This window comes from Theobroma cacao, chromosome 1 (genome assembly GCF_053813885.1).
Source record: "Theobroma cacao isolate CCN51 chromosome 1, ASM5381388v1, whole genome shotgun sequence".
NCBI lineage: Eukaryota > Viridiplantae > Streptophyta > Magnoliopsida > Malvales > Malvaceae > Theobroma > Theobroma cacao.
In genome coordinates, this window is record NC_142639.1 from 16,711,738 (window position 1) to 16,783,569 (window position 71,832).

Genomic DNA, 71,832 nt, shown 5'->3' on the forward strand with positions numbered 1-71,832 from the left:
ACCAATGGAAATGTTTTAAAAGATCTTTCTAATGGTTTTTTTAGCACCTCATTTGGTTGAAAAATTAGAGAGATGAATTTTTTAATTTGGTTGAAAATCCATTGTTGACAATTTTAATGATCCAACTTAAGGTCGTTGGAACTCCACATTCTGGTAACGTTAGAGTCAATTCTCTGAGAATTTTTATTGTATAAAATGTGATCTTTAATTTGGTGTCAATGGCTCAATTAGAGTCTTTATGTACTAAGAGAATTGAAAATGCAAAATTGACTTGTTGAATCTAAAACCTAGAAATCTAGGTATTTCTGTGGTGATTTTTAAATTTTTGCTTTTGAAAATTATGAATTTTCTAATCCTTTTTACTGAAACAAATATTTTATGCTATAATATGACATGAATACTTTAAATTGGTCTTGGATTTATCACAAGAATAAAGTCAAGTTAGGAGTTATAAATTCTCAAAGTAAGCCAAATGGCTATCAAGATTCTAAAATTTTAAAAAATTTGAAAAATCCATTTTAATTATTCCAAAATTAGTTTTGAACAACTATTGATTAATTTTGTTATAAATTTCACAATTTTTATTTATATGTGAATTTTTTACATCAATAAAATACTTTATAAATTATTTTTTATTTTTTAAAAATATAAATTATTTTTCATGTTGGTAGATTTAGTAATGGCCCATTGAATCTAAGGAAAAATTACAATTATGACATCTACACGAAATTAATATTAGATTTTCATCAAAAATTAAAAGCGTTACTAATTTTATAAGTTAAGGTTTAAGTTTCAATTGTACTTAATTTTTGATATCTTCCTTAATAAAAAGGAAAATAGCTATATTATTAGAAAATGTTTGTCAATTTGCAAAAGACGTTGCTACACACACCATATGCTTTAGGATGATCAACAGAAAGTTGCATCTTGTGAAATTTATATGTAAATTGATTTTTGATATTTTGCATATTTTCTTTAAATAGTAGGCTACAAGGAGAATTCTGTGTTTTGTTGCTTGACAATAGACTTAGAATACCAGATAAGTAACTTGAAATTCATTCAATGTTTTCATACCCTGAAAATTAGTCTCAATGTGAATTTGAATTTCATATATTTGACTTATTAAATTGAGTTGAGAATACAAATATATATAAATATATATGATCTCTTTGTTCAGGTTTTGGAATATGATTTGGCTAACACATGATTTTTTTATTTTGAATTCCAAATATAATTTTGTTCAATATATGTAAATCTATCTTTGATACTATGAGATTTTGCATAAAGTATTTCAAATTGAACATATGAAATTAACTTTGTATTATTTCTGTTTTGTAACAAGTGGATAAATATTGTGTTGTATATGTCGGGTAATTTGAAAATCCGTTTTGTTTTGTCTTTTAGTATGGCTATGCTCTAACCTTGCCAATGGAGGTTAAATGTTGGTTATGTCGACATGTACTTTATGATTATAAATTGGTTTCAAACTATGCAATTAATTACAAAATAATGATTTTTATGATATTGTTCTATGCAACCATTAATTGCTTCAAACCCATGCCACTGAAGTTAATTGTGGTTTTTTGTTTTGATTCTGATTTATGCCACATTGGTTAAGTGTGACCATGGCTTGTTACAGAAGACCATTAAAATCTAAAATCATTGTAAAATTATTTTGGAACAATATAATCATGATTGAGATTACCCAATTGTATTTTACTATCTTTATTATTGATGATTTTGGTCTAAATGTTTTAAGTATGCTTAATCCAACTGAAGGGATGTCGGTTATTTGCTAAGTTGTTTTACTCATCCTTTTTTAATATTTTTATAAGTTATGATTTGGTCAAGCATGTAAGAATTTCAGATAGTGACGTTTTATAATCTTGCATATGCATTTGAGATATTTTAAGGCTATCTAAGTATTACAATTTATGAGACTCTTCAAATTAGTTCATTCAGACTTTTATCATGACATTTTAACTTTACGATTATTTAGAAAACATTATTTTGAACATTGTTTTGAATTACAATTTTCCAAATTTCGCTGAAAATTAGGTGCTTAGGCCAACTTTTTTTTAGCCTAATTAAAGCCCAAACTCAACCACATCCAACTTTGGTGCCTTTTAGTTTTCCCTATGAATGAGCAATTGGGTGGTTTTAATGGTTTAGTCCATTATATCTAAAGATCAAATAAACTAAATATTTTTTAAAAATTAATCAAAAATAAAGGAGAACCAAATCAACCAAATATTGAATTGGTTCGATTAGTTTGATTTTGGAATAATAGATCAAAATTTTATCACTTTTTTTTATAAATTACATTATTAAAACTTATAAACTTCATTCATAATTATAAAATATACAAATAATCTAAATATAAAAAAACAGAACTTTTGTTCTTTAGCTCACATAATTATGTCTTTTTATATAAATCATCAAATTAACATTAAAAATTCAACATAACAAAGAGTCAAAGATAATAATATTAACATCCATAAAATAAAACTATCTAATACAAGACTATTAATTATCACAAATTATCAACTTGAATCTCCTTATGACTTGGCTCTTCACATTCACTCACATAGGCTATCTAACAATTGAAAGAAAATAAAAAAATATAATTAGTATAATTTTTTTTAATAACAAAGTAAAAGAAGATTAAAAATGAAAAATTATATAAAAAGTTATAAAATTTAACATTCACCTCAATTGAAGTGTAAATAATTCATTTCTAATCTCTTCACTCATCATTAGTCAACAACAGAAATAGAATTCACAATCCCAATCTTTGACATCTTTAAAATGTATAAACAAAAAAGAATTAAAAAAATAAAAAAATAAGAATTGAAAAGATAGAAATAAAAAGGTGAAAATATTAAATGTATATTATATTTTATATAAATTTAAAAATAATATATATAATATTTTATATATTAATATATATATATATATACAAATTTTAGTTTGGTTTTTAAATCAATTTGGTCTAAAACTTTTAAAATCGAAAATGGATCAAAAAAATTAATTAAATCAAACATTTTAAATCGATTAAACCAAACCATTTTAACTAAATCCATTTAATTTGGGCTTTTCAAAAAAAAAATCCATTTAATTTGGATGCATAATTGACTTTTTAAGCCTAGCTTCTCTTCTGGGGCTGTCTACTCTCACCTCACCCGCATGAAAAAGGATCCGAAACCAAAACCATACTGGCATCAGATCTTGCCTTCTTCAAAATCTTGAAGCGGAAAAACTACAGAAATTCCTTCCTTCGTTAGAGCCCAAATGACCCAAACCCGAAGCCGTACATAACAAGGTAAAAAGTCAAAGACATTTATTTCTGCCTTTGTTTCCTGTTCGCTCTTCTCCTTCCTCTTTTAGGCTGCCGTCCCCTGTGACTCTTATCCTCTCTCTGGTTGCGATTCTTTCTCGTGGTGCTTTAGTTCAAGGTATGCTCTTTCATCAGTTGATTTTCTCGTTATTAGGTCTGATTGTTTAATTACTTCAGCAAAAAAAAAAATCTTAAATTGAAACTGCCAAGTGATGTTTTTCGGGAAATTTGCGCAAGGGCTTTGAGTTCCATTTGATGCAAAAGCTAAATGGGACTTTGAAAAAAATATTTTAATTCGATATCCCTCTGATGGCAGTTTATAGATTTATTATTTTGAAAATTATGGCAGTTTAGAGTTTTGATCCGTTTAGTTGCTTCTTTTTTCTTTTTTCATCATTTATGTGGGTTTTGGTTTTGCTTGCTATGGGATTCAATTTATTGGTTTTAGGCTTTTAGCCAAGTAACTTAGATTTGAGAAATGCAATTGATCCCTCTACGTGAGTTTGCCAGCTGATGTTCGGGATGTTTTGCGCAAGGGCTTTGATTTCCATTATTATGGAATAACAATGATAATATCATTTTTGGTCTATCCCTTCTGATGGCAATAAATACTTTGTTGATTTATTGTTGTATGCCTGTGTATTCAGTTTCGTGCCTTGTCTTGAGTGTTTGAGTAAAAAGCCTTCTAGTTGCTTTTTTGTTTCTCCCTTTAGCTAAAATAATGGACCTGATAAGTGTACCAAGGGACAATTTGAACTCTGTTGCTACTGATTTTGTGTTTTGATTACAATGAACAAGATATTAAAGATTTCATTAAGGTATTCCTTGTCTTCATTCATGGTATTAGCTTATACTTGGTAGTACTTCTTATACATGCTTTTTTAGGTGTTCTCTGTGTTCTTAAGTGGTAGTCATTACTTGTGTCTTTTATACATCACTAGTACGCATTTTGCATTTTACCTAAACACCATCTGTCTTTATTTGTTTAAAGTTGAAGTCTTTTGAAATAAAATCAGGACTTCTAAGTTAATTATCATTGCCAACCGATGAAGCATGTTGTGAAGATTTTCTCTCTGCTGGTGGCCATCTCTGGACTTTGGATCGGCCTATTGCAGGCATCCATAATATCACAAAGTCATACTTGGTTGGTGAGTTTCCTTTTGTGCCATAATGTTTTTGTTTTACTTATATCCACTTGTTCTATTGCCTTACCACTTCCTAGGGATAGCAGTGGGTGGCTTTGAACTAGGTACTCAACATGGCTAAAACTGGTTATTGCGGTTTTGGCTTCCTATAGTTGAGTATGGCCAAGGTTCCATTATTAAAACCAATACCTGATTAGGTTTCGGGTAGGGTTTGGATAGGAGGGCTAGGATACCTACTACCAAAACTCAATTATTTTTTAATAGATATAAAGGTATCCGAATAAATCTCGCTTTGTTAAACCTGCTTAACGAATAAGAAAACTTTTTTTTAGTTTTTTTTTATAGTAATTTGATTGATGAACTAAAAGGCTATTGTATTATGTAAGAAACAAATTATTATTGATTGTTATTGATGACTTTATTTTATAAAATTTAGTAGCATGTTATTTTTGTTATTCACTTTTGTGTAATATTAAAGGGTCTTTCTTTATTTTTTTAAGCAGGTCAGGATGGGACAGATATCCATCAAAATAATTGGTTTTGGGTAATTAATGGTTATAAATAATCGGGATCAAATAGGTTTTGGTTAGTAGGATAAGAAATTTAAACGATTTTGTTTTAGTTTTGAGTACCCTATTGTATTATGTAAGAAACAAATTATTATTGATTGTTATTGATGAGTTTATATTATAAAATTTAGTAGCATGTTATTTTTGTTATTCACTTTTGTGTAATATTATAGGGTCTTTCTTTATTTTTTTAAGCAGGTCAGGTTGGAACAGATATCTATCAAAATAATTGGTTTCGGGTACTTAACGGTTATAAATAATCTGGATCAAAGAGGTTTTGGTTAGTAGGATAAGAAATTTAAACAATTTTGTTTTAGTTTTGAGTACCCTATTTTTAAGCAGTTTTGTGTTTTGGTTTTGAATACCCTATTTTTAAACAGTTTCAATTTTAGATAGTCCAAATTAAGCGAATATTTGAACCACTACCATCCACCAAACAACTTACTCTGCACCATTGCTGTAACTTTTATTCAGCTGCCTATCTATTCTATTGTGTCACTTGGATGCTATGGTTTATTAATGGTTGGAGTTGGTCTAATGCGATTCCCAACTTGTCCCCAAGAAGCATTGCTGCTGCAGCAGGTATTTCATTTCTCATTTTTTATAACCGATCAGCTGAGGAGACTTTTAGGTCATTATTATTTTAAGTGTTCAATTTACTAAATGGCTAATTAGTGATGAATTCCTTTGCCTTTTCCTTTCCTCTCCTTTTGTTCTCCCTTATGCTTTTGAGCAGGCTGGTATTTGCTAATATGGTTGGGACTTGAATTTTTTTTATCTGCTAAACAGAAATCTGAGACTGTATTTCCCCAGTTCATAACACTTTTTTGAAAAGTTTTAATAAATTTGTGGTGATAATTATCATAATTTGTGTTACTAAGAGATTGAATTTGTTGGTGTGATTTGTTTTTTGCGGTTCCATATTATGTGTTATATTCTATAGGATATTGCCGAGGCCAAGGACTTTCTGAATCAAAAGGGGGTTGATGTTGGTTTTGCATGATGGTTGCTTTTTAATTTCTCTTCTTGGTTCCAAGTTTTAGAGCAAAAATGCTGCAATCTTTACCAGTGGATTGCTGTTTTGGTCCAGAGAGAAGAGTTACAGATTGGGAACTAACTTCAAAGTTTACATAACTTTTGTAGAAGAATTTTGTCTTACAATATATTGAGGAAAATGTTGTAAAAGAAATGATTCACCATTTTTCTTTTTCCGGCTCCCAAAGTTAGGCTACGTCCAATTTTTTGGTGTTTATCATAGCTGTTAAGTAGTTTCGCCCTTAATTTAGCCTATTGAAAGGGTGGAACAAATTAGCTTCAGAGTGAGAATGCTGTGCGGATGTAATTTTTTTTTATTTCATCAAAGCATATTAATGGAGTCTTGGACAAAGTTTATGTACCTCGATCTTTCAGTTAGGATGGTGCAAAATGACATGTTTATGCATGGCAATCTATATTTTCAAGGGTCAGACACCTATGATAAAGTTAGTTTAAGAGGGGGCTTATTCTTACAATATATGGTAGTAGAAATGACATATACTGCCATTTAGTTACTGCAGAGTGTGGAGACTGGAAACCCTGGTTTTAACCCTTGATGATCCCACGGTGCTTTTTGTGTGGATGGATTGTTTTGTTCTGTTAGGAATGATCCAGTGAATAGTGACCACTGACCACTGACCACCAAGCTCTAATAATATCAGCATATTGAAAAACGATAAGGCTATATTACCCAAAATCTTAAAGGAAATGGTTTCTTTGGGTTTATTCTTGATAGTGGAGGTAGGCATTTAGTAGATTTGGTAATTTTGAACATGACACGTTAACACGACACGAGAAGACACGGGTTAAACAAGTTTTGGATTTGATCTTAACGTATTTACATGTCTTAACGTGTCAGACACGACAAACACGTTTAAAACACGTTTAAATACGTTTACTTAATCGTCTTATCGTGTTTAATTGCGTTATCGTGTTTAATCGTGTTATCGTATTTAAACGTATATATGTGATACATTTACTAACCTATTAAAAATTAATAGTTAAAAAATTATTTTAACTTTATATAAATAATTTTAAATAATTATTTTAATAAGTTTTTTTAATTTTATAAAGAATATAATATAATTATACATACTCAACTTTAATTTTTAACTTTTGGTGATTATTTGATGTTATTATTATTTTTGTTTTATTATAATTATTTTTATAATTATAGATTTTAAATTTAAATAATAAAATTATATTTAATTATAAATATTTTTATTTAATAGTGTTAAACGTGTTAATTGTGTTAAACGTGTTAATCGTGTTATTAATCGTGTCGTGTCGTTTGTTGACACGTTTAATAAACGTGTTAATCGTGTTGGGTCGTGTTACACGTATATTAAACGTGTACGTGTATGTGTTTTAAATTTAATACACGAATATTAAACGTATCGTGTTTATGTTTAGTCTTAACGTGTTTCGTGTCTAATCGTATCTGACATGTTTACTACAAGTTAACACGAACTGCCAAGTCTAGCATTTTGGAGGTGAAGATTAGGATTTTACTTATATATAATCAAATGGACCGATAAATTATTTTAGGCCATATAATTGTCATGACAGGTGGACGTGGTTTCAACTTTCAACGGTTGGAGTTGAAGGGTCAATATCATTATCAATCAACATTTTAAGGTTCTTATGGGCCCATTTCCCACATTACGTTTGTGAATTGTGACAATCTCTGTAGCCTTATAGAATGTTTTTCATATATTATAGGGAAAAAGAAAAGGAAATGGCTTTCAAGGTTTCTTCTCTATTTTTTTAAAAAAATAATATGGATATTCGAAATCTTAATTCCGTAAACCTTAAACATTTGCATGCAAATGCAATCATTATGAATCACATGTTTTCTCCATCCACACCTTACTCCATCTCATGTATGCGCTACAAGAAAAAATTCTGCATCGCATGTTCTTTCATGTGTGAAGGTTTTTAGGCAAATAATAATAATAATAATAATAATAATAATAGTTGTCACTTACCATCTACTATTATCATTTCGTTTGATTTTAGTAAAGTAGATAAACAACGTAGATGCGCATTCTTTTACTATACAAGAATCTTGTAGGGCAGGAAATTAAAGGTCAAAGTATTCTGTGTCATATATCTCACATCAATAAGAGATAAGATAGATCTTGAGTATATAAATATGGACTTTCTATCATCTATTAGGTATGTCTTTTGGATTAAAAACATAAACCCGTAACAAGTGGTATTAGAGCAAACTTAAATTTTCATTGATGTGAGACCCCCATGAGAGATACAAAGATTGAGGTAAACCCGAACCAGTGTAAGGGTTCCTCTCTTCTATGGGTAAAGAGCCAGTACAACGAAGGCATAGTATAATTGGGTGGGATAAAATGTTACCGATTCTACATCAATAAGAGATGAGATAAGTCTTGGCTATATAAATATGGACTTTTCACCACATATTAAGCATATTTTTTGAGTTGAAAATATAGGCTCGTGACACCTTGTAAGTCCCTATATTATAGGGTTTTTGTCAATTTAGTTATTATACCTTAAAATTGATCGATTCAGTCTCTGTATTTTGAAATTTAACGCAATCGAGTCTCTCTCCCTAACGCCGTTCAAATTAACCATTAATGGTGTTGATGTGGTATTGGCATGTTGATGTGGCAACGATGACGTGGCATATTCGAAAAAAAATTTTCCCACGTCAATTTTTTGTGCCACGATATAAGGACTAAATTGAATAAAAATGTAAAATATAAAAACTAAATTGAACAAAATTGTAAAGTACATGGATCAAATTGGGTATTTTTACTAGTTTTTGTTTAATATTATGTTTGTACCAAAAATATGCTTTTACACATCAGAGGTTATCTTTTAGTAATAAAAACTATTAACTTTTCATTTGTACAAAAAATGTGCAAACTAATCACATTATTTTTTTGAAAGGCTAATAAATATTCTCATTTCCCTAAAAATATTCTCATTTCATTTGTGTAATCCAAGTACATCCAATCAAAAAACCTTAAGTTAACAAAAAGGCCTTGTGGTAAAACAGCTCAATCCTGTCAAGAGGCTTGTAACCTCTGCTAGAACAAAAATCAAGTAAATGTATATCCTCTTTACAATATCCACCTTTTACAAAAAAAAAAGCCACCCAAATGTACACAATATAGACAAAACCATAATAAAAGAGAGCCTGCTCCAACAAACTTAACCATGACACAAAACTAAGATTTTCATAATATAAAATTAAAGCAATGGCTAGCCAATTGATATACAGATATAACACCCATAGACCCTCAACCTTTATTTTGTGAAGGGTTTAGGGTTTAGTTTGCTAGCATGTCAGCCATTACTTTACTTTTATTTATGATTTGGCTAACATGGCTCGACAAACTAAATCTTAAACCTTAAATCCTAAGCCCTAAACCTTTTATAAAATAAAGGTTTGGTGTCTATGGGTATTGGATCTTGTTAGATTCGTAAGCTCAATAAAAAGATATTCAAGATGGGTGAATTGAATGTTTAAAAATTTTTATAAGTTTAAGACTTAAAAAGCTTTGCTTAATGAAAAACCTTTTCTTTTAAAAACTTTTACAAAGAAGAACATACTTTCAAAGAATTTGATATATGAAAACAAATGTAAATAGAAGGAAGAAAAACTCAATACAATTGTTTTATAGAGGTTCGACCTCTTTGCCTATGTCTTCTCCCTTAGATCACTAAGGAGTTTGTAATCCAATATTTCAAATGCCTTTTAAGGACAACGCATAGCTTTTACACTAGTCTTTTCAAGGCTAAGACTCAACCTGTTTACCTTTTCTATGGTTAAGGTATAACCAAACAATAATACCTTTTAGAGGTTAAGGTAGAACATTTTCAATCAAATACAAGAGTGATGAGATGAAAGCTCTAATGCCTCTAGAAAGCTTATAGTTTTAGTGAGTATAAGATGTTTACAAGGAATATCATAAAAGAATAAAGAAAGTCAAAGCTTTAAGAGTGATACAATAAGAACCTATAAAAATAAGAGAGAGAGAATTTGATGATTTTAATGATGATTCTTATTCTCTGTTCAAAGAAATGTTTTTCAATGCCTTCTCATTTGTTAAATCAAGTTGAAAACTTGTATTTATACTCTGGAAATTCTTGGGAACCGTTTAAGTTAATTCATACCAAAAATAACTGTTATTTGTGTCTTTCCGTGCTTGTTTGTCTGAAGGTATCAATACTTTGTCTCTTGGGCTTCTTGGGTATCGATATTTTTTCAACAGAATGCTTTCTGTTAAAAATGTATTGATATTTTCTTGCTAGGTATCAATACTTTCAAGATAGAATGATTTCTTTCTTGAATGTATCAATACTTTTTTGTGAGGTATTGATACTCTTGACTTAAAAAAGTTGATTTTGAGCTAATTTAGCATTAAAATTTGTCCAAACACTTAGCCATTTTACTTCAAAGTTCATGGGGACTTAGAATACATTTGAATAACATGTTTTTGCAATTTTGGTCACTGGTTTAAGTCATTTCAAAACTTAAGGTCAATTGTTAAAGCTAACAGATTTGTATATCAATTGGTTAGTCATTGCTGTACTTTTATATATGATCTTGAAATCTTAGTTTGTTGCCATAGTTGAATTTGTTGGAGTAAGGGTCTTTTTTGCTATAGTTTTGTCTATGTTGTGTATATTTGGATGGCTTTCTTTTGTAAAAAAGTGGATATTCTACAAGGGCTATACTTTTACTAGATATTTGTTTTAGCAGAGGTTATAAGCCTTTTGAAAGAATTTGGTGATGTGCATTCTATTTTTTAAATATCCTGATGGCTTGATTAGATATACTTGGATTACTCCAATAAAATGAGAATATTTATATGCCCTCAAAAAGAGTAGTGTAATTAGTTTGTACATTTTTTATACAAATGGAAAGTTAATGATTTTTAATTGCCAAAGAATAACCGTTAAGGTGCAAAAATACATTTGTGGAACAAATGTAATGCTAAACAAAACTGGTAAAAGCATCCAATTTCATTCCTATTTAATAGATTTTTGTTCAATTTAATCCTTATACTCTACAATTTTATTCAATTTAATCTTTGTACTCTACATTTTCATCCAATTTAGTCCTTATGACGTGACACAAAAAATTGACGTGAAAAAAATTTTCAAAAAAAAAATTCAAGCATGGCACATCATAGTTAATTTGGATTGTGTTAGAGGAGGAACTCGATTGCACAAAATCCCAAAGTACAAGAACTAAATTGATGAAAACCCCATAGTACAAGGACCTATAGGGTGTTTTTGTTAGGAATTTGCAAACATGGTTTCTTAGAAAGCAAGTATATTTTTATGTTTATTTCCATTTATATTATTTGCAATGAAAGTATATTTTGATAATAAAACGAAGAGTTTGTTTTAAGTAAGCATTTATTATATAGTTTTAAAGGTACTAAGATTCTATTAGAGTATTAAAATACATTTGTATAAAGAGTCATACATAAGAGACATGTATTTTAATTGAATCTAAAATTGTTTACAGTTATATAATAAAGTAGTCACTTTATTATGTTAAGACTATAATGTCTAAATTACTTCCAATGTAAGGAATGTAATTCACTTCGAGGAAATGATGAGTCTCAAATCATCGAAGTAGCTGACTTCGAGTAATAATACTATAATTTGAATTGGAATCACATGATAATCAAGTTTAAGTTTGACTGTTACTTAAACATTAATCTCACACCTATGCATCCGCTTATGGTAAAGCCATAATCTTGATGAACTCTTATTTTATCTTTTTATAATCTTTGATGTACCATGGGCATGATCATCATAGAGCGTTAACCTAAACTCCGCATATTGGGATTATAATCGAGGTAAGCATTAGGGAACATGTATCCAAAAAGTGGAGTTCATAATAATAATGTCACTTCTAGTAATTTAAGAAAGATCGGTGATTAATTTGGGTCCAGTGAATTGATAAATTAGTTACTTATCACATCTTGATACTCAGAAGATTGGATCTAGAGTATTGGTCACCAATTAGATAAAATCTAAGACCAAGAGACAAAATTGACATAAAAAGTAAAATGGTAATTTTACCTTTTGTCATTGGATGGGTATGAGGGTTTGCAACACAAGGATTGCAATTGAACAACCAATATTAAATATTAAATATTAATATTGGACTATTTCTTGTAAATGTAGTTAATCCAAAAGTACAACCATGAATTTATGGTGAAATGATTCTATGGTTAATAAACTTGGATTATGTTAATGAGATTAAGAATAATTCTTAGTTTATTGGAGTTTGGAATATTTACGTCCAAATAGATTCCTCACTTAACTTGGTAAAATTCAACTTATTTAAGATGGAATGTGTGTATTTTTATAATTGATTAAATTGATGTTCAAAAATGGTAACTTTAGATGATGTCTTAATCAAAACAAGAGTTGTCTTAATTTAGATAAGGTACATATGTTGTCTTAATTAAGATAAGAGTTGTCTTAATTTAGACAAGAATATATGTGATGTTTTGAGACAAGAGTTGTCTTAGTTACATTATTTTTGATAAGTCAAAAATTGTCTTAATAAATAAATATTTTTGAGACAAGAGTTGTCTTAAAATGAGAAATATGTATTAAGATAATTATTGTCTCGAGATAAAATACTATTAAAGGATTTTAATTATAATTAAAAAATTAAGTTGTTTATTCTTTATCTATAATTAATTGTAATTTCTTGATAAATTATAAGACTCCATGTTTGATTAAATTTCTTTTATTTTATTATTAATTCTTTTTAATTAAAGGTGAATAATAATAAAATAGAATAATTATTTAATGAGGAATCCCATTTTGAAATGGAAAAATAATAATAATTAAATAAATAAATTATTTATTATCTAATTATAATTTAGATAATTATTGGAGGAACATGGTGTAACCATAACTCTTTATGGATAACCTGAATGGACTATTAATAGGAATTTAATTTTAATTAAAGTTTTTTAAAAAATAAAAAAAAAGTCTATAAAAAAAAAGTGAGAGGTCGAATTAAATAATAATAAAAGAAGAAAAGAAAAAGATTTTTCTTTCTTTTTGTTCAAAACCCTAATAACCAAAATTTCTCCTCCAAAATACCTCCATAGTTGAGCCTCTCTCAAGTGTCTTTTTTCTCTCCAATATTGGTATTTTTCTAGACACCTCTCCTAAGAAAAATAGCTATAGTTTCAAAGAAGAAAAAGAGAGAAATTCAATAGTTACCATTTTGATTAAGCATTCCACACCTTATCCACTCAGGGTTCAAATTGAAGAAATTCTTGAAGAATAAGTAGTAAGTCAATTTGGTTGAGAAATCGAAGTTTTGGTGTGGTAGTGAATTTACTACAATTCACTAGGAATCAAGAATTAAAATTCTTACAAGAGAAAGGTCTAATTTCAAATCTATTATTATTCTTGAATTTTAGGTGTAATTAAATTGATTTGCTAGATGCATGATGTGTAATTCCGCTTATGTATTTGGATTGTTTGCTTCCATAATTAGAAAAATTTTGAAATCCATAGTTTACACAAACACATGCATACACAAAGATCCACATCCAACAGCTTAGTCCGAAATTAAAACCTCCTTTTACAATTTTATGTCAATTTTTTGTTTTTATTTACAATTTAACAACGTTAAAAGAAATTAGAAAATTTGAGCATTATATCTTCATCTTTGCTACTTGAATTCTCATCTTACCAGCTTGATTCTTTGAGAATTACAATTATAAAAGACGTAATAATTAATAACTCTTATCTCAAATCAAAAATTTTGACTAAACAAGAGAAAAGGCATAATGTTTAAAAAATATTCAATTAAGTTTTTATTTTTTTATTATATTTAATCAAATCCCTGTATTTTTATTTTGGGTCAACTAGACCTTTGAAGGCATTGCAAGTGGGGTAGATTCCCTACATTTTAATTGGATACACAATCACTTTACAATGTTTAGTTTGTCTAAAACATAAGATAAAGTCATCCTATTGCAATGTGATTACAATAGGCAAAAGGTATGTCACCTTTAGTTAAGGAGGGAAAGTAACTTTCCCTGTGCAAAGGGCAAGTCACCTTTTTCTTTTTTTACCATGTCTTCATACTCATAACCAACCCTTTTTTCTATTTTCTCTTCTTCTTCTTGCCACCAATAGGAACCTTAGCTGCTCACTTTAGCTTATTTAGTTTCATTTTAATCTAGTTTGTCATTGATGTTTAATGGGAATCCCTTCATTACAAATTATTTTCCTTATTTCCTTTTGTTTTCCAACTCCCAATTTGTCTGCTATAACTCCTTCATCATTGAGCCAGTTGAGTTATTTTTGTGTGTTTCTGGTTTTTGTTTTTTGGTTGATGAGTAAGTTTGAGATACCCAATGTGACAAGGGAATTTTGATTCTTGTGTATAGATTGGTTGGCTACCTTCGGGTAAAGATTTTGGAATGTTATACTAGATTAAGACATAACAAAACAAAATCTCCATGTAATGAACCCAAAGTGAATGATTGTTCCCTCTTTTTCTTTAATTCAAAGCTTAATTCCGCCCCCCTAAAAAAAGACAACTTCGATAAAGAGAAAACATAATTGACAAAATAGAGAACCTATTTTAACAATGCGAACCATTAGGTTGTGAGTAACTTTATCGATACATGGTAGATTCTAAATAAATTCTTGTCCTCCAAAATATATTTCATTTTTTTTTGGCAAAAATGATTTCAAGCAATCAAAATCCGCAATAGTTTTTTTAAAAATATTAATTATCAATTTTTGTTTATATAAAGATAATTTTATAAATTTATATTACAGTTTCAATAAAGTGCTTTCAAACCAAACATTACAATGTAATCTTCCTTGCAATCACATTTCCTACAAGTATCACTTTTTCATATTATATCAAATGTTACAAAATTATTTTAATAACAATTACATTCCCTGCAAAATACTAAACACCATCTTTATAACTAACAGTTTACTAATTATTATTAATTAAAATACCACTTGTTATTTTATTTTTTCGTTGTGTTGACATGATACTAATGAGAAAGGTGAAAGTGTTATAGAGTCATATTATCATCTCCATATCACGTTATCATTCACTATGCACGTCAGCATCGCGTAATATAAAAATGACAACTGACGTTTTAAATAATGATAATTAGTTAAGCATCAATTATAAAAGTTTATTTGATTTAAAATAAAAATATAAGAGTTTGATTTAATATAATAATAAATAAATTTTGATTTAAAATTTTTTAAATAGTTTATGATATTTTTTTTAAAGTATTAAATTAATGAACAAAATAAAAGTCATCAAAATTTGTGGTTATGGACAACTTGGAGAAGAAAGAGATAGAGTGACGTTTTGTTTAAAATTAGTAAAAAATGACAATTTTAGGACCTAATTTATATTGTTAGAAAGGAAATGTCAAATTTCGCTTCCCAAAAAAAAAAAAACATTTTTTAGTTGACTGTCCGAATAGATTAAAGGGTCACCAAGCAGCGGTTCATTGCTCCTGTTTGAAACATCACACTCCCCTATTTTAACTGTTAACTGTTTTTGAGATATTATCATTACAAATATATATATATATATATATATATATATATATATATATATATAGTGGTTGAACCAGCTATATCAAATTCTTTTAAAGTAAATTCAAACCATTAAAGATTTGATTAATTTTTTGTATCCCCAATATACTTAATACAGTAATTATTAGGAATTGATCCAACCCAGCATCAATTATAACTCATTTCTACTATTATTGAATGGAGTGTTTTTATTATGTCCTGCCCTCCTAAATATCAAATCAGATGCTGCATTTACTCAACATGGAATAATATTTCACCCACTTTTCAAAATCTTCTTTTATATTTCATTTTTTTAAATTCGTAATGCAACTAATCAAATTAATGATATTAACCCCATTAATTCTTTTTTGAAAGGCATTCATTAACCCCATTAATTCTTTTTTGAAAGGCATTCATTAACCCCATTAATTCTTTTTTGAAAGGCATTCATCAACCGCATTAATCTTATGAAATATAAAAGATACAAATTCTCACATTTTAACTAAATTTTTTTTATTTTGGGAATTGTAAAACAAATTTAAAAAAAAACAATTAGATGCTTAGAGAATAATTTTGAAACATCTACTTTTGTTTCACGAAATGAGATTTTAGAGAATTATTTTCGAATTTTCTGAAGTTTGGAAGTCAATGGAAAATATGTTGAAAACTAACGGGAAAAGGGATCAAAATATGGAAAATTTTCTTCTCCACTTTATAAAAGTGAAAAACAATTCTCAGGAAACTTCTCGAGCCTTCAAATTAGACTTGTCCTGAACTAGCCTATTACCTGAGTATGAAATTTTAGGTTATTATTATATTAATAAAAATATTACTTTATTTTATTTTGATTTTACAATATATTTATTCAAAATATTAATATTAATCTTAATATTTTAATAAATTCAATTTAAATGGGTGTATTGAACTTAGCTTTTAGAACTTTTAACTAAATTAGTTTTGACTCCAGATATTGTCTTATTAATAAAAAATTTGCTTTCATTTAATTTAATTTTAAATTATACTTAAAAATAACAAAAATAAATTTTTAATATTTTAATAATAAAAATTTAGTTTAAATGAGTGGATCAAACCTAGCTTTCAGTGGCTTAGCTCCAAATATTAATAAAAATTTATTTTTATGTAATTTTAATATATAATTATTTTAAAAGATAAAAATATTTTTAAAACGAGTTGCTTGAACTTTTAGTTTATATTTTAGACAATATCAATTAACCTAATTCATCGACACCATTAATTAGGATTATATAATGTAAATTTATTTTAAAAATGGTATATAAAGTTTAAGCATAATTTTTGCATTAATGATATTAAGTTTACGTAATAATATGTTAATTTTGTAAAACAAGAAATCATTTTTAAAATAAAAAATATTTTTCACAATATCATTCAAACAACAATTTATATAAAATATCCAGGAAAAAAAAAACATTTTTCAAGAGATGACCTATTTTTGCGAAAGCTCGTTTCGGCGAGAGGGCAGATCCTAATGACTAAATAATTCCATGTAGAATACGTAGAGGGAGATTTGGTATGCCTACAGTACGTGTATGGTTCGCATTAAGTGAGATCAAAATTGCAAAACCATCATCAATCAGTCATCGGAGAATCAAGATTTCCCCGTTGCAAAAACTCTTTTTTCTCACCCTCTCTCTTTGTTTTATACACAGACAGTTTTGTCCCCAAGATTCCAGCTCAGAAAACACACCCCTCCTCATCTCCCTCCCTTTATTCATTTCACGACCATCTCGTCCCTTCCCTCCCTCTCTTTTTCTCTCAGCGAAGCAAACTCTCATACACTTTACGTTAATTTACTTTTCTTCTCAGAAACCTTACAATGCCATTGTCTCCAGATCCAGCCCTCTGACAACAACCAAAAACCAGTTCTTTCGACTCGTTAAAAGACTGAACATTTTATAAAAGGAAATTGGAGAAAAGCACAACAAAAAAAAAAAAACAAAAACAAATGGGTGGTTTAAGGGAGTCGTGGTGTTTTTGCAAAGGAGTAAGCAAGACTGAAAGAATGAAAGGCACCATTTTCTCAAGTAAAGCTCCGGCAATGGCCGGAATCACCGGAACCTCCGTCAGTGGAATCTCCGGCACTGGATTCCTTATCCACCGGAATCTTCTCTTAACTACTCACGTCAACCTCCCTTCTGTAGCTGCTGCTGAGAGCTCTGAGATCCGGCTCCAAAACGGCGTGTCTGCCTCTCTCGTTCCTCACAGGTAATACATATATTTTTTGTTTTTCTGGGGTTTTGTACTTTTTGTTTAACTAGGAAGGGAAAAAAAATGAGGGATTTTTAATGTCATTTACTTGATGTGGTTACCAACAAGTATTGTGGAAAATGCTTTTTGAATTATGATTGCTTGATTAAAGAAAAGTGGGTCCAAGATTGGTAGTTGTAGAGTTGATTTTTTTACTTTGTAGAATTCTCAACTTTGAGATTTGATTGAGCTAATTAATTTGGCTTCACCTTTTGTGCTTGTATTTCATTAGGTGTCAGACTTATTGATGTCAAGTTTACATTAATTAAAGATTGTTCTTTATTCATCTTTGTTGTCATTACAACTTTGTTTTTGGTTGATATTTTACTGTCATAAACTTCCTATGAATGTCTACTTAACTGTGATCTCTGCTCATTTGACCTAGCAGTTAAATTATTATAGATAATTAAGAGGCCCATACTACTTTACCTTAAGTAGAAGGTATGCAGCTGAGGCTTGGTTGTTGGGATTTATGTATTAGTATTTGGTGCTGATGATTAGTACTTTAATTTATTTAATCTCAAATGTTTTTGTGCATGAGGATGTGATAATTTGAGTATCATTTAGGTTTCTTCAATGAAGTTCTAAGGAGGAAGATAAAATATTTCTTTTTCAAATTGTGCATATATCAGAAAATTTACCTTTGCCATTGTTGCATGAGAAGAGGTTACTTTATTTTTCCTTCTTAAGTCAGTTATATCCAAGGGCCTTGTGTATTATATAAGTGCAAGAGAGGGAATGAAAAGAGTCATGCTAACTTTAGTTGTTGCTCATACAAGGGTTAAATTGAGCAAATCAGCATTTTGAGGTGTTGTTCTCAATTTGTGTTTATTATACAACATTAAGCCTTGACGTGTTCAGAGATATGTCAGATAGCATAATGTATAAAAAAGTGTTTTCCTAACTCATGTTTATTACAAATATTTATTAATAGCATATATCAACAGAAGAAATTTATACAGACATATGGTCACCTGTGCCTCTTAATGCTCTCGTCTCGTTATATGTTGTAAATTAGCATTTCGGTAGTCTCCATGAAACAGTGATGTTCATAATTATCAAGCTTATCTAAAAACTTTTTGTTAGTTTATTGATCAAGGACCTTAGACATTCTTCACCTTGATGTTGGCACATAAGGATAAAATGATGATGTTGCAAAAGGAGCAGACAATTGAACAAAACACTCAAAAGCTTCTGTGGGTTCAATACTTTGCAAGTCACCTTGCATTAGTTATCATCCTTCTGAAAGTTAAGATGCTCTTCTGTTAAGCAAATTCATAGCTTATGCCCTGTCGCGGGCATAAAATTAGGTTGAGTAAAACTGAAGCAGTAGATGACTTTCTTGTTTTTTTTTTTTTCATAAGAAGAATCCATTAAATTAGAAAAACTTTATTTGGTAACAATTCATAATAGGTTCTGCTGTTGATTTAGTTATCTCCTGCTGGGTTTTCTTTTTCCCTTTTCCCCCTGAACTCCTCCAAGGGTTTCTACGTACTTCATTGATGCTATGGTGGAGCAGATAGAAAGATATCCAGATTGGGTTTGTTATTGATAATTTCTGTTTCTGAATTATAGAATTAATTTTTTTTTCCTTACAGTGGATGTAGTTGATTTTGGCACTTGGGCTAGTTGTACCTTTTGGAAACCTTTTATGATAATTTGGATTTCTTCAAAACAGTTACCTTTTCTCTTCTTTTGAGTTTTGACTCTTTTGTAAGGATTGCACTGAGAATTTCTCCATCTACCCCTCAACCTCATTGTAGATGCATCCGGAAATTTTAATATTTCCTTCGTATATGGTGTCTTGAGTTTAAATTCCATGGTTCTCTTATTGAAGTAGTCCTGGCAATAGGAAATGCTGTCACTTAGCTCCATAATAACGTGTCTGGAAACTCTTGATATTTGATGAAAAGCTGACAAGATAGTCTAATTCCTACTGTTTCATTGGCTTGTTCTATTCAGTTGATTCATGTTCTAATTGTTCTCTTGGCTAGCCCATTTTGTAGCTCTGTTAAAGTTTTACTCAATCTTGGAGCCTCCCCTCTACTTCTTCCTCCCTTTTTTTTTTTGGTTTAATAGTTTCATGATGAAAATTTCTCTGCTAACTGATTTACTGATGTTATGCATGGGCTAAGCAAAACAGGTGGCAGAACTCCTGAAATATTTCTTGTTATATCTTCTTTCTTTTCTTTCTTTTATTTAGTGTACTTCAAATTTAATTCCTGTCTTTAATCTTTTCGCAGGTTTTTCATCACCAGCTCTGTTTTAGATCTAACAATAGTGGGCTTAGATGCCATGGATGGAGAATCAAATACCCAAGGGCACCAACCTCATTACTTGAAGACGTGTTCTAAACCAAATCTAGATCTAGGAAGTGCTGTTTACCTTCTAGGTTACACAGAGAAAAAGGAAATGACAGTAGGTGAAGGAAAGGTGGTGATTGCCACTGACAATCTCATAAAACTGTCAACCGATGGAATAATATGGAACCCTGGCTCAGCTGGATTTGATGCACAGGGAAATCTTGCATTCATGATCTGTGATCCTATGAAGCTAGCTACATCTCCTAATACCAAGTCTTCCTCAACTTCTTCTTCATCCTCATCATCATGGAAGAAAGACAGTCCTATGCAATTTGGTATTCCCATTCCCATCATTTGTGATTGGTTAAACCAGCATTGGGAAGGTAGTCTTGATGAAGTTACTAAACCCAAGCTACCAATTATTAGATTGATGTCCTCAGGCCAAAAGAGTGAGCATTCTTCTGCATCCTTTACAATGCGTCAGGTTTTTAAGTCGACAGAAGCTGATAATGACAGAACTCCATCTTCATCAAATATAATCTTGAAAACTAGGGATCAACCAGGACCAAGCTCTCCTGCTGTAGTGAACACTGTTGAAGGCGAAACGCCACAATCTGATCCACACACAACACATGTGCAAGGAATCCCAACTCCAGAAATATATGAATCACCAAAGTTGACTGCAGTCCCTGTTAGGAAGAAAGAGACTAGCCAAATTCAGCTTTTGGATATAAATTTTCCTCTCCAGATTGCGAAAGCTGCAGTAGTTTTGCAGCCAACCAAACAGCTACTTCTGAACTCAGATGAGAATGTTCTGAAGGAGCTTCCTGCAGAAAGCCCATTGAGAGACGAAGATCAAATCAAGAATAGAGTACAGTCTAGTCCCAGTGCGAATGCTGATGTTGCCTCAACTGGATCTGTGAATGGGGCCCAGAGTGAGGTCCAGTCTAGTTCATCTCCTGTAGAACTTTCAGAGATGCATAATGGGTATAGCAGTGAGGGGGAGACCATGTACTCTGCTGAGACTGCTGAGAGTCGAAACTACACGAGTCCTAGAGAGGGGAACTTTCAGCAAGTGGGAAGGAGCCAGAGTTGTGTGGGTTACACTAGATGGGGAGCCTTTCAAAGAAACCCAGTGGCTCGCAGGGCATTGCTAGAAAAGCAGAGGAGCTTTATCCATGGAAAGAAGACTTACTCACAAGGGGCGACCTCTCAAAGGAGTAATGACTACTTTAGCCCTACAGTTTCCTCAATCATGAAGAAGCGGAACAACTCAGAGCAGCCAAGCAAACCACGTCAAAGCACTGTTCATTCATCTCCACGATGGATGTTTTAATGATTATTGATGAGCATGATACCAAATGAGGCCAACAAGCCAACAACAAATATATAGCTGTTTACACATTGTCTATTAAATGCCTTATTAATTGCATATAGTGCAACTAAATTGTTGTGACACTGCAGACTGATTCAAGATGAATAAGAAAGTTCGGCCACGATGTTGTAGTTCTGATTAGTGCTCCAAGTAGCCTAGCCACATTGTTAATACAATTGCATTTTGAGACAATTTCCGGCAAGTGGCTTTGAGAACAACTTTTTCAAGTATAGAAATCGACCTACGTTTTGCAAATGGGGAAGTTATGACGAGACTGCATTATACCTGCTGTCACCGCCTCATGTGCGTTACAGGCTTGACATTGCTGATCGTTGTTCATTTCTGGAAGATTGTTGGAGCAGTTTCACTCTTTTCCTTTTTGTTATTTGATGCGTACAATTTGACTACTTTTACCTAAGGAACACTACTCCACTCCATGCTCAAGATGATGCTGTAGTGCCATTGAGCCCAATTTTGTTTCTCTTCATTTCCCATTGCACGAACCCAAGGCCCCAGCCTATATGAGAAAGAAAACAGCAACTGAGAAAAGTCAGCTTTCCTTGTAAGTTAGGAAGCTGTAGCTCTTCTGTTCTAACACCTCCTAACTCAGTGCAATGGAAGTAGCGATGACCAAGTATCCTTGTCCCGTCGGACAATGGTCTCGGATTGGCCCAGTACCATTAAGGTCTGGTACCACGTAATTTTTCTAAATCAAGACTGAGAAATATCAATACCAAAGTATTATGGTTGTCCCACAATAATCTGCATATGTCAAAAACTGTGTTGAGGAGGGGACATTTGCTCCTAATTAGAACACCAAGTCATTGATTTTGGCTTGAATTTTGAGATGTAGGTGGTATTTTGTAGAAAGGCCATGGCTTTTTGATCTTTTCCTCTTACCGTTCTCTTTTTTGACTTTCTCCAGCATTCTTCTAGATATTTCCCTCCCCCTTTAGGTTTCTTCGCTCTGCCTCGTCTTTTACTTTCTCCATCTTTTGATTTGTCTATTTTTTTCTCTCTTTCACTACTCTTTTCTTGTCTGCTTTGTTTATTTGTTTTGGTGCCCGTGCCTTCCTTTTTGTTTTTGTTTACTATTTGGTTCTCTCTTCTTTTGCCTTCGCCGTTCTTTTCATTTTCATTTTGCTCTTTTTCCCCTGTTCTTTTCTGTTTTTGATTTGTTTGTTTTATCGTTTTGTTTATCATGCTATTTTGATTTTTTTCATACCATTGCTTCCAGAAATTTCTTCTCTCATTTTTTTCTGTTTGATTTCTTTGTTTTATGTTTTGCAAATCTCTTCTCTCGGTTTCTTGCTTGCTTCTTTTCGTGTCGACAAGAAGAGCAATTGACGAAAGCTGTGAACAATTATTTCAAGGAAGGTCATTTTGGCCAACCATTGATGCTTATATTGAGGTGAACAAAACCCGTATTTTGTTTTATTTTTCAATTAATGATTTTATTAGTTTTGTTTTCTTTTATACATTAATTGTTTTTCTTTTTCCTTTTTTTTTTTTTTTTTGTTTTGTCTAAAGGTGATTACTTTATGCCTTAATTTTCCTGTGTTATGAACGAATCATGCTTTTCCCATCGCAGGCGCAAGTATGAATGCTTAATGATATTGTTTCAAGTAATTCTTTTTTTTTCTTATAGAAAATGGGTTTTTTTAACATGTTTTTATTTCTTGGTATCGTTTGGTTATTTGTTTCATGCAGTGATTGGTACAAGAGGATTGTTTGAGAGCTATTCAGCTTGACCACAATTCTGTCGAGGTAATCTCCTTTATTTTTTATTTTGTTTTGCTGATTTTTTTTATTAAGAATAATGCGTAATGAACATGAAAACCCATGTACCCATGGATGGCGTGAAAGAGTTTGGCGTTTCTTTGGGTTTTAACTAAATGCTTTCTTTGTTGCTCATGCTTTATTTTTGTTGGCTTTTCTTTCTTTGTAGCTTATGGTTTGTTTTTTTGGATCTTATTATCTTATTTATTTAGGTTGTTGAGTTTTTTGTTGATAGCTCACGGTTTTTTATTTTTTATTTTTTTTGCATGTCCATGTTTGTAATAGTCATGGATTTTGTAAGTCCTTTTTAGTAAGGAGATGTGGTTAGTGGATTTGCAGTGGAGTGGAAGGAAATTTAGAGGGCAGTGGGAGAAGGGGAGAGCCTTTGGTGTTTTGTTGGCTTAGATTGTTTGAGTTGTTGAGTTTTCTGATAGCATCAACTGAGGTTGAAATTTTTAATTTTTTGTTTAGGGATTGTACGTGGAATGCATGGTACAAATTATATGAATAAATAATGAGTTTTTGTACATAAAACTTTTTAAGGTTGAAAGATACCAAGTCAATAGAAGGTTCAGAAAAGAAAACAAAAGATAATATTTATAGTGGTTCGGTCTACTTGATCTACATTCATTATCTTAATTTTCCTAATTAAAGATTTTCAATCCAAATTCATTAAAATCAATAAAATTAACGGCTTCCACTAAGCTTTTATAAAGTGAGTTTTAAACTCAAGATCTAAGCTTTCTTAAGCTTAGTAAACCCTTTAAAGTGCCTTGCACATTCTAATCAATCAAGAAATGAAGAAAATATAGAGTATAATTGATCACCTCGCTGATATAAGATGTACAGCTTCAAGCTTAAATACTTTACAAAGAATTGGAGTAAAATACAAGTGTAAAAAGAAGATTTTTGGTCTTTTAAGTGCAAAATCACTCTTGGTAGTTTCTCTCTATAATTTTTGATTGTTAGAGAGTTTTTAAATATTTAGGAGATTGATTCTAGCAATTAGTGACAAATTTTAATCGTTACTAGCCGTTATTTTGTCCTTTAACGGCTCTTTTCAAATAGGCAAATAGTGTTTCGTTAACTAATTACAGGCAAGCTTTACTAAATTATAGCTTATATGTCTTGCACAGTTTGGCTACGCTATTCATTGTGTTAACCGCTCAACCGATTAAAGGAAACTTTAATTGATTAGAACCTTTCTGTTTTTATTTTTCTTTACACAACAGTCTTCTTTTAATTTCTTAGCTCTCCTTTTAATTAGTTGAGGCTTGATTTCCTTCAACATTAACTAATTAATATCAACTTTAGCCAATTAAAATTTTTTGAATTTGAATTTCTTCATTTTGGCTCCCTTTAACGGTTTTTTTTTTGTTATTTACGAACCAAAATTGTCTCCCTTCAATGGTTAACTTCATTTTAAATTTGGATTTTGGCACTTCAAGGTTCATTAAGTCTTGTGTTTTAACCGATTAACCTTATTCCTTAACCGATTAACACTCTTCTGTCTTTAGCTTCCAATACTTGCTTTATCAATTAAGCTTTGTGGTAACTAATTAAGGTTTTTTTTGTCTTTGCATCTAGTATCCTTTTTAATCAGTTAAACCTTGTGCTAATTGATTAAGACTTTACTGCTTTGCTTTTTGTATAACGCCTAGTTTTACCTTAACTAATTAAGGCTTTACATTAATCAGTTAACAATCTTCTGTTTTCACTAAACCTTTTTTTTTTCTTCTTTAACTGATTAACTCATTTTCTTGAGTTACTTTCAAATAACAAATATATTAAGGATTTTAAACTCTGTCCTGCACACTTAAATAAAGTAATCAAATATTAATGAATGAGAATATTTTGTTATCACCAAAAATATATTGAGGCAACATATTGTTTATTAATTATTAACTAAAAATATTATTTAGTTAAATATTAATTATTTATATATCTATGTATTAATAAATAATACAATATATTTATTCAAAAATTATAAACAAATCTAATTTTATTTTATTCTTTATATATAATATATTGTTAATTAATTATTAACTAGATTTATTATTTTGTAAAGTACAATTAAGGGGTTTAGGTGCAAATGAATTATAACAGATAGAAGATATGCACTGGCCAAATACGACACTCCTGGCCTTAACGGCAGCTTTGGCCTTTTATCTATCGGTATAGTTCATAAGACTTAAGGATTCATCTTCACTGCTCAGCCTTTTGTATTGAAGAACAGAATTTTTTCTGTTGCACAAGATCCATTAACAATGGTAAGTGCAGAGCATACTCAAAGGATATGATCTTATGACTGTACTGTAAATATTTTGCTATAGTATTTCTTAGGAAAAAATAGAGAATTTAGAAAGACATGTTTAAGATAAAAAGAGGTTTTGTTTTCTGAAATCGATCTTGTATTTTACATTGAATCCCTTCATATTTATAGACAAAGGGACATATATAAGACAAACTAGTTGGATAAGTATGACAAACTTATCCGAGACTTGGACTTTTATAATATATAGACTTGGACTTTTACAATACATAGACTTTACTTTTATAGATAAGTCTTTTTTATTAGTCATAGTTAGTTTCTGGATCTGAGGTGAGGTTGAGTTTAATTATTTTCTGCTGCTTTCTCTCTCTGCATATATAATTATGGAGAGAGAAGTCTTTTAAGTCTTCTAGGTCTTATTTACAGTATCCTTCACATATATTGCATGGTGATTTAGAGGATGTAGCCTTATCTTTTAACTATGTGCTTTGGTCTTTTGGTGTCTTCATGGAGAGTTGTGCAATTTTGTCTTCATCAAATTTTTTATAATCTCATGGATCTTGGGACCACTTGTGAGGGTCTGAGATCCCTTCATTGTATTCTTTTAATGCTTCATGTATCTTCTCATGGTAAGGTCTTGGCATTTTTGGAGAATAGTCCCATGACATCTCTATCTCTACTGAGGGCCAGATATGGTTTTGGATGATCCTGTTGTGTTGACAAATTCTTCTTTGGAATTCTCAGTATTGTTTATCCAGTTCTTTGATGCTGCAAAGAAATGATTCGTAATTTTAGGTAGAAGGAATGGTACTGAGTTGGGTAGCTTTCCCATGAGTGAGAAAATATTGTGGCTTATAAAGGATAAAGATGGTCATTTGGTTTTTCTTTCCTGCCTCTGAGACAACCAATTCTTTCCAGTGGGAGAGAGAATAGAACCATGTGAGTATGTCTACAAAATTTTTTCGCCATGACTCGACCTCTTGGTTGATTGCCTTTTTAATGAATTATAAGAAATCCATAATGTAGAGTTGTATGCCGATGTGGTACCTATGGGTTAAGTACCAAAACATCCATTTTAATTCATCTGGGAATTTCATGAACTCATAGTAAAATGGATGGATAAAAGGTACTTGGGATGAAGTTCGGATGGTTTTAGTATAAGTCCACCATATTTTTTGAAAACTTCAATCTGGTATTCAAAAATCATTTGGTCAGTTTTTTAGTGGAATGGTCCTTCTTGAACCAATCTAAGGACTTTAGGAGGATAATCAGGGTGAAGGTTTGGAGCCATTAGGATGGAGGAGGAAGGGGTTCCTTCAATGTATGTTTTTGGTTTAGGTGTGAAAACAGGTTATTTTGATTTTGGTTGGGTTGAAGGTCTTGGGTAAAACATCAAGATTTTTTGTTCTTGAAAATTCCTGAATAAGAAATCTGCAAGATGGTTCTTCTTCCCTTGGATGTGTTTGGTGTCAAAGGAGTATTTTGAAAACCATTCTACCCACCTTAACAACTGAGGATGAGGGACTGTCTTTTGCTTGAACTTGAGCATTTGAGAAAATGATGACATATCCATTTCGACCAGAAAATGGTGACCAATGAGGCGAAATTCAAAATTTGTGATGACTTTTTTAATTGCAAGGATTTTCTTGAAAGTGGAATGATAATGTAATTCTGAATCTGAAAACTTTCCACTCTTGTATGCACAAAGATTTCTCTTATCATGCTTTTCTTCAAGAAGAACTGCTCCCCAATATTTATCACTGACATCAGTTTGTAAAATCTTTTTTTCTATCAAAAGGTATTTGCAATGGTTGTAAATTTTGCATTTTTTTCTTGAGATTTTGTATTGCTCTTGTCTGGGCTAGTCCCTATTCTGGAGGATCTTTTTTAGGAATCTTTCTCAAAGGATTTGTGCATCTTGAAAGTTTGGGGATGAAATCTCTGAGATAGTTTACTATTCCAAGAAACTGTTGAACTTGCTTTTTTGTGATATTTTGATTTGAGAATTTTAATAATTCTTGTGAGATATGCGGGTTCAGCTTGTATTTTCTTTGGAGAATATGCATACCAAGAAAGTCTATCTCTGGCTTGAATATCTGCATTTTTTGTTCTAAAAGCATGACACCATATCGGAAGATGAGTTCCGAGAATCTTTGGAGGAGTTGAATATGATTTTGTTCTATTGGGCTGAACAGAAGAATGTCATCAATGTAAATGAGAGTTAAGTCAAGGATGAGTTCAAAGATTTTTATCATGGCCTTTTGAAATAGTGATGGTGCAGTTTTGAGCCTAAATGGTAGAACAGTCCATTGGTAGTGGTGATTTGGTATGCAAAATCCTGTCTTAAGTTTGTCTCCAAGATGGATTCCTAATTGCCAAAATCCTACTTTCAAATCAAACTTTGAGAAAAATCTTGCTTGAGAAAGGTTGGAGAATATTGAATTTCTGTTGGGTAGAGGAAACTTATCATCGAGCAGAAAATGGTTGAGTGGTTGATAGTTGATCACTAGTCTTAATTTGCCTCTTGTTTGCTCTGCTCTTTTGTTGACATAAAAAGCTTGGCATGCCCATTGAGAATTTGATGGTTCAATATGCCCTTGATGTAGCAATTCCTTGCATTCTTGTTCTGCTAAATTTTGATGTTCTGGATTCATACCTGAATGGCTTGCCCTGGTAGGATTGATATCGTTATTAAGCTTGAATGGAAGCTTAACAAAGAATTCAAGATTCTTCTAGAGTGGGTTTTCACTCTTATGGAGAAATTTTGAGTGTGAATTAGCACATGCCTTTTGCTTGAGAGTTTGAATTATCAGCTAGATCTGGTCATCTGGTTGCTAGAAAGAATAAATCCTGAGGATTGGGATAAAAGGTTTGAAGGAATACTTGTATCTGATCCCATTTGGAAGTATTCTTAAGTGTTGACACTAATGATAGATATCAAATCCAACAGCTATGTCTTTTCCTGATAGTTCAGATCCTAATACTTCGGTTATGAAAGAACATTGAGGGGAAAAATTAGATAGTGATGGGTTTGTTGATCAGATGAGTTGTGAAGGTTTGGTCTAAGGCTATTTTGAAGTGTCTATCAAAAGGTATCCAGAACTCTTCAGGTAATATTCTTGGATTCATCGTTGTTTCTACAACTCCAGTATCAAAGAAGGCTATTACTGGGATAGGTTGGCTGTACTTGGTTAGATATATAGAGGCTTGTATAGAGGGTATTGAGGTATCAGAAAGGGTTTGAAATTTTAAGAAAGGGGTGCTAGGTTGTGGTTGTATCATGAAAAAGTTTTCAGTGTCTGAATCAAGATATTTTTCAGTGTCTGAGTCGAAATTGACTGTTTGAAAGGTAAACAAGGTTTTGTCTGAAGGTTCTTCTTCCATGGAAAAGATTGATTCAAGATTTTCTTCATCCAAATTGATTCTAGTTTCTTGTTAAATAGTTTGGATAATTTTTCATTCTTCTTCTTGTTGGTAGGACATTATTTTACAAAATGTCCTTGTTGATTACATATGAAGCACTTTGTTGGTTTTGACTTTTTTCCTGGACATCTTTTCCTGAGATATCTCCATTTGAACCTATTTCTTGGTTATGCCTTTTTTATTTTGAATTTTCTAAAATGCCTCTTCCTTTTTATCTTGCAGTTGCATTCTCGGGACTTTGGACATTTTATTTGCCATTTTTTTCTTTCACAAGCTTTGTCCAATTCTTTGTTTCCCTTGAGATAATCTTGGACCACCTTTCTTCGATGGCAGATGTCTTCAAGAGCAACATGAAGTTCTTGTTGTATTTCTCTAAGAGAGAGAGAGAATGTCTTTTCTCTATTGTTGTGAGGCTCTAGTGACTACTGTTTGAATTGGATCAGGTAATGAAGAAAGAAAAGCTTGTTTCAAGCTTGCTGGGGCACCAAGAATATAAAATAACTTTTGCATCTTTTGGAAGTGTTTATCGAGATCTGTCTTTTTGAAAGAGCAGCATTTTCTTTGGAAGAATTCTTTCCTTTGTAAGGCTCTAAGATCATCAGGATTTCCAAGAAAGTATCTGTGAAGGATTTGGATTACCTGGCCAAAATCTTGAAATACCAAAAATTGCATCTGGTTTGCTTGATTAATAGTATCTCACCAATTTCTTAGGGTTCCAGTAAATCTTGAGACAAATTTCATCCGAATAGTGTAATAACTATTTTTTGATAGCCTTTTAGTTTCAAGCCAAGAGTGGAACTCTTGAAACCTTTCTGCCCATCGTGATGGAGGAATGTCATCAATTGTAAATGTTAACTTTGAAACAGTAAGTGCTGCTGAGTTCTTGGGAACATAAATATGTGAGACTTTTTCATCTACATCCATTTCTTCAACTTTTACACCAGCTCTTGTTGTCATGAATTGTGAGGGATTTTGATATTCCTCAGAAATGTAAGAAAGTGTTGATGATTTTGCGTCTGAGGATTCATCTGAATGACATTCTGTGGTTTTAGAGGTTGTAGTAGAGGACAAAGTGTAGTGCTGTTGTAAGGCAGGTTTTGTGGAGAAGATTTTTGAAACAGTGCTTTCAGTGTATTTTTTGAGAAAAGAAGTGAGAGAATTGTTCGTTTTCATCATCATTGTCTTTGGGTCTGTTGTAGTATTCTTGGCTATTTCTAGTTTTTGGGGAAGTGGATCATTGCCAATCATCAGTCTCTTCCCTGGGGTTTTCTCAGAGATAATTTTTGATTGAGCAGCATCTTCTCGTTCCTTTTTACTTTTGTTCTTTTCTGCTTCTTGAGTCTTTTGTAAAGGTAAAAAAAAGTGACTTGTGTGGATGGTGGTGGAAAATCAATTCTTGTGGCTGATGGTTTTTTAGGTGATGGTAGAGCTCTTGTATTTAATCCAAATAGATCATTGCGTTCTGGTGATGGAATTCTTTTCGTTTCTTAGAGGAGTTTTATCTGAGATCTGAGCTTTTGTATTTTCAACTCCTTTTGTTCTTTGTATAGTTAGAATGGAACACCTTGTTCTGGAACTTCTGTAGAGACTTGTTGAAGTCTTTTTTGTAGAAGTTTGATCATATCATTGGCAGCTTTGGTGTTTTCATCCACATTTTCTTCTATTTCTTGCACTTTGCCTTGAATGGTATATATCTTGTGGTTGATACTTTTCAGGATAGAATTTTGTGCAATTGTATTTTTAGTCTACCAATTTAATGTTGCTTCTGCAGCACTGATTTTGGTTGGTCTTCTTGTTGCATCTGCTTGAAGTAAGGTCAGGATTTTAGGTACATGTCTAAAGTCTTTTTGAACAAATTCCTTAAGAGGAGGAAAATCTTGTTCATAAGAAGGATTTGTGGATTGAAACATGCAAATTCGAGAACTTGGTTGTGAGTTTTGTACAAGATGGTTCTGGTTATGCTTTTGAATCCATTTTTGGGTTTTTCTGTGGCAAGGTACGATAGGTTTATGAGAATTTGGTGGTGGTTGCTTTTGAGAAGATTGAAAAGGTTCCTCTAATGATATAGATTTTGTCCACTCAAGAGAAGAATATTTTACTAAATACTAGTGTTTTTAACCATCTCGTCCTAAAGTTCCAACATGTGGATCTCCATCTTGGAATTTCTTGTACAATTCTCGATCTGAGCACTTTGACTTGCTTTTTGACTTTTTCTTTTTCTTTTCTCTGTCCATCTCATAGTCTGCTGTAAGGTCATCTTCTTGACATCCTTCACATGTGCAATTAATATCCCATGGACAATGACTAGTGATGGGATCTGTGAAATGGAAAATTGGTTTGCCCATATGGTTAAAGCTTTGAATAAGCTTTTGTTCTGAGCCTGGTTCTGCTATCTCAGTCTGTTTGATCATGAACATTGATGAAAAGACTGGTGGAGCATAAGGTTCTTTTAAATGAGAATGGTCAAACTTAATTTCTACAGTTCCATTTGCTTGCTTAGTGAAATTGGTTTATGTAGACTGGATGGAAGTTTTGGCTTCTTGCAACTTTTCATAATTGGTGATCCATTTTTCTGGAAGAAGTTTGGTAAGGTCTTCTTTAGGGATTTTTTTGAGAACAAATGAGCAAATAGGAGCTTGTGATGTGTTTATGGTTAAAACTAGTGCATCATTTGAGCTTGTTTGGATTTTGAAAAGGTTAAATGCATGGTCTTGAACTCTATAAACCATATGGTAATGGAGTGTTGCTATAATAGCAAAAGGTATTTGTGGAGCTCCTATGATTTGGACTTGGACCTTTAAGGCGGACAATAGGTTGCGGTCGCAAAGGGCCATAGTATAATTTGGGAATAAGGTAACAATTAAAGTTCTTGTGTTTAAGGTGGCTTCAATAGTACGAATGCTTGCATGCTCATACTTTATGTACTTGGTATCAAGTAAAGCCATCCAAGCCACAACTGGCTGCCTTTATCTTCCATGATAATTTAGTACTAATTTGACTGCTCCAAAATGAATATGTGAATACCCATGTTGGATCCATTGCTGTGGGAACTCATGAGGTATCTGAAGTGTAACAAACTGTTTTGCTTGATCTCCTTGGGTGAAATGTTTATCAAATCTTGTGGACTGGATATATTCTTTTAGTGCTTTTGGAGAGTGTTTGATTAAGGCCTTTATGGACTTTACTGGTGAAAAAGTAGGTTTTCCATAAGCAGAATAAGGATTAGTAAGAGGGAGCTGAAATGGTTGGGTTTTTTCTTCTTCAGGGATGTAATCTACTTCATATAAGAAATCTATTTTGGAGATAGATTTTTTGACAGAGGTAGTATCTAATGAAATTATAGCATTATTTACAATGGCAGATTTTTTTGAAGAGGAGGACATGTTGAAAAGGTGTATTTTCTCAAAGATTATTATAACAAATACTTACAGTACAAAGGCTCTGATACCATTAAGGGGTTTAGGTGCAAATAAATTATAACAAATAAAAGATATGCACTGGCCAAATACGGCACTCTTGGCCTTAACGGTGGCTCTGGCTTTTTATCTATCAATATAATTCATAAGACCTAAGGATTCATCTTCACTGCTCAGCCTTTTGTATTGAAGAACAAAATTCTTATACATCAATAAGTATAAGTAATATATTAATTTAATATAATAATATTTATTTGCATTACTTTATTGTATATATATGAAATGACATCAATTATATGTTATGTCTCAACACGCTCAAATATTGGACCTTTTAGTTAATGATTTGACAAATGTTCTCATTGAAAAAGGGTTTTTTAGGGTTTTTAGATTTGGGTTTCAGTTGTGTTGGGTTGCTGTTACTGAAGGTAAATGGGTCTAGGTGGATTGAGAAGTGTATAAGGATTTTAGGGTTTATTGGGATATTATTCAGTTAAATATTAATTACTTTTATATCTATATATTAATAAATAATACAATATATTTATTAGTAAATTATAAACAAAATCAATATATATAATATATTGTTAATTAATTATTAACTAAATTTATTATTTTGTAAAATATTAATTACTTCTACATCAATAAGTATAAGTAATATATTAATTTTATATAGTAATATTTATATGTATTACTTTATTGTATATGTATGAAATGATACACATTATTTGTTATGTCTCGACACACTTAAATATTAGACTTTTTTGTTAATGATTCAACGCATGTTCTCATTGGAGAGTGGTTTTTGGATTTTTTGTTTTGGATGTGTTGGGCTGTCGTCGTTGAGGGTAAATGGGCCTGGGTGGATTGAGAGGTGTACGGGGATTTTAGGGTTCATTGGGGGTAGTTTTGGGAGGGGAAATGAAGGGTAGAGATGGGTTGTATTGAAGAGAAAGGTAGGCTTAAGGAAGTCCATTTGTTAAGTGAGTTTGGTATTAGGGAAAATGGAAGGAATGTTGTTTTTTGTAAACTAAAAGTTAGAATATGTAAAACTAATATTTATTTTCTTAGATATTTCGTCACGGCCCATGGTTGAATATAAAGAATATATATATTTGCACCAAAGTTTATGCTTACTTACATTGTTAATTATCAATAGTTAGATAATTATGATAATGTTCAAAATTCTAATAGAGATATACATAGCATATTAAGATGTGGGCCATATTTAATATCATATATTAATATTAACATATAATTTATATCATTTAAAATATATAGTTACATGTAATTTTATATTAATTAACATAGGTTTATATACATACATGTTTCCAATTTTAAATACTTATAAAAACTCAAATATATACTATACACCAAAAACTAAAATATAATATTTTTATTTTATTCAAATGAACGTATTTAATTTTTTGTTTAATTATATAAATAAAGTAAAAAATAACCTTTGTGACAGATTTTCAGTGACAGACTTGTGACGACCAATTTTATTTTTAATATAGCAAGGCATCTTTTTTTCCCTCTAAATTATTTGTCACAAATCCATCACTATTTTTGTCACAAAAATATAATATTAAATTAAACTAATCCTTGTGATAGATTTTTCTGTCACAATAATCTGTAACTATACTTAAGTTGATCACATGTTATTTACTAGGGCTGCTCGAATTAAATTTTTGTTACAATTTTATCACTAATTGTCACCAAACAAGTAATCCTAATATTGTAATGGTTTCCATTATAGGATTTTGTCACTAATCTTTGGTGCCAAGATAAAATTTTCACACTCCAATTAATTGTAGTAGATTTAGTGTCAAATTTAAAATACCATTACAACTCTATCATAAATTCGTCACTAAAATCTATCACAAAGTTTTGAAAAAAAATCATTAATTTTGTTACAAAACCATCACAATTCTGTCATTCTAAATCATTATCTGTGACAGAAAATTTTTTATCGTAATTCTCTAATTTTTTGATAATGAATCTATCGTTTTTTTCCTCAAACTTTGACTCCATCTTATGTGCACATGAACCTATCACCTTTCCTAGCTTTCTTTAAATCCCTATATTAGCTTCTTAAAACGTAAGGTTTTGAAAATCTATTATATAAGTAAAAGGAAGTTTCAAAGGTGCTTCCTTCTGGCCATGTGAAGGTCATAAAAAAATATTAAAAAAAGAAAAAGAGAGATAAAAAGAGAAAGAAAAAAATAGGTAGAAAGAAGCGTGTGCGCAACGCACGGGTCGTGAAACTTAATTTGCACCTAAATAACGTGGGAGAGAAATAAAGGTTTTGAAATAAATATTCTTGGATGTGTGTTGGTATAGTGGCATTGTAGGTTATGAGTCTGCAATTTTATGGATGGAAGATGAACTGCCACATGTCCTTCCCAGCCATGGCCCATGAGCCACCATTACCACATAGCTTCATCCAAGGCCTGCTTTGTTTCCAGAGAGCGGCAACAAAAACGTGCCTTTCAGCCCACGCCTTCATAATCACGACGGACTTAATTTGCAGCAATAAAAAGAGTAAATAATAATCCAAAAAATAAAACCAGGGAGAAAATGGCAAACTCGTAATTTACGTGGAAAACCAGTGGCAATTGGAATCAATGGACTACACCCTCAACGATCCACGAGACAACCTCGGTTCCATCGACCAAAAATGGAACTCAACAAAAAAAAAAAAAAATTATATTACGTATAGCAATAATAAAACACTTTATAAAGTCTTTTGTGGCAGCTAGAACAACTGAAGCTAAGGTAGTAAGGCTCCTGTCTTTGTTCCCCAAAGAAAATAAAAGAAGAGAGAGATGTTGAAGCTTTCTTCCTGCAATGTGACGGACCAAAGACAGGCCTTGGCCCAATGCAGATTCCTCGCTCCGCCTGCTCCGTTCTCCTTTCGCTGGCGTACCCCAGTCGTCGTCTCCTGCTCTCCTTCCAGCAGACCTAACCTGTCGCCTCTTCAAGTTGTCCTGTCGGGCCAGCAGCAAGCTGGGATGGAGCTGGTCGAATCCGGGTCGGGGAGTTTGGCTGACCGGCTCCGGTTGGGTAGCTTGACGGAAGATGGTTTGTCCTATAAGGAGAAGTTTATTGTGAGGTGTTATGAGGTGGGAATTAACAAAACTGCCACTGTTGAAACCATTGCCAATCTCTTGCAGGTATTTTTCTTCTTTTCTCGAAAGTGTTTTATTTGTTTGCATGCATTTCGAATTGTTCTTACAAATTGAATTTTGGGGATTAACGAGCAAAAAGTTGGGATTTTGAGGACATCGAGGTATGCTGGTTTAGCTTCTTCTTTTTTTATATGCAGTTGTCAATTTTTGAACTTTTCGGGCTTTGTTGCTGGAAAATGTTATGAAACTTCAAGCCTTTTCTGGGGGTTACTTCTTTGAATTGTATTTATATATTGGTAGATTTGGGTGCATTGAAGCTTTCTCTGTGTAATTTGGAAGTTAGTTTAATTTAGCTATTGAAATTGATCAAATAAAAGCTAAAATTGAATGTTAAACCGGTAGAGATATAGATCACATTAAACATAATCAATAATATGAATGGGATTCATAACTGAATGGAAAGTTAAAACTTTGTAAAGTATTTGAATCTTTATACTATAAAAGTGCTGTATTAAGCTTTTGATTTTTGCATTAATATCGATTTAGTCAGATTTCGAAAACTTCATCTAAGGAACTCTACCAAGTTCTTGTTCTTTCCTTCTTTTTGGTTTGGTCATTATACTGGTTGGTTTTCCTAATAGTTTGTACGTGCGAATTGTCTATAATTTAGTTATACCTGCTGAAAAATTTTAGCAACTCTGAATGAAATGAAACATGCTGCATTTTCGAATCTTGTTTGTTTAATCTTTTGGAAATTTATGGATTGCAGGAGGTTGGATGTAACCATGCTCAAAGTGTTGGATATTCCACAGATGGGTTTGCTACCACTCGCACCATGAGAAAATTGCATCTCATTTGGGTAACTGCACGCATGCACATTGAAATATACAAATACCCTGCTTGGTGGGTATTTTTCTCCTGTATTTAATGACATTTATTTCTGGTTTTCCATTTCTAATTTATGGTTGACAGTTAGATGTTGATTTTGTGGTGTAGGAGTGATGTGATTGAAATAGAGACATGGTGCCAAAGTGAGGGAAGAATTGGAACCAGAAGGGACTGGATTCTTAAGGACTTTGCAACTGGTGAAGTTATTGGAAGAGCTACTAGGTGCGTCTTGAGCTTCTCTTCTCCTCACACCCTCTTCCCCCTTTTGCCTTTTCATTGCATATTAGAGGATTCAGAACATGCAAAGACTTGGAGGGCACTATAGTTTTCTATACACTATAGTCAAAAATGAACATTTACATTAACATTAGAAATTATGCACTGGTTATTTAGATTCTGTCCTGCGAACAAATCATCCTGCAAAATCAGATGCTCTTCTTCATGTTTATAATCTGGTTCTGGCCCGGTGAAGTGCTTCCATCTTGATTTAGGTCTCCATTATGAATGCCATTTGAGAATTTCTTCATTGGTGCTATATCTTTTCTAAATCAACTGTGCTGATCTTAATTAATGTGTGCTTATATATTTTGCAAAATTAGATGTATTCTAATAGCTGAACTCATGTGTTATGATTTCAGCAAGTGGGTGATGATGAACCAGGACACTAGGCGGCTACAGAAAGTCAGTGATGATGTCAGGGAAGAATATTTAGTCTTCTGTCCACGAGAACTCAGGTAGATGCTTTCTTTACCTAGAGGCCCTGTACACATTTATTTGTTTTGTCTTTAATTACCTAATTTAATGGGATGCTCAATATAAGATGACGTGATTATACTCCATTAACTACCTTCCATGCACTATTCCATTCAATTTCTGAATTGCTAATGCCCACTGCTTTATCAAAGTTATGACTGAAGCTGGACGGTTAATAGCACAAGTGCCTAACGTCAACTGACTTGTCAGAATTTGGATGTAATCCCATAGGATTTTAAAGATTTATAAAAATGTGTGGCCTGAAAGGCTTGAAAATGGTTAAGACAGGCCAGCTTAATAAGTTTTTATTAATATATATTTCATTTTAAATATACAAAAAATACATGTGATTGAAGATTCTTGGAAATGGATCACTTAGAGGACACTTTTAAAAAGTAAATACTGTTTTTCAAGCTCAGGTCAGTGACACCAGAAAAATGGTTCTATGATTTGAACTGTTACATTTCATATCAGTCTGTTGATTTGGTTTGCCAATTAGGGATTGGGAACAATTGTAAACAAATTGAGGAACAAAAGGATAAAAATTGAGAAAAGGCTTAGGGTAAGAATATCAGCAAAACAGAAGCTAACAGAGTTATATTTTCATTCAGGATATCTTGGCTTTTTAAAGCTCAAGTATAACAGAGAAGAACCATAACTGAACAAAAAATTCAAACTGACAACTAATGCCAGTAACAATATTTAAAGAAAGAAAACCAATAATAACTGTCTGCAAATTTAAAATCCTAAATAAGTATTTCTAATATGCAAGTTAATTCTAGCACACCTCCTTGAGATTTAATTTGCTAACACCAAAATTAGATCTCATACACATAAACTGATTATTAGACAAACTCTTAGTCATGATATCAGCATATTGCTCATTTGAACAACAGTAGTGGACTTCAATATCCAAGTTCTTCACAGCTTCTCTGATTGAGTGATATTTCACTCTGATGTGCTTCGTGCGAGCATGCTGAATAGGATTTTTGGCTAATGCAATAGCCGATTTATTGTCAATCCAAAGAACAGTAGGATTTTGTTGTGGCTTTCCCAAATCAAGCAGTATCTTCCTTAGCCATATAGCTTGGTTGGCAGCTGATGATACTGAGATATACTCAGCTTCTGCAGATGACAGTGCTGCCACCTCCTGTTTCTTAGAATGCCATGAAAAAACTCCACTTTCAAACGAGAATACAAAACCAAAGGTGCTCTTTGAGTTATCAATATTGCCTGCCCAGTCACTATCAGCATATCCTCTTAGTTCACTGCTTGAAGTTTTGGAAAACTTGATTCCATAAACAATGCTTCTCTTGACGTACCTTAATATCTTTTTTGCTGCAGAGAGATGATTCATGGTTGGTGATTGCATGAATCTGGACATTAAGCTAGCACTGAACATGATTTCAGGTCTGGAAGCTGTTAAGTAGAGTAAACTACCAATAATGCTTCTGTAGTTTGTAGCATCTGTAGCACCTGAGCCATCTTCTTTTGTTAACTTTAGATTTGCAACTAATGGGTGGATGCAGGCTTGCATTCACTCATCCTGAACTTCTTCCATAGATTGGAAGCATACTTCCCTTGATGGATAAAAATCCAGTCATCAGATTGAATAATTTCCAATCCAAGAAAATAGGTCACCAAACCCAAATTTGTCATCTCGATTTCTTGTTTTATGAACTTCTTTATGATTTCTTGTTTGAATCTGGCTATAAGTGATATATCTGGACTTGTAAGAAGTATGTCATCCACATAACTGAAGACTACAATTTGCTGTTGGGAACCAGAATCTCTAATGTACAATGTTGGTTCATGGTCATTGAGGATGAAACCCTTTTTGCATAAGTAGACATCGATTTGCCCATACCAAGCTCGAGGTGCTTGCTTCAAGCTATAAAGGGCCTTGTTGAACTTAGAAACCATGCCTTCTTTTCTAGGTTTTGTGAAGCCTTGTGGTTGCTCAATATAAACATCTTCTTCAAGTATGCCATTTAGAAAAGCTGATTTAACATCTAAGTGCCATAGTTGCCACCCTTCTTTAGCTGCAGGTGCAACTAATAATCTGGTAGTGTCATGTCTTGCAACAGGGGCAAAAGTATCAGTATAATCAACACCACACTCTTGAGCAAAGCCCTTTACTACTAATTGAGCCTTCAACTTATTGACTGTTCCATTGGGATTTACTTTGGTCCTAAAGACCCACTTGACCCTAATTACTTTCTGAGTGGTTGGTCTTTGAACAAGTTGCCATGTGTTATTCTTTTTATCATCTCTAGTCCAATTTGCATTGCCTTTCTTCGATCATCAAATTTGAAGGTTTCATCAAATGATTAAGGTTCAATCATGGCCACATGACATCTCTGACATATCTTGAAGGGTTCTTGTTCCTCGAACAAGTAAGTCATCCACATCTTCATTTATTGATTCAGCTAGAGCAGTTTCATTGTCATCAATAATTCTCAAGTCATCTGACAGCTCAATTTCTTTGGAGGTCCAATTCCATCTTTTGTTTTTTTTCAAAATTCGCATCTCTGCAAGTAAAACTTTTCCTGTCATTACATTAAAGTGTCAATAGCCCTTACTTGATTCACTGAATTCGAGATGGATGGTGACTCTAGACGTTTTATCAAGCTTTTACTTTTACATTTTGGAATATGTGCAAAAGCTATACATCCAAATACCTTGCAATTACTTACCGATGGTTTAACACCATACCATGACTCATGTGGACTCTTATTTGCCAGAGCTTTGGTGCAAATGATATTTAACAGATCATTTCCTCAACCCAGATTGTTTTTTGTAGTTTCTTTTCAAAAACTAAGCATCTAGCCATTTCAAGCAAAGTCCTATTCTTTTTCTCAGCAACTCCATTTTGTTGTGGATTGTAGGGAATTGTGAGCTGGTGCTCTATGCCACACTTAACCAAGTATTTTTCAAACTCATCATAGACATGTTTGCCTCCATTGTTTGTTCTAAGTGCCTTAATTGATTTTCGAGCTTGATTTTCAACAAACACTTTGAACTTAATAAAGCAATTGAACACCTCAGACTTTTGCTTAAGAAAATAAACCTAGTTGAATTTAGATTTATCATCAATGAAGGTAAGATAGTACTTACTGTTGTTGAATGATTGCTCAGAGGGACCTCTTACATCCGAGTGCACTAACTCCAACTTGTCAGCAGCTCTCCATGTGCTCTGATTTGGAAAAGCTTTTCCAGTTTGTTTCCCATACTTACATGTATCACACAATTGTTCTGTCTTGTTCATGCTAGGGAGACCTTCAACCAGATTTGATGATGCCATGTGCTTCAAGGAATCATGGTTCACATGACCAAGCCTTTTATGCCATAGTTCGATCTGATCAGTTAAGCATTGTTAAGCTTGATGATGTGTTTCCTTCCAATCTAAAGGAAAACACTTTGTTCTTCATGCCAACAGAGAATAACTTCTTACCTCTAGGATCAAATACAATGCATAACTTGTCCTCAAACACAAGTGAATAATGTTCTTCAAGTAATTGCCCAACACTGAGCAAGTTATAGTCACTTTTGGTGAATAAAAAACATTAAGAATTTTCTTCATACCTTAAGGAGTTTCCACTTCAACTGTGCCTTTTCCACATCCTAAGAAAGTCGCTTTTGCCAATTTCAACTTGAGATTTGAAGTCTCTATCTAGATTAGCAAAAATAGTCATTGCCAGTGAAGTGATTTGAACATGCACTATCAATGAACCATATCTCATCTTTCTTTGAAATTTTAGATATCATGGCCATGAATAAAACTTCTTCTGTCTCCTCTTTGTGTTCAACCACTGCTGTTTTTTCATCTTGGTTGTTTGCTTGGGTCTTGTAGACTTTCTCAACATGGCCAAGCTGATTGCAAGTCCTACATCACACATTCGGCCTAAACTAGTAATATTTCTTAGGATGATTTCATTTTTTGCAATGTTGGCACGGAGGGTATCTTCCATTTGGTTTTCTTTTCTCCATTTCTTTCTTGGTGCTACTGTTAGCACCTCCTTTATGCTTTATCAGCAAAGCACTTTCATCCTTGTCATCATTTCTCATGGCTCTTCTATGTTCTTGAGCTTGAGAGCGTTGACAAAGTTCGGTCATGGTGAGAGTTGAGAGATCTTTGGAGTCCTCCAATGATGAGATCCTGGACTCAAATTTTTCAGGCAAACTTACTAATATTTTGTTGACTATTCTCATCTCATTCAACTCTTCACCAAGAAGCCTTAGCTGATTAACCATCTTCATAACCTTATCATTGTAATCTTTTATTGATTCCTCCTCTTTCGTCCTTAACACCTCAAACTCCCTCCATAAATTAAGCACTTGCATCTGCCATGTACAAGCACTTCCCTAGTGTTGCTCCTTAAGCTTGTCCCACATCTCCTTGACTGTCTCACAGGCCATTATGTGAGTAAAGATACAATCTGAAACTGTCGAGTGTATTCCAGATAGGGCCTTGTATCTTTAGCAATCTCTTCATTATGTTGCTTAATTGTGCAACAGAGGGATCTCTCCTTAATTTTGGTGGCTCACTCCCGGTTTCTACAACTTCCCACATATCGAAAGCTCTCACTTAAGCTTTCATTTTAACACACCATATGGGAAAGTTTTCACCTGTGAAAATAGGTGGTGAAGGTGAACTGAAGCTGGAGAAGGCCATTAAGTTTTTCTTATTGGTTTCGGGTTTCAGAGGTTCAAGCTTGGTTTTTCTTTGTTTTGAAGGTAAAAGGAAAAACAAAAGAAGTTTCATAGATCCCTTGAGATCCTTAGGAGCTCTAATACCATGTAAACAAATTGAGAAAGAAAAGGATAAAAACCGAGAAAAGGCTTAGGATAAGAATATCAGCCAAATAGAGGCTAATAGAGTTATATTTTCATTTAGGATATCTTGGCTTTTTAAAGGTCAAGTACAAGAGAGAAGAACCATAACTGAACAAGAAATTCAAACTGATAACTAATGCCGCTAACATGTAAAGAAAGAAAACCAACAATAACTGTTTTCAAATTTAAAATCCTAAATAAGTATTCCTAATATGCAAGTTAATTCTAACAACTATTTGGTAAACATGGAGACAGTCTGTCATAATTGCATATTCAAATTTTCAAGTTATTTGCTCTGAATGCTGACTTCTTGATCAAAGATAGGGTAGTCAATAGCATAAATGCCTCATGTCAACTGAATCATCAGAATTTGAAGCTAAAATTTTAAGATAGTGGATAAAACCCTCAAGTTATTGCAAACTTTAGAACCTGGATTTTTTGTCACATGAGATGTTGTCAACATGCTGAAGATAGTAGACACTTCAGCTTACAGTATAGCATTCGCAACTCATAGAACAAATCCATGTATCCTTACCATAGCTGAAGTTCATAATTTTCAAATTACATTTTCCTTGGTTCTCATTTATGCTATTTAAGAGATACATTGTTGCTTATTTAATTGATCCTCTTCTGGCTTTCATAGATTAGCATTTCCAGAGGAGAACAATAATAGTTTGAAGAAAATTGCCAAATTAGATGACTCTTTTCAGTATTCCAGGCTAGGGCTTATGGTAAGAATACCTAATTTATCTAAGCAATGTGGGTATTCTTTGAAATTCTTATTGTGCTTTTAAAATTTGCAGCCAAGAAGAGCTGATCTGGACATGAACCAGCATGTCAATAATGTCACCTACATTGGATGGGTTCTGGAGGTCAGTAGGAAGGACATCCTAAAATTCTTTCCATAGACTTTAAATGTCCAAAAATAGTTTAACCGTTCCCGTAGATTTTATAAGCTAACAACCATGCATGTCTCTTCGGCAGAGCATGCCTCAAGAGATCATTGACACCCATGAACTGCAAACTATCACGTTAGATTACAGACGGGAATGCCAACAGGATGACGTGGTGGATTCACTTACCAGTCCAGAACAAGTGGAGGGTACCGAAAAAGTTTCAGCGATTCACGGAACAAATGGGTCTGCAGCTGCAAGAGAAGATAAGCAGGACTGCCGTCAGTTTTTGCATCTGTTGAGATTGTCTAGTGATGGACAGGAAATAAATCGAGGCCGTACTGAGTGGAGAAAGAAACCTGCGAGATGAGTCAATAATTTAGTTTACTGTAGCTTTTCTTGCTTTCATCAATTTTCGGGTTACCTTTCTGTTACTTTTGGTGTTTTTTAATTTGCTTCAAATTCAGTCCTGATATGGTCTGTATCGTGGGGTGGAGCTCAAAATCATTGATTAGACATAGCAAAAGAAAGATTTGGTTGAGAATGATCTTTGATTCACCCGCATCAAATCAGAGTCTATTGTACTTGAACATTTTTCTTTTGTTGTTTCCCTGTTAAGTGTTCATGAATATGTACCTACCAGTATTTGAAATTCTGTTGTGAATCCCTCCTTGTACCAGTTTAAGTCGTAAATTTCCAGTAGGTTTGCAATTGATGCCCAAATTGATGCAGGAAGAAGTAGATGATATCTCAGTTGCATCTTCTCCCGTGGTGATTTTGAAATAGTCGTATCATAGATCTCAAATTCTTGTATTATCAAGCTACTGAAGCAGATTTCTTGTTTAGTTTCAATGGTGTCTATAGAATTTCTTGGGAAGTTTTTTGCCCTGAGTTGTGAATCCATCCATATATGGGTTTATAAGATGCAAACTGGTAAGGATTGGGGATGTTTTGTAGCACGCAAACTTTGCAACACAAGACCTGTAACTGCTGAATTGAATGCGGTGATCATCTTAAAGATACCATATTAGTAATTAGGAGGGATCTAACTCTTCAATTTTGATTCAAATTGACCAAGATTCAAGTACTACAAAATTTGGCAGAAATGTTCATCTGCTCTCAACCTGGAGAATTACGAGGCAGTAAACCAAGATTTAAGAACTCAGCACACATCCAAATGGCTATAGATTCGAGCAAAATGAAGCAACCCAATATCAGGAATAAACATTTCTTTTACAAGTAGAGAAAGGGCAACCAAAAGGGGCACATAAGCCCATTATATAATGGTCTATTCACTTATCACCGTCCATCCTTGCACTACAATTAAAATTACAATCGCATACATATCGGAACCCTCAGATTAATCCATGAAAATAACCCAAAGTAGCGAAATTTAACTGATTTTATATTAGTGCTAAAGGTGAGCAATAGATGCTGAAAGCGATGCTTAATAGAGACATTAGTAAAGCCCTCACCGCAGCTTCTTTCACACAGCAAAGCGGCAAAGGCAGCACGGATTACAAAATATCATATTCATTCAAGATGTTGGGGGCCAACTTCTGATCCAATCTGTTATAGTCGCAACATTTCTAGTGATATCCTCAATATTATCACTCTTTAGAGCTATAACAATATCCTCTGCATAACTTTCTTTTGCCTCCTCCAGCAAAACTTGAAAGATTTCACACTCTATATTGTTTGAAAGCTTGGCCCCCTCATAGCCTCTGCCACAAAAGGAGTTTTTTGAGACAACAAAACCAAGTAAATGAACTAGAAACTCAAGCATAGTGACAGAACATTGGTACCTCTTGCTCAAGCGATCATACAACACAGAGTTGTCGGTTTGAAGCACTACCACAAGATCAAACCATCGTTCAGGAAAGAAATCACAACCATGATAATCTACAATGTTTCCCCCTTCATCCATCACATCCTCAAGCTCATCACACACCTGCAGAATCAACACAGTAAAGTCAAATGCATACTATTAATGTACCATAAGTTGAAATTTTCCAAATAGCATTTTTCAGTTCTCCAAAATACACTTTCTTTCAGTTAAAACATGGACTCATTCATTGTTGAAAAACCAACAAAAGACAGGAATAGACTCCTAATACAGAGAGAGAGTCCATGATGAACTAAGGCAGCTACTGAAGGAACAAAAACAAACTACAAGCTAAAAGACACGAAACTAAGCAATAACTGAAAGCAACAAACAAACCCATAAATCGAAACAACAAGGCTTGCAAAAAAGCATAGTAAATGAGGTGCAGAATCAAAAGTCCATTAATTTAAAAAAGAAATTAAGACTCCCTTTGATTGCTACTTGTGATTTGCTATTGGCAAATTTTCTTTCACATGCCTTACCATAAAGTAAAAGCAAAAGCCCAATCACCGAATTCATGCAAATAATAATAATAATAATAATAGGAAAAAGAAAAGACTAACATGAATTCAAAGGTTCAAAATTAGGAAATAGCAAAAGTTACAAACAAATGCGACCTAAGGTTTCAAGTTCAAACACTGCTTATTGCTTAAATTAAATCTCCAAAAAGTGCTCGTAATTCATATTTCTTTTTACCCCAAATAAATAACTTACTAATATCCCAAAAATTCTAAATTAATAAACTCAAATAATAATAATAATGAAGAAGAAGAAGTTATATTGTTAGTGAAATTACGAGGTCTTCGTTGATGATGTGGCACTGGAGGTCGTCATCCCAGCCGTCGTGCAAGTTTTTCTCCCTGACCAAATCCCCAATATTGATGTGGCGGAGCTGGGTGGCCTCTGCCACGGCAGAAGACGTCGTGGTTTTGCCTGTTCCGGGCGTGCCCGTCACCAATATGTTGGGCCTCTTCCTCTTGTTGTTGTCGGGAGCCATAGAGAATGCTTATAACCTTTTTCTGTCCGGGGTTGTCAACTTTGAATTCAGGGGCTTATTCCAGGTGAAGATGTTATATGGTGCGTTTTTTTATGTGTTTCGATGAAATGATTGGGCCCGTCATATAGGTTTTCAGCACTTCTTCGGCCCTGTCGACTTGGACTTCGCCTACAACAAAAGCCCGCTTTATTCTGCCACAATTTTCAACACAATTTAAAAAAAAAAAATCAGAAACCCAATTTTATCTGTCCAAATAGATTGGATTCCTTAATTTTTAAAAATTTAAAATTTCTAATTTTAAATATTTATTTTAGTTTATTTACTTAAATTTGTCAATAAAATAACTTTTTATTTTATGAAAACTAAAAATTAATTAAAAGGATACAAGTCCATTTGGTTTACATTTTTATTTTAAATATTTTAACTAGAACTTTGTTCCTTGATAGGATACCCAAACCCTATAAATATTAGATTAAATTTTTTAATTTTTATTCATACTGAATTTAAATATTTTAGACATTACCCATCAAATACTCGTACTCGTTAAACTCTAATAAAATAAATTTAAAATCAATTTTTATGTATATTGTTAATAAAAATTAAAATTAGTCTGTAGAAAAATAAATTAAAACTTAAAATCATGTTTTAGTAAATATGATATTAATTATAAAAAATTTTTAAATAAAAAATTAACATTTGTTATTTATAATTAAATTTCAATCAATCTTACCTGAACTTATAACAAGTAGTAGTTTTATTATCCGAACATGACTTCAGTTTTTTAAATTATTGAAAATGTAATTCTAACCAAACACTATAATTCCAATGAAACCAACCATTAATCCTTTTTACTTGGAAAGTGTTGAATATCAGCGCCAGCGCCTGGCGGGGAGAAGTGAGGTGGACATTCTACCAGTTTACGACTTTTAGCCACCAGAAGGCTCCATAAAAATGGGAAATACTTAATCTCGTGGGGTCATAGCCATCAATGAAGGTGCTTCAAATTCCCATCAACCACAATCAGAACAACCTAATACTACATCCCTAATGGGTCATCTAGTCATAGTGTCGACTAGCACCTTCACCTACCATGCGTGGGCAACAGCAAATTATTCGATGTGCTTTCTAAAAAAAACCCACCTCCCTATTGCATAATGCAGTAATTATACCACCCCAAATCAGGTGGAGGAAGCATCCCATTTGCGTTATAAAACACTCCCCATGCAAAAGAGTGAGACACAGAGGCAATCGTCAGTATGGAGAGGAAAATCGCTACGGCAACGTTTGTTCTCCTTCTCTTTCTTATGGCCACTCTTCTGACTCAAGGAGGGAGGGACATGCCAGCCACAGACCAAGTTTACGGTCCCCAAGATCTCCTTGGTCCTTGGGGCCTTCCTCTATTTGGTTGGCCATTTCCCTTTTTTGGGCCACCTTGGCTTGGCGGTCTGCTGCCTTTCCTAGGGGCACAGCTGCATAACGCCAGCGGACAGCACACAGAAGTAACTAAGGGTGCTGGCAATGCCATTGACCAATCCCCATGACAAGAGAGGGAGTTCCTGCCCGCCACTTTCACTGTAGACGTTAATAAAGTGTGTCAAGTATGGGGCTTGACCTGTTATGGTCTATTGTAACACCTAGTTGAGCAATGGGAATCTGTAGTGCCTTGGCACTTTGAATAAATAGAAGTACACAACCTTCTCTTGTTCTTATTTGCCCTTATAATCAGCTCTGAAGACAATTTTTCATTTTCATGGAGTAATACGCAAAGCAGGTTCTCCAAATAAGTGGCACCAACAAGAAATAAAAATGCTATCCGAATATGTAATCGATTTTAACCAAAATAACTTCCCCTCCTAAACTAATTCAGCCTAACTCAAAGCCTAAGCCTGATAATTGCCTGTTTCCAAGGCTGGAATGAGGTTGTGTCAGGATTAAGACTGCAGTTCAACATTGGGAACTTTGGCTATGACCTCTTAACCCGACCCAACTTGCCCAACATAATTCACCTTTTCCAGCAAAACAGGCACATGACCAAATTCAATCTGTTCATGAACCATAAGCACACCGTGCAACACGAGACCAAACACAGGTAACCTAAATCATTGATTTTAATTTCTTTTACTGCACATAAACAAGTTGTCATCAAGTCCAAGTTTAATTTCCAAATAACAATGAAGCTGAGCTGAACAAGCTATCAACTGGCAGATTTGCATGCATCTAAGCAAGCAAAGAAAACCTGCTCAGATAACTTATCAAAAAGATGGTTCACCAAAACATAGTTTGATACAGGACATGTCAGAAATTCCAAAATACAAAAGATAGGTGCACTGACACGCCAAATCCATTGCTCCAGTCTCTCTTTTTAGGGGCAGTTTGTATTATCCCTGAAATAAAACAACAATCATCAATATAATGTAATTTAAAAGAATAAATCATAGCATTTACGAAGCTGCCACATATCTACAAAACTGAGTTGAATGAACATCTTCAAGCCTCGTACAATTATTAATAAACAAACATCTTTAGAAACATATCAGACATGGTTCTACATGAAACCCTCATTCATAAGAAAACCAGCATCCATAAGGAAGATATGCACATCTTCCGTAACGATTATTCACATTCACAGTACAAAGACAACTCACTTTCACAACCTATGATTTCATTTTCTTTCCCTAAAGGAAATTTAACCCTCAAAAAAGAATATAGAATAATATACTTACGATACTAGTTGGACATAAAGCTCATATTCAACTGGCTGAAGGAAGGAAGACCCTAATTAGTTCCTTCACAGTGACTCTTTTCCTGCAAGTAGGGCACTTTCCCTGGGCAGCTATTGCAGCTTTAATGCATGCCTTGCAGAAAATGTGCCCACACCTTGTTGACATCTCCTCAACTAATGGACCCATGCAAATTGGACAATTGAAGGTTGGTTCCTTTGGAGGTGGCTGAGGCTTTATAATTTCCTCAACCTGCCAGTGAAAAAGTTTGTGAGTCTTAAATCTTCATAAATTTCATAAAAAACCAGAGATAATAAAGAACTAAGAAAAGAACTCTTACCATAGTCTGTGCTGTGCTTTCCAAATTGATATAATGATCACAATTGATAACTGTCTGGCTTGGAGGAAGTCTTCTGCGCCTGTTGTGATTATTATTAGTTGACCTAGCCAGCTGGCCTGGAAGGAAGAAAGATGTGAGCAACACCAGCTTCACAACACCAAGTATCTAAGGTTCAATTATGAAAAATAAATGAAGTAAACAAAAAATCACCAGTCTCTAAATTGGTTGACCTATGTACTCACAAAAATAACATCAGATTGAATGGGACCAGAGAGTTGCCAAGCAATGACATCTACCTCAGTTGAAGTCAGATTTATTTTGTTCTAGTGATTGAGCAATCGGCAAACAGTAAACCCCACATCACAAGTAAATTATATATATACAAAAATCCCTAAACAAACTAGTATAGATTATAGAGTTCTCAAACATTAGCGGACTATGAGAGTTTACTGCTTAGTGCTCACTAATTCTTAATACAAAGGAACCACACCAAATAGATATTCTCTGAAATATCAACATCACAGTACCTCCATTTTTATTTCCATCTTAATGCAATTCTACTACTTAAAGAAGTCTTTGATCCATCAGCTTCTTCTAATCAATTGCAAGGCATATAGGTCACCTAGATGTTCATTTCGATTATATTGTGTTTATTTAAGTAGAGTGTTAACTGTTTTGCTTCTCTCCTTTCAGAAAATTCGACTGTAGTGAATGTATCCAGGTTCCTTTCCTAATCCTGTTAATCATTTCATTTTTTTTCCTTATAATTCAACAATTTAAGAAGTAGGCTAATTTGTCCCAAGGACTGGTCCCTGAACCTCACAAAAATAATGAAGCGCCTGAATCAAGACATGCATAAAAATCTACAGGACATGTACCTTCACATTCATATGTTAATGGAGACTCAACAATGCAATTACCTAACTTTTCGAATGGAATCTTTTGACCTCATGAAGATGAATATATGAATTACAAGGTACCACATCAAAATAAGATTCTGCTATATAACAGTGAGGGTAGCACATGATGGAAAAGAAAACATTATAAATGATATTCCCTCATAAAATTTAACTACCTGAATCTAAATCAACTAGAACAGTCCTTCCACGGCTCCTCCTTGAATTGTTTTTAGCCTGACATAAAATCTGAAGAAAATTAATGACAGTCATCATAAGGAAAATGAATCCATAAAAACAGATTTCATCCATAGCTAAAGTGAAAGGAAAAATAAATGAACAAGCAAATCATACCTCTGCAAATGCTCTAGCAGAAGATTCAATTACATCATCATCAAAAGCCTCAACATCAATAGTAGCAGGCGGTACAGGCGGCAAGGGCTGGCTAGTCAATTCCTCAGACCCAGCCTGTTGCGAAGTACCCTCCTGTTCCCGGATTTCACTAGGTGGAACATTTAGATCCAGCACTGCCTTCCTCCGTCTATACCCTCTAAGAGAAGGCCCCCTCACTTCAAGAGTGCTCATGGTCTTGATTTTTCTATACACTATTCAAGTATCGCAGCCTCAATATAACCTAAAAGACGCTCAAAAGAGAACTTCCTTAGCTATGCTACGGATGAATTCAACATCAAGTTTTCACTTAGAAGAAATCAAATTTTTTACTTAAATCGAGTGCCAAAAATACAATTGGTTTCACCAAAAAAAAAAAAAAGCTCTGGAACTTCTAAGGAACTTGCCAGTTACATTATACATAAAATGTTCAATATAAATAATAAAACCTGAAAAGCAAACAAACCTCATGAAATTTAGAACTAGAAAACAAGTCGAATAATGCACAGTCAGACACTTATACTTTTATTCATAGAGAGAGAGGGAGAGAGAGAGGAATAGCAATAATAATAAATATTTTAGCATAAAGAAAGAAGACCTTTTTCACAAAGTTTGCTTCCCTCAAAGGCGAAACAGCAACAAATAAGATGAACTATTAATCCACATATTCCGGTTCGATTTTGATTATTAAAATCTCTTTTAATAAAAAAAAACTAAGGGATAATGAACAATCACTTAACTTTGAATCATTTTCTAAAAAGGACATAAATTTAATCAAAATTCAAACTCGAAATACTTGCAAGACAAAAATTATGCAAACAATCAACTATGATCAACCGATAATCTAATTAAAATTTTCAAATTAAAGAACTTTATATCGAATTTCACTTAAGGACACACACCAATGGAATAGATGAAATGTAGCCCCAAAAAATCCCCAAACCTTAAAAACAGAAGATCGATCAGAACACCAATACATTGAATCAACACGAGATGAGAAAAGTAAGAACAAATATGAGAGAGCGAGAGAGAGCGAGTGTATCAGAGATTAAAAATAGTACCTCAAAATCCAGGCTAATCGAATAGCTTCGAGAATTAAAAAAACTCCCCAAGAAAAAGAAAACAAGAAAATCGAAGAAAAGGAGCGAAGTCAAGAAGAAACCTTTGGCAAATCTTCCCTGTCTAGGGTTTTTAAACAGGGAAAGATTTCAACTTGGTATGAGGAGATGGAGAGAAACTACGACGCACCAACAAGGAAATTGTTTGTTCTCGTTCACACGCGCGGTCGGTGTGAGCTTGACAGTCTCCACGTGGCGTGATCTCTTTCGATTCGTAAACGTGTTACGTATTGGCTTACATATTCAGCGCGTGGGGCTTCCAAATTTGTTAGTGCGCGCGTTAGTAATTTTGAGACTGAAAGTTTGTTCTTGTTATGTCCATCTCCTAACGAGCGTACGAGAGTTGCAGTCATAATTCCATATACTATTACTTTTTTTTTGGTAAATTAAGACAAATTAATTTTATAAAATAATTTATTTTTAAAGTTTAAAGTATTTCTATGTTTTATCTTTTTGGTAATAATTTGTATATGGTAGTATAATCTCCATATTTTGGCGTTTGTTATAGATTAAGCTTGAATTCAAATATTTCCATCCATTCACCATTCACCATTCACTATTCCCTAGTTGATTTGAATATATATCAAATAGTAATGAGAAGTAAAAAGTAAATAAAAATATTTTAATATCACGACGCCTTTTTCATGCGAAGAAGATTGTAACTATTAAGTTACATCCTCAAATTATATAACTTGATAACTCAAATTAAAGTTGAAAAAAAATTAGTACAACAGTAATTTTTTTATCTACTTACTAATAATAAATTAATGCTAATCATTAGTGTAGACCCTAGTTTTCTTTCAAACCAAACCCAAGTCCAAGCTTTTTCTTGTGGTTTTCGTCTCTTCTCGATTTTGGAAAAGGGTTGATTCAATAATTACACAAGCATTTTGAAAGTCTAGCTTAGTTTCAAGCTTAACTTCTAACTAGGTGAGTCAGTTACGTACTAAAAAATTGCAACCGATAGTTCTTATTGATATATTTTCAAAATGAAAAGTTATATCTTTTTGTACCAAAAGTTGTAAATGAACAGTTATATTTTTTTCATATAAAAAGTTATGACTAGTAAGTCAAATCAATTGAAAGCTTATATCACATAATATGACATATGTGACTATTAGATTTACGTGAGTTTTCATGTGAAAAGTTATATCTCTTAGTAAAGTGACATACTAGAAAAAAACTTATAATCCAAAAGTTATGAAACAATTGGAAAACACTACTACTCAAAAGTTTATATATGAAAAGTCATCTTTTCATATTATAACTCAAAAGTTATGTCTTATAGTATGAATAGTTATCCTTTTATAAAGTACTTATTGAAACAATACTTTTATTTAAATGTTGTATCTTGTAACATGCAAAGGTGTCTTTTAAGACATAGGGGTACCATGATGAAAGGGTTGTATCCTTAAAAAAAGAAACTTGCAAATTTATATAAAGGACTTATTATCAACCATTTTGAAAACCAAAAAACAAACAAAATAAGAGAGGAAAATCAAAATCAAGAAAAGTGAAGAAACTAGCAATGGATTGGTTTTAAAATAAAAAAACCCCATTTTGCATTAACAAAATGAAGACACACACACACACACACACACACACATAATATGGTGTAATAGCCCATCTAAACCTAAGCTTGGTTGGAGTGCAAGCAAAGTAAATGGTATAAAATGAAGTATTCTAATTCTATACTTCCTTAAAGCGTAAGTAAAGTAAAAAGATAATAAGGAAATATTACATAAAGAAACAATCCTCCCTTAGTTTATTTAATTTAAATATTTTGCTTTTTGATTTGAGGATACCAGTATATTTCGTAATAGCCTCCCTCAAACTAGTGTGGGTGATGAGTTGGGGCTCCATCAGGCTTGTTGTCAATATTGCGGGTATCTGTCTTGTGCTTCCCTCAAGTTGGTGGAGAGTGAACCCCAATACACTTTAGTAATAAATTGAATATTTCAGCACTAAATCCCTTAGTTAACATTTGCGAGTTGATTGTGTGAAGGAACAAAATTGAGAGCTAAGAGCTTTTGTTGAATGTGTTCTCTGATAAAAAGACAATCAAGTTCGGTGTGTTTAGTTTGTTCATGAAAGACTAGATTGGATCCAATGTGTATTATTGACTAGTTATCAGAGAATAGGGGAATATGTTTTGTGATAGAAAAGCTAAATCTTTTAAAACATTGTGTAACCAAACCAATTTTGTAGTTGTCACTGCCATTGCTCGATATTCAGCTTCAGCTGATGATCTAGATACTAGTTGTTGTTTTTTCGATTTCCAGCTAATGGGAGTATCTCCCAAAAAAATAAGCATTCATGAAATCGAGCACTTAGTAGTCGCACAAGTAGTCCAATTTAAGTCATAGTATGCCTTCAACTCAAGTGAGTTCATATTGGAATAAAAAAAGGTGATGGTCAGTAGATTTCTTGATTATATCGAACCAATCTTTTTGCCATAGCAAAATAAAGAGTTGCTGGTGCTTGCATGAATTGGCTTAAGACTTGTACAACATAAGAGATGTTTGATTGAGTCACCGTCAAATAGATTAGTCTCCTTACAAGTTTTTGATATGTAATCACATCCTCAAGTAATTCCCCTCTCTCACTGGACAGATTGTGTTGTTGTGGAATTAGTGTTTGTACCATCTTTGCATCTTCAAGACCTACTTCTTTGATAATATTTCTTATATATTTGTGTCGATTCACATAGATTACATCTTGATTCCTTCTAACCTATAATCTAAAAAAAAATGCAAAAATCGTAAGTCTTTTATTTTAAAACAAGTCTGGAAATATTTCTTAAATTTTATACACTTATCTCCATTCTTCCAAGCAAGTTTAAGATCATCCAAGTAGATTAATACTACCAAGAAACAATCCCTATTTGAAAATGTGAATAGTGAGTGATCCCATGGGCTTTGTTTAAACCCATAATTGAGAAAAAAAGTGGAGAGTTTTCCAAACCATTGTCGTGGTACTTGTTTAAGTCTGTACAAGGATTTATGCAGCTTACAAACTAGTGAATCATTAGGAACTTCCATACCTTGAAGAGGTTTTATGAATACTTTTTCATCAAGTTCCCCATGTAAAAAGGTGTTTTCAACATCCATTTAATGTAGTTCTCATCTTTTAATTGCTAAAATAGCCAACAAGCATCGCATTGTAGTGAATTTGGCCATTAGAGCAAAAAGGTTTCATTATAGTTGAGTCCCTCCACTTGACTATAACCCTATGCAACTAATCAAGCTTCATACCTCTCAATGTTTCATCAACTCTTTGTTTAATTTTGAATACCCCTTTGCTTCCAAATGCTTTTTTTCCTTTTGGTACGGAAACTAGGCTCCATGTATTATTCAAAAGAAGAGCTTTAGCTTTTTATTCATTGCTTCTTTCCACATAGGATTTTTGACAACATTTTCATAAGTGTCTAGCTCAAGATTCACTTATTTTAATCCTGTATTATTAGTAGAAGATATTATGAGAATTTTAGAAAAGAATGAATTTTGAGAATTCTTACCATACAGTCGGTTAATTGGAGTGGTAGACTTGGTTGAGGGTTTATAATTCTCTTACAAGTCATTACATAATCTCTAAATCTTTGTGGCATTCTTTTTTCCCTTTGTGGCCTTAAGTTCTCAACTATCACTTATCTTTCAATTGCTTCATTTTTTTTTGTTTCAAGATCAAATTCTCTCATGTTTTCATCCTCTATACCAATTAAGTCCCCTAGATCTTCAAGTTGATTTTGTGCATGTATCGCTTTTTCAAGTTTAATCACAGTTGTTGATGATTGCTTTTCTATTGTTTTTTAAGGCTGTTCAGTTTTAAAAGGAAAAGAATCCTCATAAAATATGACGTCTTGGGATTCAAAGAACTTTGAAGTATTGAATTCTATTACCTTATAGCCATTCTTTCTCAAAACATAACCTAAGAATACATATTTTCTGAGTCTTGCAGCAAACTTATAATTTGGCTTAAGTTTAACAAAGACATAACACAAACATCTAAACACTCTAAGATGATCATATAAAGGTTTTTCTTTAAATAAAAACTCATATGGGGATTTTTCATCAAGTATTGGTGTGGATAGAATATTTATCGAGTATGCTGCTATCATTAGACATTCTCCCCAATATCTTAAAGGTAGATTAGCTTGAAAACAAAGTGCTCTTACAACTTTTAATATATACTTGTGCTTTCTTTCCACCATCCCATTTTGTTGAGATGTGTGTGTGTAGCTAGTTTGTTGTAGAATTTCTTTTTCTAGGAAATGTCCTTTGAAATCTCCATATTTGATCTCTTGGGTATTATCTAATTGAACTGATTTCACTTGCATACCACATTGAATTTGCACCATTTTAAAAAAAATGATCAAATAAAGATGGAGCTTTACTTTTAGTTCTCACTAAAGTGGTGCCCCACTTCCCGTGGGTGCTGAATTTTTTATTAAAAATAATTTAAAATTACATAATATTATAAATAATAATAATAATAATTAAAGAGAAATAATTTTAAATTTAAAATACTATAAATAATAGTTATTATGATAATTTAAAGATAATTTGTAACACCCCGTATTCTCGTATAGTAGTCAATGTAATTGTCTCGATAAGACGAAGGATTAATTGATGCGAATTTATGTGTTAAAAAGCGATAAAGAGCGAAAGGAATGCTCAAGAGTAAAATATTTCGCACGCGTGGAATTAATAATTAAATAATAATATCCTTGTTGGGGATGAATTAGTAAGCTAAAAGATGAACTGGAAGTGAATTGGGACATAATAAGACGTTTCGGGACTAAAGGAGACACGTGAAAAATTTTAAAATAAAATAATATTAAAATATTAATATTTAATTGAAGGTTGAAATTAGTCATGAAGAACGATTATATGGTCAATTCAAGTGGGGGAGAAGAAGTACGAATGAATTTCGGAGATAAATGACGTAAGTGAGACTCGCGTGTTTTTCTTAAATCGAGCTAACTCGGGTAAGTAAATATTTAAATATTATGATGATATCGCGTTGAAGTGCAATTTTAATATTTTGATTGTATACGTGAAAATGAAGAAAAATAGAAGAAAATTGAAATTTAACAAAATGTTAAAAGGTTGAATTGATTATTATGTTTATGGTTCGAATCATTATATGAAAGTATATTGTTTTAAGTATCAATATGGAATGGTGATTGTATGTAGTGAACTAATGGGCATTTTGAGTAAGGCTAGTTCAGGGCTTGGTGGGTCTTTCTCGGAGGTCTCGGATGCCAGTAGCGACTGAGGAGGGGTCGTTACTATGTTGGTATCAGAGCAAAGGGTTGTAACCTGATCCTTGGGAACTATCGCATGTGAACAGTGGGCGAAGCATGACTTTCCGTCCAAGGGCTATAAAAGAAAGGGCTACCTCTATCAGAGAGTGTAGAGCCACCCTATGAGTGCTCTGATAGGTACCCTTTGTTGCCACCGTCGAAGGAGGAAAGGGCTACCCAAAGAGGTGGAGTCGCCCCTAGTGACAATGTAATCATATATATATATAAATTTCATTATACCATGTATCCTTACATCACCATGTCGTCACCCATATCTTAATCACTAAATATCATTTTCATCTAGTTATAATCCGATACCCGTGTATGCTTTACAACCCTATGGGTCCTTTCAACTTAAAATTATCATAAAATTTATCCATCTTAATCATCCTCCTTATGCTCATATCATTATTTCAAAAGTAAGAATTTATTCTTCCCTTATTTTCACCATCACTGCCAATGATGTATATTACGTCAATTATCTTCACTTAGTATACTACTTTTGAGACTTTTCCCACTACGAAATATTATTTCCACTTCTGGTGGAATCCATCCAATAAGAAGTCGGGACGAGTTACTTGTTATGCTTTCACCTTCGGGCACATAACGACTTCGAGCAATGGAGTCCATTGATCCTTCTTTAGCACTAAGGGAACCTTTTCCTTTCTTCCCACTACCGCTCATGTTGTCGCAAAGGCACCTCAAGACCTGCATACCAACATGCATTAATTCTTAACCTCTTATGTATCATGATAAGGGTAGGTTTCTAGATGAATAAGAGTTTATGTAGCCTCCTTCCCTTGATTCGTGTTGTGCACCCACAAACCAAGGATAGGACTCTGCACCAACTCTAACAACTCTGCTGACAGACACAGGAAATCCTAAGACTCAGCTAAACCTAGGGCTTTGATACCAACATTGTCACTAGGGGCGGCTCCATTTCTCTAGGTAACCCTTTCCTCTTTCGACGGTGGCAACAAAGGGTACCTATCAGAGCACTCATAGGGCGGCTCCACACTCTTTGATAGAGGTAGCCCTTTCTTCTATAGCCCCTAGACGGAGAGTCATGCTTTGCCCATTGTTCACATGCGAGAGTTCTCAAGGATCGGGTTACAACCCTTTGCTCTAATACCAATATTGTAATGACCCCTCCCCAGTTGCTACCGAAGTCCGAGACCTCCGAGAAAGACCCGTCAAACCCTGAACAAGCCTTACTCGAAATGCCTATTAGTTCACTACATACAATCACCATTCCATATTGATACCTAAAACAATATACTTTCATATAATGATTTGAACCATAAACATAATAATCAATTCAACCTTTTAACCTTTTATTAAATTTCAATTTTCTTCTATTTTTCTTCCTTTTCATGTATACAATCAAAATATTAAAGTTGCACTTCAACGCGGTATCACCATAATATTTAAATATTTACTTACACGCGCTAGCTCGATTTAATAAAAACACGTGGGTCTCACTTACGTCATTTATCTCCGAAATTCATTCATACTTCTTCTCCCCCACTTGAATTGACCATATAATCGTTCTTCATGACTAATTTCAACCTCCAATTAAATATGAATATTTTAATATTATTTTATTAAAAAAATATTATTTTATTCCAAAATTTTTCATGTGTCTCCTCTGGTCCCGAAACGTCTTATTATGTCCGGATTCACTTCTAGTTCATCTTTTAGCTTGCTAATTCATCACCGACAAGGATATTATTATTTAATTATTAATTCCACGCATGTAAAATATTTTACTCTTGAGCATTCCTTTCGCTCTTTATCGTTTTTTAACACATAAATTCGCATCAATTAATCATTTGTCTTATCGGGATGGTTACATTGACTACTATATGAGAATACGGGGTGTTACATAATTATTTTAAAAAATTATTTTTAAATATTTTCTCATCTCTTATTGAGCAAAATTTTTTATTTAAATAAATTTTTTGAAAACATTTGATTTTTTATATCTTAATAGATGCTAATGTTGATATAATCATATTTTGTTAATTACATGATTCTAATAGTGAAATCAAATTCATATTGAGAAAATATAATATTTTAAAAGGAATTATTGATAAGCTACATAATTGATACAATAAAATTATTAAAATAAATGAATATTTTTTTAAAGTCAAAATAAAATGAATATTAATTATACTTATTAATTTTTTTTAGTTTTAATGATGAAATTTTCTAAATGATCATCAATTTTAATTAATACCTTTTTATCTCATGCCTTTATAATTATTTAGAATTAATCCACCTTGTGATTCCTATCATGTCTCATTAAAAATTAAAAATTTGTTATACGACAAACTTGGATGAAATCCACAAAGATTCACCAAAAAATTTTATTTTTATATTTTATTTTATAAAAAATATATATTTCTTAGTACATGGAAGCATTGTTAGCTTCAATTCCTTGTGAACCAAAACACCATCACTTAATGCGAGGAAAAACCTCTTCTGAAGCTAAAGAAAAAAAAATCCCCTATTGATAATCCTAAATGCAACCGGCTCCACAAAAACCATCTCAAAATTCTTTCTAAATCAACCATTTTAAATTAGTCACATGTCAATACAAGAAGCCACAAATGTGGCCAAGTGTGGAAGCCCTTTTGGGGTTTCCTTTTAAGCATGTAATAGATAAACCCAAGTACCTTTTGAATGATTATCAACAATAGTAAGAAAATAATTAGCTATAGTTTGTGTGCTAGTGTCATATGATCATTGAGTATCAACATGGACTATATCAAATAAGTTTCTTGATTTATTCCTACTAATAGGAAATGATAATTGAGTTTGTCTAGTCTTGTGATATGCATCACATGGGATAAGACTTTTATTCTCAAATGAAACATCAAAAAAACCTTTTAATCTAGAAGATGGGATATGTCCCAACCTTTTATGTAGCAATTTTGGTTGATTCATCAATTTGACAACATTTGCCTAAATCTTATTTCTTTCTTCAAAATAGTAAAGCCCCCTTCCTTTTTTCCTACTCTAATCACCTCTTAATGAGAAGGTCCTATAAAATACATCCATTTGGAAAAAAATGTTATTGAACAATTTAAATCTTAAGCAATTATAATAATTGAAGCTAAATTTAAGGTGAAATTTAGTAAAAAAGAACATTTTTTTAGATTAATAATGGGATTTAGTTGAATATGTTCAACACAATCCACTTGTGACTTTCTTTCATCTGGTAGTGTAACTTCTATAGTAGAATTATTTGGATTTCTACATTTTAACAACTTTGAATCTAATACAACATGATCAGATGCCCCACTATCTAGAATCCAATTTTGAGAACAAGAAATTTTACCAACAAAGTTGACAGTGAGAGTTTATGTTGGGAATTTGAGAATATCATACCTTGGTAAGCAAGTATATTCTTATGTTTATTTTCATTTCTGTTATTTGTAATGAAAATATATTTTGATAATAGGACGATGAATTTGTTTCAAGGAAGCATCTATTATCTAGTTATAAAGGTACCAAGATTCCATTAAAATAAAATACATTTGTATGAAGAGTCATACATAGCAGACATGTATTTTAATTGAATTTAAAATTGTTCATAGTCATATAATAAACCTTATCACTTTATTATGTTAAAACTGTAGTGTTTAGATTCTTCCAAAGTAAAAATGTGATTGACTTCAAGGGAATGATGAGTCTCAAATCATCGAAATAGTTGAGTTCAAGTAATGACACTATAATTTGAACTAGAATCACGTTAGAATTAAGTTTAAGTTTGACTGTTACTTAAACTTTAATCTCACACTTATGCATTCGCTTATGGTAGAATTGTAATCCTGATGGATAGTGAACTTATGTTTTATCTCCTTATAATCTCGGATATGCCATGGGTATGATCATCATATAGCATTGATCTAGACTTCACATGTTAGGATTGTAATCAAGGTAAGCATTAGGGAACATATATCCAAAAAGTGGAGTTCACATCACTTCTAATGATTTTAGGAAGATTGGTGATTAATCTGGGCTTAGTGGATTGATGAATTGTCTACTCATCACATCTTGATACTCAAAAGATTAGATATAGAGTATTGGATCACCAATTAGATGAAATTTGAGACAAAGGGACAAAATTGATATAAAAGTAAAATAGTAATTTCACATTTTGTCATTAGATGGTTATGAGGGTTCGCAACATAAAGTTTGTAATTGTACAACCAATATTAAATATTAATATTGAACCGTTTCTCGTAATTGTAGATAATCCAAGAGTGCAATCATGAATCTATGGTGGAATGATTCCATGGTTAATAAACTTGAATTTTTTTAATGAGATTAAAAATAATTCTAAATTTATAGGAGCTTGAAATATTTACGTCCAAATAGATTCCCAACTTAGCTTCGTCGAATTCAATTTGTTTAAAATGGAATGCGTGTATGTTTTAATTGATTAAATTAATGGTAAAAAATGGTAACTTTAGATGTCTTAATTAAGACAAGAGTTGTCTTAATTTATGCAAGAGTATATGTGTTGTTTTGAGATAAAAGTTGTCTTAATTACATTATTTTTTATAAGTAAAAAAATTGTCTCAATAAATAAATATTTTTAAGAAAAAAAGTTGTCTTAAAATGAGAAATATTTATTAAGATAAATATTGTCTTAGGATAAAATAATAGTAGAGGATTTTCATTATACTTAAAAAAAAATTAATTTTTTATTCTTTATTATAATTAATTATAATTTCCTGATAAATTATAAGACTTTATGTTTGATTAGGATTCTGTTAGTGTAGAAGTCTCAAAAAGCAATATACCAAGAGAAAGAGGGGATGAATTGGTATTTAAAATACTTTTGAAAACTAAGTATAAAAATCAAGACTTTTGCAACCAAAAATTTATTTTTGTATTAAAAACAAAGTGTGATATTTTCTTAAGTTTTCAATAATAAATTGAAAAGAACAAATAATAAATCAAGGTAAAACAGTTTCTTAAGTCAAATGCAAGTAAAACATAAATATTGAATTAAGGTACAATATATTCCTAAGCTAAATGCAAGCAATAAATCACAATGCGGAAAAATTAAAGTAAGACATAAGATCTATAGTGGTTCAGCTTTTCAAGTGCCTACATCCACTCTTTGGCAACCAAGGAATTTTCAATCTACAAAAAAGGATTATTGCTTTTTAACAAGAAGAAGCGGTAACCTTTACAATGGCTTTTTCACAAGATCAAGCGATAAACCTTACACAATCCACAAATAGATTCTTGCTTTTTAATGGGATCAAGTGATAACCTTTATACCGATTGTTTCACGGGATCAAGCAATAACCCTTACACAATCCACAAAGAGATTTTTGCTTTTTAACAGGATTAAACGATAACCTTTACACTAGCTTTTCGCAAGATCAAGAGAAACTCTGATAAAGCTTTTACACGAGATCAAGCGAAAACCCTTCAACAATGGTTGTTCATAAGCTCAACCACAAACCCACAAAAAACTTTTCAAGGTTAAGCTAGAACTTTTACAAGAAAATTACAAAGTATAGCAAGAATGCTTTTATAAAAGCTGGGTGCTAGATGTTTTACCTTGAGTGTGTGAAGAGAAGAAATATTAACTCAAATGAAGCAAGTGTAGAGCTTTTTTAAGCTTAGTGGAAGACTAAAATGAAGCTAGAGAGTGAGGATAAGCTTTTAAAGGTCTCTCTAGGTTTTGAAACTTTATTTTAGTTCTTTCTTGCTTCTAAATAACTTAAAGGCATTTATTTATAGCGAATGTGAAGTTTGGAACCATTAAACACAAGTTTGAATCAAATCTGATTATTGTCAAAGCTTGAAGGTCGACTACAAAGCTCTTAGGGTCAACTTTATTCTTCAAATTTCTTAAATTAGGGTTCCATAGTCGAGTATAACCTTCTTCTACTCCATCCAATTCCCGATAGCATGATTTTTGTAATTTTGGGTTGATATAGTCAACTATGGCTTTGCTAGGGTCGATCGTGTCTCTTGATTTCTCTCTTTTTCATGCATCAGAGTAGCTAGGGTCGACTATGGTTGTCTTGTTCTCCACGTTTTCAAGCTTTCTGTTTTAAGGCCGACTGTGGCTTTGTATACTTAAAGATTTTCACTCTTTTTGCCTTTAAATTGACTTGAACTTCTCTAGAGTCGACTCTTGACTTGTTTCTTGAGGTTTCTTTAGCTTTTTGGCTCATCTTTTCAGCTTGTTCTTCCTTGCCTTGTTCCTACAATCAAATAGTAATTCAAAGCATGTTTGCTTTTTGTTTTCTTAGTTGAATATGCATTGTTTGTAAGCTTTTATGATATTTTCTAATAATGCAAGGCTTTTCAAACAATTATGTGGCCTTAGGGGATTAAAAATATATTTGAGACAATTTCAAATGCTTGACATTAAGTTCAAGATAACATGTAATTTTTTATCAAATCAAAACATGATGTATCTTAAGGCTAACACTCTCCCCTTTTTTTATATGACAAAATCATGAGCATATTTTATTTGAAATTTCTTGAAACCTCCCCTTAACTTAATTAGTCTCTATGCCCTTGTTAAACATTTAATTATAAGTGAGAAGGATACAAGAGATGAATATGTGTTGGCCCCTATAATATGTGCTAGAGGGGGGGTGAATAGCACAATTTGGCTCTTAACAATATTGGAAACTAATTTCTATAACTTAAGAAAATAAAAACAGAGTATAAGATGCACAGTAATTTAGAGTGATTCGGTCCAAGACCTACATCCATTACCTTGATTGTTCAACCAAGGATTTTCCAAACCAAATCACTAAAAATAGTGGAATTCATAAGCTTCCACCAAGCTTTTACAATGGTTTTTTGCAAGCTCAGCCACAACCTTTATCAATGATTTTTCACGGGATCAACCAAATCCCAAAGTGGTTTTTCAAGGCTCAACCACAACCTTTTACCCTAATTTTTCACGGGCTAAACTAAAACCCAAAGTGGTTTTTCCAAGGCTCAGCCACAACCTACAACAATCAAGCTATCCCAAGCTTGAATAACCCTTAGAGTGCTCCCTCACTCTAAGAATACAAGAGAAGTAGTAAAAGAAGGTACCTATGATCACTAGTTGATCTGAGTGGTATAAGATTGAGTGCTAAATTCAAATGCAAAGAGTAGGCGTTTAAGTGCAGACAAGTGCAGTGAAGCTTTTCTAGTTTTTTAACTTTTTATAGCTCAAATCTCATTTAAGGCTTCTAAAAAACTTGTTTCTAATTGTTGGAAGACTTTTTTATACTTGGAGATGTAACTCTTATGGCAGTTTGACAATTTATGGCCATTGGAAATAGTTGAGGATGAGTTCTAGCCATTAATCTGTCTTGTAGTGCTCTAGTTCAAATTGCAGACAAAGAGCTCTTAGTTGACTAACTTGGTCGACTAAGTTGGTTCTGTTTCAGGTTGCAGATTCTAGCAGAGAGCAGTTAGTCGATTGACTTGGTCGACTAAGTTGATTTTGTTTCTTAAACTCTTCAACCCCCCATTCCTCCAATTTGAAACTTGATCAACCAATATTCTTCCTTGTTTCACCAATACGCTTCCTCCTTGTTAGATAGTTACATCTTGTTGTTTTTATTCCTCTTTTTCTTTTGATATACTCTTTGAAGAGTTAAATGATTAATTTCATATATTAATTTTCCTGCACACTCAAGTAAAGATATTAGACACAAATGAATGGAAATGTTTTATTATCATAAAAAACTAATGGAGCCAACAATCTCCCCCCTTTTGATGATGACAAAACATTCCTTGATTGATAGCATAGTGTCTTTTTAGTCTTTTTAGTTTTTTGTAAAAAATGAGGATTGCTCCCCCTAAGTATATGCTCTCCCTTTATGTGTGCATAGTTTGCTTACTTTATTCCAACAAATTTTATTCTTGTCACATAGAAAATGACATTGTACATTTCGATTATACATATGTGCATCAATATAGAGTGATTTCTAGCAAGTAAGTATTAACAGATTTTTCATTAAATTTTCAACAATAAGTGTTTTCAAATTTTCATCAAAGTTCCAGCAACTGTTAATCAGCTTATTGATTTCAGATTTTGTATACATTATTCATGTTTCAATTGATATATTATATACACCATCTATATCTATTTTCAAACAGAAATTATTCACAATGCCACAACAAAAATCAATTATCAGCATATAATTCAATATTAATGCAGTAGCAGATTTTGTCAACAACAGTAAAAATACCAAGAATAGCAAAATATCAGCAAACTTCAATTTTCAGCAGTCAAACATCATAATCATATTAGCATCCATTTGTTAAACAACCATATAGATAACAAGATTAAAACCAAGTGTTCAAGTGCCATTATACCACAAATAGCAGTTAATCAAAAAGATGTTTCGAAATTGCCCCTGGATTATTTTGCTTCCTGTCTTCCTTAAGTTCCTGCTCCTGGTTCGTCCACCCTAATATTTTTTTTATTATTTTTTGATTCCTCCTCTCTTTAGGATTCCACCATACTCCCCCTTTTTGATATGACAAAACTATGAGCATAATTTGCTTTTGAAATGATTTTAAAATCTCCCCCTCAACATATGCATAAAATTAAATTTGCTCATAAACCTTCTCCATCTTTTTGTTATATCAAAAAGGTTAAGAGTGAGCATTAAACACTTAAGCTCAAGAAATAATAGTTAGCAAAATCCATCAAGAATATAAGCATGAAGACCATGAATATGTAACCATAAAGTCGCCAAGTCATCATATATATGCACTTAACCACATGAATATATATTATAAGCAAAATGTGTTCATAATGATTATGAAGTCTAACAAAGATGATCATAAAGATGTTCAATAAGCACATAAGCCATGTTTGAACTCCAATACAAATTGTTAAAGCTTAATATACCAATTGATCAATATAAGTAAAATCCCCCCCTTTGTAAAAACACAATATCAATTATGAGAGATGGAATCATTTTAAAGCTCATTATATCAATCAGTAAAGTACTAGTAAAGACTTCCCATATCACTAAGCATTTCAAGCATATCAACTTCAAGGCTCAAAACATTTAAGAAAGATATGATCAATTTAAAGCTCAAGAGAAAAGAGACAATTATAAAGCTCGATGCTAATTTTAAAGCTAGACACTAATTGAGAAAACTTAAGGCTTGATACCAATTATGCATTTCAACATTCAAGTTTAAGTGAGAAGCAATATAAGACACAATATCAATTTTGGTGTTTAGAAAGATGTTACCGGTAGCAAAGAACACCAGATGTTGAATTCTCACCAAGCCTTGTTGTTGAAGATCTTAATTCCTTATGATATCAAGGACGATGATTGACTCCCTCTTAGGAAATCATAAGCTCAACACAAATTGTTAGAGATTCTCTATAGATTAAATATTAGGAAAGAAATCATGAGCCTAGAATAAATGAGCATTCAAATTGATATTTCAATTTATCTTTCTAATACTCAAGTAATCATGGAACAAAAAAAGTATAAGCATTTGAATAGATGTTCAACATATGCATCAAATACTCATATTTTCAAGAAGTATTTCCAAAGTAGTTCCTAGGCATTTCTAAGGTATCATTAGTCTTCAAGTATCATTCTTAATTATCATCAAGTATTATCAATCATCATCAAACATTCATTATTTATTATCAATATCAATCAGCCAAGCAATATCAAACAAGCATTTCCAAGAAATTCCCTAATTCATACATGAAAATAGCAATTCAAGGAGAAATTAAAAAAAATCATCATTAAGCATTTTTAGTGAGTATTCTTCCCAATCAATTCCAAGCGGTCATTCATCCAAATCATTTTGAAGCAAACTTTGCAAGATGTATTCTCCATATTATATATGAACTCGTCAATTCAAGGAGAACTTTCACAAAAGGCATATCATTATTAATGAAGCATGACTAAAGCATTTTGCATTTATTGCAATCATGTATGAAAGTTATGATCAAATAAACACAAACATGATTACAAGAAATAACATGGCTATCTTCCTTAATCATTATTCCAATTTTTTTCATCAAAATGCAAGCATGAGTTCAATATAGACATATACCCATTGAAAAAAAAATGCAACCATTGAAGTTCAAAGTACATGCAATTTCTCAATAATTCATGATTCATGAGTGAAATCAATTGTTATAGAATATTGAAAGTAAAGCACTCAACTCATGAATATAGTCAAAGTGAACATTCAATCATCAATGAATACCAATTATCAAGATTCAAGAAAGAGATATTTAATCAAAGCACATTAGGCATTCATTATTAACTAAAGCTACAAGCCATATTTTATTTGACATGTCAAGTTGTTTATGGTGACCTATAAGCCAAAGTTGGATTTGCACAAAATCTTTAGATCATGTAAACATTAAGGCTCAATGAAGACATAGTTAACATTTAAATGCATATTCAAAATAACTTTCAACTATGTCAACTCACAATATATGCCATGATCAAACTTGACAATTACATTCATGTTCAAATTCATAGCTCAAGTCAAGTTTTAGACTTCAAAACTTTAAGGTCAAGCATAAAGAAAAATAATATAAACATGTGTCTTGACCAATATAGTAGATGAACCAAGAATATTTTCATTAAGTTCAATGAGTTCAGCCTAATTGAATAAGTATGCATAATCAAGAAATCAATTTGGAAACAATCATTTGAGCACAAACGTAAAATATATTTCAAGAATTGTTCCTGGATTAGCATTTGAATATTTCATTTTTCATGAGAAAATATTTTCTATATATGCACATGAAAATCCAATTAGATTAACAAATTCAAGCATTGATGAACAATTTCTCATATATGCTTTTTGCCATTTTAAATACATGAGAATTTATGGAATCAATATGAATGTCATGCTTGGGAATAGATAGATTTATGTCATCAAATAGGATTTCCCATTTTTCAGCAAGTTTTGCAATTTCAAGAACATGCATTTACACCAAATAATCATGAGAGTATTCATAATATATGTTTTTAAGGTCCAAGAATCATCTTTGAAAAGGAAATTCAAGGAAGAAATAATTGTAATGGACAAGATGTGAAGTAAAAAGACATTTTGGAACTCGAAACCTGTCCATTTTGGCTTTAGAGCACTCAAGAGTCGGCTACATATCCCTTAGGTCCACTTTTTATCATTCCAGTAGCATTGTTTGCATTTTGTTCTACAATAGTCGACTAGCAATGCTAAAGAGTCAATTATGCTTGATTCCTACATATTGAAAAGCCAAAGAAAGGTGCAAAACATGTAGTATTCCAAGGTATAATGATCTCAAAACATGGATTTTTGTGAGAACAATTTAGAATTTCATTTCAACCATGTTAAAACATCAATTTAGACATGTATGATCAAAGATTCTTCAAGAAAAAATATGTTAACTCAAAATTTGGATTTTATTGCTCCTTGTTCACAAGTGCTAAAAAGTTGAAATGCTCATTTGAAGAATCATGCCTTTAATATGCTCAAACATATTCTATTTACATCATGATGCGTGAGAATGACTTATAACATTTACAACAAGCATTTAAACAATGTTTAAGCATAATAAGTATCAAATTTAGCATTTTCAACAATTTTTCAGCATATGGACAAAAATGTTTTTGAGGTTATTCAAGCAATCATTTGTAACAAGAACAAGATATAGTGGCATTTTCAATACAAGGTATGCTTGTTCAAGTTATATATCATTGAAATCATTATAATCTCAAGAATGCCAAACATTGCAAATAGATATGTTCTTTTGCTTGAAAAATGCCATCAATGTTAAATTATCACACTCAAAATCATGCTTAAGAAATCTTTTTTAATCAATTTCATAAATCATGAGAGAAATACAAAGCAACATCAAATTTGAGCAATTTATATAAATATATAGAATCAAGTTTGCTCAACCATGCTATATCATTAAAAACAAAGAATTAAGAAATCATTTTCAATTGAGGAGGATAAAAAGATTTTACAAGAAAATCAATTGATAAAGATATAATCTTTCTTTGCAAACTTTTTAACTTGAAACATTCAAGATTAGACTTGCTTTGTGAAAAAATGAGCTCAATCTCACTTAATTTTGTTTCATTATGCTTTAAATGATTTATGAAATATGTAATGAGCATCATGAATCATGTATGTGCATGTTAATGGTCATTTGCAAATTTCTCACAATTATGTTCTAAAAATGCCCTTATGACCATTCAAACTAACAAGCAAGCATGCACATCTAATAAGAACAAGTCATGAGTATTTTTATTATGAAGCACACTTGTTCAATTCATAAATCATTCTAAACTTAAAGGATGGTAACTTTTTTTTTGCATTAACCTCATTTTGCTTTAAAAGTACCAATCAAAATAGTTAAAACTTTCAAGCTTATTGTCAACCATCTTGAACTATTCAAGCAAGTTCTAGAATATAAATCAAGATTGTTCAAATGGTCAACTTATGTTAAGCACAAGAAAATCAAAGAAATTTTTTTTTTTTAACTCAATTTTCCTTGTCTTAGGCTACTTGAATAGGTGTGAGTGTAAGTCATCAAGTATGCTCATAGTTCTATCACATTATCTAACCTTTCATGTTTCAAAATTATCCACAAAAATCATTTTTCCTCAAAGAAGTGGTATAGAAACAGTGTCATAAATCATGAGAAAATTTTATAGAAACAATTTTCTCAAAATAAGGATGATGACATATTCAAGATCAAATATAAGTACATACTCCATCTTTAGATTCATACTTCCTTGCAACTTATAGCATGTATCATATTAAATCAAGTTGCATAGCCAAGATTTATCAATAAAGCTCAAAGAATTTTGCACTTAATATTCAAGCAAGAATAGGCAACTAAAATTTTCAATGTAGAAAAGCAAACAATTTTAGAAACCAAGCCAAATGAATGAAACATTCAATAAATAAGCAATCACGATTCTCATTAAAAAAAATTTAGCAAAAAAATCACCCATTTTCCTTTACGTGTGACTAGAGAGCATCAATTCTTCAAGAATTGTTCCTCCTTGCTCTAGCACATCTACAAGACACATTTTTCATTTGATCTTTGGTATCCAAATTGCTTTGGATTCTTGAAAGTTAGTCTCGTTGCATAAAGTTCCTTTTAGAACCCAAATTTTTATAATTTTCTACACATTTCTTTTTTTAAAACAATCATAGGATAAATGTCTAGTTTTATCACATACAAAGCATCTAGGGGAGAAATCATTAGCATTTCTTATGAAATTTGTGCTCTTTCTTGATGATTCTTTTCTTAAATTCGTAAGAGTAGCATTTTCAGCAACTGCAGCTTGTAAAGCATCTATTCTGTTTTTCAACTCCAATTGTAGATTTTCAAAATCTGTTTTTTAATGTTCTAATTCAATTTGCAGAAAATTTCTTTGCTCAAAAATAGAGTTGAAATCATGTCTTATCTTTTCCAAATCATTTTCAAGAGATGCAGCTTTTCTTTTCAAAGATTTATATTTTGATGCAAGCTTTTCAAACTCATCATAGAGACATTCATATTCATCTTGCAACTCATCAATTGAAATATCACAAGAAGCATAAGACACCTCGGATTCATCATCTCTGGCCATCAAGCACAAGTTTGATCTTTCTTCCACTTTCTCATTTAATAAATCTTCAAATTTTATTTTCACGTCAAAATTTCCTTTTTTCAAAAAATCAATTTGCTCTTGGTAAGCTTTAAAATCCTTTTTCAAATTTTCATTTTCTTTTTCCAAATCAATTTTTGTTTTCATCAAAAATTCATTTTCAACATCGAGTGTGAAAATGATTTTCTTGTTCTTTATATTCATTTTCTCAAACTCAAAAGCTAAATTCTCAAAAGCATCATGTAATTCATTGAAAACACATGAATTAAGTTCACATGATGAAGAAGTTACCTTTAACTCTTCAAGAGCCATGAAGCATAATTCAATTCGATTTGAGGATACATCTTCACTTGATTCCTTGTCTCCATTTGTCATGTTGCTTGTTGAACATTGATTCTTGCAAGAGTTGTCTTCCAATTCCTTTTCCATATTTGTTTCTCCATGTAACTCTCCTAATTTTTGTCAAATTTCCTTGACACTTTTACACATAAACACTTTATCATATTCTCTATAATCAAGTGCACAAATAAGAGTATGCATAGCCTTAGAGTTGATTTGAACTTTCCTTATTTCAGCTTCTGTCCACCTATTTCTATGTTTGGGAGTTTTTTCACCATTTACCGACTTTCTAATCATAGGAATGAAAGGACCATTGGTAATGACATCCCATATCCATAGTCAATTGACCTAATGTATATTGACATCCTAGTACTCTAATATGAGTAATTTTAACCGTCAAACAGAGATGGTATGTTTGTTGATTGTCCCTCAGTAACTATGGATTTTTGGAGAGCCATTTGGATCCTCCAAAAGGGTGTTAGATCTTAAAAATAAGGAACTAGCTCTGATATTAATTGTTGATCCCTATAATATGTGCTAGAGGGGGAGTGAATATCACAATTTCCAGAACTTAAGAAAGTAAAAACAGAGCATAAGATGCACAACAATTTAGAGTGGTTCGGTCCAAGACCTACATCCACTACCTTGATTGTTCAACCAAGGATTTTCCAAACCAAATCACTAAAAATAGTGGAATTCACAAGCTTCCACCAAACTTTTACAATGGCTTTTCACAGGCTCAGCCACAACCTTTATCAATGATTTTTCATGGGATCAACCAAAACCTAAAGTGGTTTTTCAAGGCTCAACCACAACCTTTTACCCTAGTTTTTCATGGGCTAAACTAAAACCCAAAGTGGTTTTTCCAAGGCTCAACCACAACCTACAACAATCAAGCGATCCCAAGCTTGAATAACCCTTAGAGTGACTCCCTTACTCTAAAAATATAAGAGAAGTAGTAAAAGAAGGTACTTATGATCACTGGTTGATCTGAGTGGTACAAGATTAAGTGCAAAATACAAATGCAAAGAGTAGGCGTTTAAGTGTAGACAAGTGCAGTGAAGCTTTTTTGGTTTTTGAACTTTCTATAGCTCAAATCTCATTCAAGGCTTCTAAAAAACTTGTTTCTAATTGTTGAAAGACCCTTTTATACTTGGAGATATAACTCTGTTG

The 71,832-nt window shown here is 32.3% G+C and overlaps 5 protein-coding genes and 1 long non-coding RNA gene across 9 annotated transcripts; 4 read left to right on the forward strand and 2 right to left on the reverse strand.

Moving 5' to 3' along the window:
• The first annotated feature begins 3,129 nt into the window (after positions 1-3,129).
• LOC18612731 (dolichol-phosphate mannose synthase subunit 3-like) lies at positions 3,130-6,447 on the forward strand. The gene is made up of 4 exons (XM_007049645.3): positions 3,130-3,455; positions 4,354-4,485; positions 5,526-5,633; positions 5,995-6,447. Exons 2-4 carry the CDS (start codon positions 4,384-4,386, stop codon positions 6,052-6,054), a joined length of 270 nt encoding a protein of 89 aa, XP_007049707.1. The 5' UTR covers positions 3,130-3,455; positions 4,354-4,383; the 3' UTR covers positions 6,055-6,447.
• Positions 6,448-17,281: 10,834 nt separating this feature from the next.
• On the forward strand, positions 17,282-21,779 carry LOC18612732 (uncharacterized). Its single transcript, XM_007049646.3, has 2 exons — positions 17,282-17,924; positions 20,210-21,779. The coding sequence occupies exons 1-2, from the start codon at positions 17,665-17,667 to the stop codon at positions 21,603-21,605; spliced, it is 1,656 nt and encodes a 551-aa protein (XP_007049708.3). The 5' UTR covers positions 17,282-17,664; the 3' UTR covers positions 21,606-21,779.
• Positions 21,780-22,537: 758 nt separating this feature from the next.
• On the forward strand, positions 22,538-30,437 carry LOC148764593 (uncharacterized). Of its 2 annotated transcripts, XR_016024233.1 has the most exons (4): positions 22,538-23,055; positions 23,175-23,241; positions 23,355-23,411; positions 29,341-30,437. It is a non-coding gene; the product is annotated as an uncharacterized LOC148764593 (long non-coding RNA). The 2 variants fall into 2 exon arrangements; XR_016024232.1 differs by lacking the exon at positions 23,175-23,241.
• A 4,799-nt stretch (positions 30,438-35,236) lies between these two features.
• On the forward strand, positions 35,237-43,755 carry FATA (fatA acyl-ACP thioesterase). The gene is made up of 7 exons (XM_007049650.3): positions 35,237-35,707; positions 36,432-36,565; positions 36,659-36,772; positions 37,189-37,284; positions 42,783-42,870; positions 42,943-43,011; positions 43,124-43,755. The coding sequence occupies exons 1-7, from the start codon at positions 35,360-35,362 to the stop codon at positions 43,400-43,402; spliced, it is 1,128 nt and encodes a 375-aa protein (XP_007049712.3). The 5' UTR covers positions 35,237-35,359; the 3' UTR covers positions 43,403-43,755.
• Positions 43,756-44,416: 661 nt separating this feature from the next.
• On the reverse strand, positions 44,417-45,981 carry AAK6 (P-loop containing nucleoside triphosphate hydrolases superfamily protein). The gene is made up of 3 exons (XM_007049652.3): positions 45,714-45,981; positions 44,838-44,983; positions 44,417-44,756 (listed from the first exon to the last, which is right to left on the reverse strand). The coding sequence occupies exons 1-3, from the start codon at positions 45,912-45,914 to the stop codon at positions 44,570-44,572; spliced, it is 534 nt and encodes a 177-aa protein (XP_007049714.1). The 5' UTR covers positions 45,915-45,981; the 3' UTR covers positions 44,417-44,569.
• A 2,023-nt stretch (positions 45,982-48,004) lies between these two features.
• LOC18612740 (RING/U-box superfamily protein) lies at positions 48,005-51,494 on the reverse strand. 3 transcript variants are annotated; one of them, XM_088802861.1, is made up of 7 exons: positions 51,322-51,494; positions 51,163-51,203; positions 50,225-50,504; positions 50,050-50,119; positions 48,975-49,090; positions 48,638-48,886; positions 48,005-48,298 (listed from the first exon to the last, which is right to left on the reverse strand). In XM_088802861.1, exons 3-6 carry the CDS (start codon positions 50,453-50,455, stop codon positions 48,665-48,667), a joined length of 639 nt encoding a protein of 212 aa, XP_088658987.1. In that variant the 5' UTR covers positions 50,456-50,504; positions 51,163-51,203; positions 51,322-51,494; the 3' UTR covers positions 48,005-48,298; positions 48,638-48,664. The 3 variants fall into 3 exon arrangements, with proteins under 3 accessions (XP_088658987.1, XP_017980140.1, XP_007049716.1); XM_018124651.2 differs by lacking the exon at positions 51,163-51,203 and having other exon boundaries at positions 51,322-51,493; XM_007049654.3 differs by lacking the exon at positions 51,163-51,203 and having other exon boundaries at positions 50,050-50,107; positions 51,322-51,491.
• Between the last annotated feature and the right edge of the window lie 20,338 nt (positions 51,495-71,832).

Coding starts and splice junctions, on each gene's coding strand:
- AAK6 (XM_007049652.3), bottom strand. CDS start 45,914: ATGGCTCCCGACAACAACAAGAGGAAGAGGCCCAACATATTGGTGACG. Junction 44,984..45,713: donor ACATCATCAACGAAGACCTC/GTAATTTCACTA, acceptor TTGATTCTGCAG/GTGTGTGATGAGCTTGAGGA. Junction 44,757..44,837: donor TATGATCGCTTGAGCAAGAG/GTACCAATGTTC, acceptor CTTTTGTGGCAG/AGGCTATGAGGGGGCCAAGC.
- LOC18612740 (XM_088802861.1), bottom strand. CDS start 50,455: ATGAGCACTCTTGAAGTGAGGGGGCCTTCTCTTAGAGGGTATAGACGG. Junction 49,091..50,049: donor TCTAGTTGATTTAGATTCAG/GTAGTTAAATTT, acceptor TCTTCCTTCCAG/GCCAGCTGGCTAGGTCAACT. Junction 48,887..48,974: donor AAAGCACAGCACAGACTATG/GTAAGAGTTCTT, acceptor TTTCACTGGCAG/GTTGAGGAAATTATAAAGCC.
- LOC18612731 (XM_007049645.3), top strand. CDS start 4,384: ATGAAGCATGTTGTGAAGATTTTCTCTCTGCTGGTGGCCATCTCTGGA. Junction 4,486..5,525: donor CACAAAGTCATACTTGGTTG/GTGAGTTTCCTT, acceptor ACTTTTATTCAG/CTGCCTATCTATTCTATTGT. Junction 5,634..5,994: donor AAGCATTGCTGCTGCAGCAG/GTATTTCATTTC, acceptor TATATTCTATAG/GATATTGCCGAGGCCAAGGA.
- FATA (XM_007049650.3), top strand. CDS start 35,360: ATGTTGAAGCTTTCTTCCTGCAATGTGACGGACCAAAGACAGGCCTTG. Junction 36,566..36,658: donor ATATACAAATACCCTGCTTG/GTGGGTATTTTT, acceptor TTTGTGGTGTAG/GAGTGATGTGATTGAAATAG. Junction 36,773..37,188: donor GTTATTGGAAGAGCTACTAG/GTGCGTCTTGAG, acceptor TTATGATTTCAG/CAAGTGGGTGATGATGAACC.
- LOC18612732 (XM_007049646.3), top strand. CDS start 17,665: ATGGGTGGTTTAAGGGAGTCGTGGTGTTTTTGCAAAGGAGTAAGCAAG. Junction 17,925..20,209: donor GCCTCTCTCGTTCCTCACAG/GTAATACATATA, acceptor ATCTTTTCGCAG/GTTTTTCATCACCAGCTCTG.